The sequence below is a fragment of the Pinus tabuliformis genome, chromosome 6, assembly GCF_031772625.1.
Source record: "Pinus tabuliformis cultivar Carrire ecotype Pingquan chromosome 6, CPIR1, whole genome shotgun sequence".
NCBI lineage: Eukaryota > Viridiplantae > Streptophyta > Pinopsida > Pinales > Pinaceae > Pinus > Pinus tabuliformis.
Genome location: NC_142292.1, coordinates 1,992,719,755 through 1,992,791,843, shown reverse-complemented (window position 1 = coordinate 1,992,791,843; position 72,089 = coordinate 1,992,719,755). Strand labels below are relative to the sequence as shown.

The following is a 72,089-nucleotide window of genomic DNA, read 5'->3' as shown; positions in this document are numbered from 1 at the left end:
GACAGAGGCTATGATGTAGTCTTCAGTAAGGGAAAGGTTTTCCTTAGACACATCATCACTAGACAGGTGAAGCAGATTGGTTCACGGGTCAAGAACTTGTATGCTCTTGAGGTTCAAGATGCATGCAAAGCCTTGAGCAGCAAGGCAACTGATGGAGACTTGGTGGTTGAGAGGGAGGGTATATTACCTCTCAACATGCAGCACTAGAAGAAGTCTCAGATGATTGTGGAGGAGCCATGATTGGTGTAGCAGCTTCAGGAGGTTTTGGAGTAGCCACAATAGGGGAAGCTGAGTGGAGATCGAGTAGAGACATCTACTCATGCAAAGACCTCCAGTAAGGGGAAACTTTGAGCCAGGTGGGCTGAGGGATCACATGCAGCCATACCTCCAGGTAGGAGGTGGGGCAATGTAGAGTGATCATCCCAAGGAGGAGGGATAGGATCCTTGAGGTACCCAACCTATTGGATGAGACCTTGCTACAGGAGCCCCGATGTGGAGTAGCAGGAATTGACTGATTGGGTAGAGACAGATGCGGATGGAGCGGTAGAGAGAGCGACAGTGCAAGGAATCTCAGGACAACGCATAACTAGTAGGTTGCAGCAATGCGAGAGGCACAAGTGTTTTGCACAGTGCTAGGTGGCACAGAGAGGTGTGCAATGGTGCGAGATGCATGGAGATGTTGTAGTAGCGCAGATGTCAGAGAGGGAGCACTTGTTAGCAGCAGGTAGAGCTTCAGCATCAGAGTATGTTCCTAGCCCAACAGAGTGGTTAGTTGGGAGTGTTTTTGTTCCAAGTGTTGTTGGAGCAAGTGGACCAGGTAGATGTGTTGCATGCAGAACATTCCAGAGTTACAGGATCAGGTTCGAGAGAAAGCCTTTCTTGTTGAGAGGGAGTGTTGAAAAATGTGCAACAAGAAATGTTAAATTTAGAATGTGCTAAAAATAGCATGTCTAAAAATAGCAGTTTGGCCAGTGAGGTCATTGGCCACATTGGGTGAGAGGTGAAATTGATAAAAATAGAAAGTTCTAAAAATAACATTTCTGGGTCCCTACCTATTTATAGTAGTCCCTAGTCTATCTATAGGAAGTAAAATTAATTTTGGTCTTAACAGCAGTTGGAAATATTAATTAATTAATTTAGTTGAGTTAATTAGGTAAGGAAATTCGAATTTGAAGTCTTTGCGAGCATGCACATGAGTTGTCCCACTGATTGAGGAATTTATCCTTAATTTCCTCCACTGATTGAGGGAATAAGTATGAGTTCTATAATGAGAGAATCAGTTGACTTATTTCTAACTAGTCAAGTCCAGTTAGATTATTTTAACAAGTTGTTAAAATAATAAAATATAGTTTGTTAATGCTTGCATGCATGTTGTTATCACTCAGGTTGTCCTTAAGCTCCTGAAAGGATACAGCTGAGGTAACCACAAACCAATCTTTGGACTGCAGGTTCTAGCCCACCTGCAATCAAACAGGGCTCTCTCTTTCTGATTTAGCTTTGTTGATAAGGTTTTTAGGCTAGTTATTGAGTTCAAGGGGTTTTGTTTTGATTTTGGTGGGAAGGATGATGCTTTCAAGTAAAGAGGCAGAGATAGCATGAAAGTTTTAGAACCATTGGGCGTGGAGTCAAGGAGTAGGACTGCTGGTGCATTTTCTTGGTCACAAGAGGGAATTATGGAGCAAGACAGTTGCATATGAAACAATCATTCAAGGTAAAAGAGATGGATTAAAGGCTAAGGAATGAGGGGCAATTAAGAATCTCTCATTCAGGTTAGCAGAAGGAAGATAAATGAGCCCTATCTAGGAGCAGCTAAGAATTCCTAGATAACAGTCATTCATATGTGAAATAGATCAAACACGAGCCATAACAGAATTCATATATATGCCTAAATCAAGATGAAAACATTAAGAAGCCACAAAAACTGAGCATAGAGTGCAGCTAAGCAAATTCTAAACCAATCCTTTGTTCAATGACTTGAGCATATGTGAAATTGAAATAACAGAGGTAAGGAACACTTATTGATTCATACTGCAGCACAAGATTCAATTCTTCAAACCATTAGACACAGAGCAGACAACCATTCCTCCAAAGCTTTTCAGCAATCTTTGATTAAGTAAAACATCTCAGATATCCAATGCGAGTCTCTAATGAAGATTATCAACCAACCAACCCTTTTTACAATGTAGAGGGTCGTATAAATAGGGAAAATTATCCAAAATTAATCTATTACAACCGACCTAAACAGGTATAAAAGAAGATGATTACTTTAACCTAATCTTATCCAGAAATAAATGCATGAAAATATCTTTGAGCTGCGCTGAGGGCAGCTGTATCAAACTGAGTTAATGTCTGTCCTGGGTGGCTTGGTGCAGTCTTTCTGTAATAACTATGATTTGTCTTTTATCTCCACCTCTAACTTGATTCTGCTGCTGTTCGGTGCCATTAATGTGCACTAATCCCGACCAGATAAGTTTTTAAATGGCCTTAACTGCTCTGCTGACTTTGATGGAGGCTTTTAATTTTCACCTGCTTTGATGTTGCTGAACTGATACTCTTTGCCGCTTCATCTTTCCTCTGATACACTTTGGCGCTGAACCTGGCCTCTTTAATGTCTTCTGAGTGCTTTAGACTGTCCTATCGACCTTTTATGGCTGCTGCTCGGCCCTCTGTTGCTTTAAAAATTGTGTTTGCCCCTTTCTGTATGCCTCGCGAAGAAATTCTGGTCATTTTGCGCCTTTTGGGCCTGCTGGAGGCCGAGCGGTGAGGGGCTTTCCATTTCGGCCTATTTCCCGTAGCCATGCGCATGAAAAACTGCCTCAGATTCTGATTCCGGGCTTCCTAGGCTGCGATTTGCGCCTTTCGCACTTTTTGACGGTGACATCAGCATGACATCAGTGGTGGGTCCCAGTACGGCGGTGACGTGGCAGGGTGACGTCAGCAGTACGGCCGGGTGACGTGGCGGTACGGCGGAGGAGGTGACGTGGTAGTACGGTGGCAGCTACGTGGCAAGGACATGGTGGCAGGAGGCCGACGCGGGATGGTGACGTGGCAGGGTGATGTCACGCTAACGCAGGAGGGGGGAGAGCGGTATCCGGTTTCGGGCGCACCGCCTTTCCGCGTAGGTGGTTTCGGCAGAGGGGGCTCCGCCACAGCCGAGAGGGCGACGCGTGGCGGGAGTACGACGGGAAAACCGCCGATCTCCCAGGCGTTAACCCTCGGCGGCTTCGGAGATGAGAAGACCCGCCCATCGTAGATCTGTGGCGCGGGCGATTGGACGGCTGGCGGAATAGATGAGGCAGCGGAGGGATAATGGACGGGGCCCGCGCAAATATTCGAATTTGTATAATGTCGCCGGGGGGGGGTGTTAGACTTTGGTTTAATGGGTTTTTCAGGGTTTTTCAGGGTTTGAGCACCAGGATCATAATTTAATCAAATATTTTTTAAACTAAGCCCGAACCTGTGAGCGCGAGGGGTTAAAAGGGATGAAACGTTATGGGTAAAGGGGTAAGAAAAAGGTTATTTAACTTAACCAGATGTCAAGCTAATCCCAGGGTTAGGACGCGGTAGGCTAATGCTGAGTCCCAGATGAACTCGGCATTTCCCAAACTGATATTTATAGGGCTAAAATGCCAAGGGATGGGAATATGTACATAGGGAGATTTATTAACATATTTTTAGTAGGGGAAGGGGGAACAGATAGGGAGCTACATAGCAAGAATTAGTAGTTAATATGAAAGTGTGAAGAAAGTGCTAAGTATGTGAATCTTTAGGCTATTTAGGGGGGATAGAACTTGTAGAAGAGATGTCAGCACTCCTAAGTAAAGTAGATCTCTACTTAGGAAAATGTTTTATGAAACATGATGAAACTAAGAGGCTCAAGCAGATCTTGACCTCTTCAGGGAAGTTAGTGAGTGATTTAGGGAATTAGAAGAAGGGGGAGTTAGACATGCCTCGCTTGACCTGCTCCAAATGAAAAACTGCCTTACAATTGTGATCTGTAGTAAAATATCACTTTGAAACACAAAATTGATCATAAATCAACATTTTGCAACCTCAAAACTACCTACCCAGCCTACTTACCTAACATTTTTTCTTCTTTTGGTTTGGGTGCACTTAGACTTGCAGACCCTGCTTTACAATTTTTCTTTTGACTACCCTCCTATCTAAATCTTCACTTATTTCTGCCAAGGGCCCAGATTAAGCAGTTGGGCTCCTTTGATTCTCTACCTATCTATTAACCTGCCAAGCTTAAACTGTTTGGACAAATTTTCTTTCTCTATTCTAAAACAGGCAATTTAAACCTAAGGAAACCAAGATTAAGCTGGTTTGGCATTCCCTTAATTGATAAATCTTTCAAAAATGGAACTTTTGCAGTATGGAAAAGATGAACATTTTTGGCACTTCCACTGTCAATCATGAAATATGAAACCTGTTGCAACAGGAGGCTAACAGTGGCTCTACTTGGGGATGACTTTTCCTTACGAAAAGTCAAGAACAGCAGGTCAGATTGCCTTGGTCTTCAATTGTTTCTGCACTCTGAAAACTTCCCTTTGTTGGTTGCTTTATTTATGTATATGAAAGCAGACTTGAAGAGCTTAGGGCCTTCACTTCGGGCTTCAACTGTAACAAGCTTGCCATCCAAACAAAAACCAAAATCCTACCTATTTACACTAATCAGTCTTCTGCTTGTTGGTTAGGTAAAATGAAATAGCCAGTGCAACCATCTAAGCAATTGTAGAAGGAAACGAACTGCTTGACTAACAGTTGGTGAAATCAGAAACATTATTTGGTCATGTGCCCCCATAATCAAAATGATGACATATAAAGGCCACTGCTGAACTACTTGGTCCTCATAGAGAAAATATGTTAAAAGTTTTGGTTTGAGAAGATCCTCCATGTAATCTGCTACAGGATCCACAAAAGCATTATGTGGGAGAATTTCTTTTGGATCTTCTTGGTCTGATGGAACAGCTACATCCTCAGTAACAAACCCAGCAACCAATACTTTAGCCTTTGTCTTGAACGCAAGATTATCCTCAATCTGTAAGTCAGCAGGTAGTACAATTTCCTCATGACTCGGAGAAGGAAGATTTTGGAAGAATTCTTTAGGATCACGAAAATCATATGACTGAATTTGAGAATGCACCAGTTCAATTTCACTTTCATGTTCTTCGACAATTAAATCAAGGAAATTCATCTTGATTTGAGGCTGTTGTATTTTTTTAACCTTTAACAACACCAATCTCAGAAAATTTTCATCAAGCTCATATTCGGATAACAGCTTCCTGAATTCATCTAAAGATAGATCTATTGCAAGCTCTTCCACACACCTGGTCATCCTGCCTTGACTATTAATTCTTTGGCATACGAACTGTTTAGTTGCAGGTTTGATTAAAAAAACTTGAAACTCTGGATCATATCTCTCTTTCAGGTTCGATCCTCCAATGGAGTCCTGATTGAAAATGAGGTGGAGTCGCCAGGTGGATAATTTTAACTCTAGTGTGTCTAATCCCTGTCCACCATTACAGATCAGATCTAAACATGAAAAGGTTCTGAAGGAAAGGGAGCAGTTCCTCCAGAAAACAGGATTCCTCTTTGAAACAACCTTCCAAGTTGTTTCCTGGATTTTTCTGAGAAGTTTCCCAGTGGAGCTTTCCAACTTGATTTGTGAGATTAACTGAGGATGTTCCCCAGTGGAGTCGCCATTATGTTATCACTCAGGTTGTCCTTAAGCTCCTGAAAGGATACGGCAGAGGTAACCACAAACCAATCTTTGGACTACAGGTTCTAGCCCACCTACAATCAGAGAGGGCTCTCTCTTTCTGATTTAGCTTTGTTGATAAGGTTTTTAGGCTAGTTATTGAGTTCAAGGGGTTTTGTTTTGATTTTGGTGGGAAGGATGATGCTTTCAAGTAAAGAGGTAGAGATAGCATGAAAGTTTTAGAACCATTGGGCGTGGAGTCAAGGAGTAGGACTGCTGGTGCGTTTTCTTGGTCACAAGAGGGAATTATGGAGCAAGACAGCTGCATATGAAACAATCATTCAAGGTAAAAGAGATGGATTAAAGGCTAAGAAATGAGGGGAAATTAAGAATCTCAGGTTAGCAGAAGGAAGATAAATGAGCCCTATCTAGGAGCAGCTAAGAATTCCTAGATAACAGTCATTCATATGTGAAATAGATCAAACATGAGACATAACATAATTCATATTTATGCCTAAATCAAGAGGAAAACATTAAGAAGCCACAGAAACTGAGCATAGAGTGCAGCTAAGCAAATTCTAAACCAATCCTTTGTTCAGTGACTTGAGCATATGTGAAATTGAAATAACAGAGGTAGGGAACACTTATTGATTCATACTGCAGCACAAGAATTCCACATTCAATTCTTCAAACCATTAGACACAGAGAAGATAGTCATTCCTCCAAAGCTTTTCAGCAATCTTTGATTAAGTAAAACATCTCAGATATCCAGTGCGAGTCTCTAATGAAGATTATCAACCAACCAACCCTTTTTACAATGCAGAGGGTCGTATAAATAGGGAAAATTATCCAAAATTAATCTATTACAACCGACCTAAACAGGTCTAAAAGAAAATGATTACTTTAACCTAATCTTATCCAGAAATAAATGCATGAAAATATCTTTGAGCTGCGCTGAGGGTAGCTGTATCAAACTAAGTTAATGTTTGTCCTGGGTGGCTTGGTGCAGTCTTTCTGTAATAACTGTGATTTGTCTTTTATCTCCACCTCTAACTTGATTCTGCTGCTATTCGGTGCCATTAATGTGCACTAATCCCGACCAGATAAGTTTTTAAATGGCCTTAACTGCTCTGCTGACTTTGATGGAGGCTTTTAATTTTCACCTGCTTTGATGTTGTTGAACTGATACTCTTTGCCACTTCATCTTTCCTCTGATACACTTTGGCGCTGAACCTGGCCTCTTTAATGTCTTCTGAGTGCTTTAGACTGTCCTATCGACCTTTTATGGCTGTTGCTCGGCCCTCTGTTGCTTTAAAAATTGTGTTTGCCCCTTTCTGTATGCCTCGCGAAGAAATTCTGGTCATTTTGCGCCTTTTGGGCCTGCTGGAGGCCGAGCGGTGAGGGGCTTTCCATTTCGGCCTATTTCCCGTAGCCATGTGCGATTAGCGCTAGGCGCTAATCGCGCATGAAAAACTGCCTCAGATTCTGATTCCGGGCTTCCTAGGCTGCGATTTGCGCCTTTCGCACTTTTTGATGGTGACGTCAGCATGACGTCAGCGGTGGGTCCCAGTACGGCGGTGACGTGGCAGGGTGACGTCAGCAGTACGGCAGGTGACGCGGCGGTATGGTGGAGGAGGTGACATGGTAGTACGGTGGCAGCTACGTGGCAAGGGCACAGTGGCAGGAGGTCGACGCAGGATGGTGACGTGGCAGGGTGACGTTATGCTGACGCAGGAGGGGGGAGAGCGGTATCCGGTTTCGGGTACACTGCCTTTCCGCGTAGGTGGTTTCGGTAGAGGGGGCTTCGCCACAGCCGAGAGGGAGACACGTGGTGGGATTACGGCGGGAAAACCGCCGATCTCCCGGGTGTTAACCCTCGGCGGCTTCGGAGATGAGAAGACCCGCCCACCGTAGATCTGTGGCACGGGCGATCGGACGGCTGGCGGAACAGATGAGGCGGCAGAGGGATAATGGACGGGGCCCGCACGAATATTCGAATTTGTATAATGTGCCAGGGGGGGGGGGTTAGACTTTGGTTTAGTGGGTTTTTTGTGGGTTTTTCAGGGTTTGAGCGCCAGGATCATAATTTAATCAAATATTTTTTAAACTAAGCCCAAACCTGTGAGCGCGAGGGGTTAAAAGGGATGAAACGTTATGGGTAAAGGGGTAAGAAAAAGGTTATTTAACTTAACCAGATGTCAAGCTAATCCCAGGGTTAGGACGCGGTAGGCTAATGCTGAGTCCCAGATGAACTCGGCATTTCCCAAACTGATATTTATAGGGCTAAAATGCCAGGGGATGGGAATATGTACATAGGGAGATTTATTAACATATTTTTAGTAGGGGAAGGGGGAACAGATAGGGAGCTACATAGTAAGAATTAGTAGTTAATATGAAAGTGTGAAGAAAGCGCTAAGTATGTGAATCTTTAGGCTATTAGGGGGGATAGAACTTGTAGAAGAGATATCAGCACTCCTAAGTAGAGCATATCTCTACTGAGGCAAATGTTTTATGAAACATGATGAAACTAAGAGGCTCAAGCAGATCTTGACCTCTTCAGGGAAGTTAGTGAGTGATTTAGGGAATTAGAAGAAGGGGGAGTTAGACATGCCTCGCTTGACCTGCTCCAAATGAAAAACTGCCTTACAATTGTGATCTGTAGTAAAATATCACTTTGAAACACAAAATTGATCGTAAATCAACATTCTGCAACCTCAAAACTACCTACCCAGCCTACTTACCTAACATTTTTTTTTCTTTTGGTTTGGGTGCACTTAGACTTGCAGACCCTGCTTTACAATTTTTCTTTTGACTGCCCTCCTATCTAAATCTGCACTTATTTCTGCCAAGGGCCCAGATTAAGCAGTTGGGCTCCTTTGATTCTCTACCTATCTATTAACCTGCCAAGCTTAAACTGTTTGGACAAATTTTCTTTCTCTATTCTAAAACAAGCAATTTAAACCTAAGGAAACCAAGATTAAGCTGGTTTGGCATTCCCTTAATTGATAAATCTTTCAAAAATGGAACTTTTGCAGTATGGAAAATATGAACATTTTTGGCACTTCCACTGTCAATCATGAAATATGAAACCTGTTGCAACAGGAGGCTAACACATGTGACAACTATTATTTTAGATAACTGAGAATTCACTCATGGATAACTGTGCATGTCAGTTCTGTCAGAGACCCAGTTGAGATTAGATGTGGGACAGTGTACTATGAGATGCTCGACTATTTCTAGTAAGTAGTTTTTGCATGGTTGAGGAACTAGTGTCCTCAAGGATTGCGTAGTTGGACCATTGGTTAACTTGGTATGTTTGGAATTAATTGCATATGCTTTTGCTATTATTTCCTAAGAAAACTGCGCAAGGAAATAGGGATTGGACCATAGGTAAAGCCTTTATATACGTGGCTTGGTTGGTCATGAGACATATCTTCATATATTCATAGTTCATTGAGAACTGGATAGCTTGAGAGTTGATTCTTTTTGTATTGTGAAGAGGATTTCCACTTGATTGATAATACATGGTTGGGGTTTTATGCTGGTGCTTTCCCCTGGATATATCTTGTGTTATGTGTGATTATTTCTCTTGATCAGTGATGCATGTTTCTACTTGATGTTGCTCATGAATTCAATTATGCTTCCGCTTAATGTTTTGTAGAAGTAGAACAAGTATTATGCTTTAGGACATTGCATATATCGGTTTGTTCTACAGGTGAAATTTATACATGGTATCAGAGCTAGCTGATTTGCAGAAAAATTCTACAACATGCAACAAATGAGCGCATGTTTTTTTTTTCTTGGCCTCTGTCGGAGACTGATAAAGGCATATCCACATCCTCTGATGAGCCTTTTATATTTTGGAATCAATCTGTTTCAGCCCCTTTTGATTCTTTTATTCTTTCACACCATATTATGTTGGATTCCTGTCCGGAGGGGACCCAAATTCCTATTTCAGTGCGCCCTAATATGCCTTATGTTGGGCATCCCATAGTACCCGATGCTGACACGGTTCCCCTCTTCCCTTCACATCTAAATACATCATCTACAAACCCAACTTCAGATTGTTAAATAAAATACAACACAACTTCAAAAAGATACGTACCAAAGCCACCAAAATAGTTCAATTTCCTTAGTACAGATGAAAACAACCTACATCACAAACATTCAAAGGATAGTCTTACAATATTCATGACATATGCATGAAAGATTGTTGGCTCAAGGGGCTTCTGAATTAAGTAAAAGTTCCAAGATACATCAATATAATTAAGACCACTAGCCCCAATAGTGGAGCATTATAGGAGTCACTTTCTCTTCCAAAACAACTATCTTCCTCTCCAATTCCTGGTAGGAGGAACCAAGGTAAAAATTCATTTTCTCGTGCAATGAGGGTGTATATATAACAAATGGGGTGATCATTCACCTCCTTTGTGACTCTTGGACTACCCTCATGACGATTTGACTTTTCTATGACTTTTTTACTCTTAGATGTCTCATCACATTCTGTACATGTCTCTTGGTCTTCCACTTTACAATGAATTTACATAATCCACAAAATTATGTGGCACGTGATGACTCATGACATGAAATGACATGAAACTGATGACATGGACTACATGATGACAAGGAAATGTCAAGCCATCCTTTGCTGCTGCTTCCTTTGTGTCACTTATAAAGATAGAACATGGTCTTTTCTTTCTCCTCCTCATGACTTGAAGATAAAGAGTCTTCAATGTGGTCTTGATATTTTGTCTTCTGTTGTAATCCTATGTTCCTTCATCTACTTTCTTGATGATCATCCGATCTCTTCAGCCCCATAGGTGTCTTCTAGCATGTTCTCCTTCTTTATTTTCCTCCATAATCATCATGTCATGATAAGATAGAGTACCCGCAACTGAAAACCATTCATAACAAGAGGACATCAGTTTGAAAAACCTTAATTTAACATGTTTCAAGAAATCACTTGTTAGGGATGGAAATGGTGACTAGTTGAATGGTTGAATCAAGGATTGCACAGTTTCAGAGGCCAAGGTCCAGGATTGAGGCTTGAGACTGCACAATGCGCAATTCAGGATGGCCAGGGTAAAGGGATTGTGTAGTTGAGGGGATCAAGAGATCGAGGTTGGGGATTAAGGCTTGATGTTACCTAATGCGCAGTTATGGAGGGAAAACAATCTCATGGATTATGCAACTGTGCAACTCAAGGTGTCAGGCTAGAATCTTGAGGCTTGACACTATGTAGTGTGCAGTTATGGTTGACTAGGAGGCATAAATTACGTAATTGGGGAACTCAAGAGGTCAGGTTGAGGGCTTGAGCACTGAGCTTGCTCAATCTGCAGTTTTGGGGAACAAGAGGCTAATGGTTGTGAAATTGCGTAGCTCAAGAGCTAAAGGCCGAGGCTTGAGGACCGAGACTGTGCAATGCGCAGTGGAGGACTGACTAGAAAGGAAAATTGTGTAGTTCTGGAGCACTCAGATTGCGTAGTGCACAGTTCTGGGAGGAAGAGACTGCGTCTTGCACAGTGCCAAGAGGAAATGTTGATGCTTGAGTACTCAGGTTGTGTAGTGCATAGTTCAAGAGGGCTGGATGAGGCTTAGTGGCCCGACTGGGGAGTTTTCCTAGTTTTGACTAAGTGTGTGATCAATGAAATGAAGTTGAATAAGAATAATACTTGAGCATGATCAGACACTTAGATCACTTGATGACATAGTCTAGGAAACACTAAACACATGAACAACATACTTTCCTCAATGCAACAACATTGCAATAGCTCACTCCAAGTGCGACACTAAAGATACACTTTGCAACGACAATGACGACACTTGTGCGACAATGCTTGAAAATTTGGGAAAGAGTGCGATACATGTTTACATGATAAGAAAAAATAATTAACATAAATATTGCCCCTTGAAACAAGCCAAGACTACTTTTATATGATGTGCAATGGCTGCCATGCTAAAATATAACATCTGCTATATGAAAAGAAAAGTGCGAATGACACTTGCGATATGTGAATGATAGTGAAAGCCACACATGTCAGGGTGGAGATAACATGAAAACAACACTAATTAAAGTGAAAGAAAGAGAAAATGACAGTCAAAAACATGAAAATGATACTCGCGAAAGAGAAGGTGCATAAAAGTGACAATTTGAAAAACTCACCGAAATAGAAGTACAAACGCAGCCAAAAGTGAGAGACTGTCAATGACCATGTGCACTGACTATCGACATGGGTTGAATATTGCACAAACACTATCTTGATGGACTATGCTGGGCCTGTTCAAGCTTGCGTGAAGGAATGCACTCATGAATTTATTACGGACTGAGCATGTGTGTGTAGGTGACTTCGACACTTACAATCCACAAAGGGAGCTCAAAGAATTAATAGAATATCAGCTGACCAAGAAGTGACTATGGAACAACCAATCACAAGATACATAGTAGGATCCAAAATTCAAGTATAGGAAAAATTTTGGAGGGTGTTCGTCACAACGACAACACTAGGCAACACACTGGTAGAACTCCAACTTCTATGCCTTAGTAAATTATTTATGCAATGTCCATTTCTTCAGGGAGTATTGATTCATCGTTCAAATTACTTTGGTTTCCCCACTTACCCCACATATAAACATAGTCCCCTTCATCCTTTCTCGATTGAACACAATCATAAAACCAACCATATCACAATGTTTCAAATCAAGAGAAGGGTAAAGTTATTGATGAGATTTATATTTTTAGAGTATATTTTTTCATCTCTGGTGTTGCTCCACTACCATCAGGTCTAGATAGTACCCCAAAAAAGTCACTTTAGGAACACAAACATTGCTCCGCTGCCAATGAGCTTGGACAGTACCCCAACGGAGTTGCTTGCTTCACCTCCCTGCATAGAAAGCCTTTCTCTTCTTTCACCCTTTATTTATTTATTTTATAAAGGATTGTGCATTGACACTTATTCATTTCATGGGGAGGAAGAGGGATCCTGACTTATTGAGAGCATAATAATTTGTTCCTTCAGAGAAGCATATATAAAACCCGTGATCTTGGTTTGCTCGTTAAGATTTTCCCCTTGTCCTTCTCTACTTTTGGATCAATGTGGAAAACACCGAAACATAAAGAACCGAGTGTAGGCATGAGGCTTCTAGAATGGACACATATATCATGGTTAGAAACAAAAATTTCCTTATGCAAGTATTTTATTTTCTATCATAACGTCATCGACCAAAAGGTGTAACCAAGATGAAGAAGAAGGACTGAAGGTTAGCTAATTGTTGCAGTGTCACAATGCCCTTTTCTATTTTTCCACATTGTCTTCCGAGCCCAAATGGGACACCCTTCATGCAAAGTCTTATTAAAAAAAACACGAAAGAAGAGACAAGACATAACAAAATCCAAAATCAAAAGGACAAAGCAAATGGGGGTAAACCAAAAACATAATGCGAGACAAAAGGTAGAAAACAAACGAAAGACTACAGAAAGCGAGTGCAGTATGCATGTGCAAAGGAAACTAATATGCAACTAGACCTACTCCTAACCTAACTAGCTAGAAGGTCAGGGTCATGTATAATGAAATTTCCAGTGTAGCCACCATAGATGCTCCCGATCTGCATACACAAAGATATGGCAGATTAAAACTGATATAAACAAATATGCAATAGAAAAGATAAGAACTTTAATAATTTGCACAACAAATTGAAGTTCTTGCCTGTCATTAGAAATATGTGTCATAATCACTACTTCTACCCAACTTGTGATCTTACATTTTCAACGAAAATTACAAACAAAAAACCTCGAAAGCTTCTTGTGAATGCACCTTCATCTATTCCATCCTTCTTAGCAAGCATGAGAAAATACCGAAACTTGTTTATTAGCAAAAGGGCTTGCTAGGTAAAATGTTTCCAAGCAATCATAGATTGGATCATGAAACTTGAAACAATCCTCTTGAAAACCCCAAAATCCTTGAAAAGATTAATTAATTAGACGCACAGGGTCAGGATGAGAATCTTGCAAGGGAAAAAGGATCTGATCATATTCAACCGGCATGTCAAGACAGTGAGGACTTGACATAACCATCAACAAAGGCTAAAGTTCCTCAACTGCTTGGCTAGTATCTAGATATTGAGATGATAAACTGTAAATATCAAAGGATGTAAAACAAATGTCATTGGATGTGTTGATGGGAAAATGGTAAGTTGAATGACAGTTATTGGAGACAGAATCATGATCATATGGTCTGAATAAATCATCGGATTCCCAGTTTGTAATTAACAAGGATAAATCAATTTTAATAGTTCCACGAATGCTTTGAACAATAGAACCAACTTCCTCGCATGCCGAATGTGACAAATCATCTTCCTGTAACTGGTGAAAAATTGTACAAGCATCATAATCATCGAAATAATTGAAGAGGAATGCTAGTATAGCAAATATACGAAACCTGTCAGGGTGTAATGTATGAAAAATAGGAACTTGATTCAACAAATAACTTAAGCGCTTGATAACACTCAAGAGGATTTTTGGTGTCATCAAGACATCTATAAGAGAGACTAGGAGTTGATCGTCCACCATAGCACCTAATAGATATGAATTCTTCGACCAAAGGCAATCTTCAAATTGATCTGCTTCACAATTTTGCGCATTCACGAAAGGTATACACTCCAAAACCAAATTCGATACAAGAGATTTGCATGAGGATGAATTCACTATAGCAATATGATCATAAACCCAATCTCAAGAAATAGGAAATTTGTAACAAGAAATCCCAAAATCCATCAAGAATGAGTTTTCTTCTAGTGAAACAATACAAATGAAAGAATTCTACAAGAAAATCCAGATGTGACATGGTTTAGGATTTTTACTAGGATCATGAGAACCTGACATAACCATCAACGAGAGTTGAAGTGAATTGACTTCCTAACAAGTTACGGAACTTTGAAAAAGTAGATAAGAACATTTTACAAACTGAGTTAGATCGCAAATTTCATGTGGACAACTACCATTGATTAAGTTAACATGACGTCATTATTTGGATGAAAACTATCTACATCACTGGATTGATCAATTTTTTCAACTTCAACAAATAGATTACTCAAGTCATAATATTCTTCTCATCGCAAGTCCGAGGATGTATGAATCGGAAAAATCTCATGATCACACTGATTCGAAGAGTTTCCCTCATACAAAACAAAATATGGTAAATGATGGAATGGATGCTCTATAATTTCATCACTTTATTCTTCATCATGGATATTCTCACTATCCTGTGTCACTTCAGGATTCAACTCATGAGATAACAATCTTGAAGAGCACGGAGAGTCTCCGTCACAAGTTGATGCATTGTAAATAGTAGAGCACAAAGGATAGGGAGGTGAAGAGGAATACATGTTCACAAGAGAATATTCTTTGACCAAAACATATTTAAGATCTAAATCTTTCGAGACAAAATTTCCTTGAGAAGCTGAAAGATTAGTTGCCACACTTGGGCATCCATCATCATATATATCAACGGTCATCCTCATCAGAATGATTGTTTCCCAAGACCTAATATTGATTAGGAAGACTGATTGTATTCAATTGACGACCAAGGTTACCAGATTCATTATCATCCAAGAATAAGGAAGCATCATCTTCACACAAAGGATTTTGAAAAAGAGAAGAAATATTGAAAGAATATTCACCTTCCTGCTCCTATACCTGCGAAATGTGATTACCTTGATCTTGTTCACTACTTGGATTTGGAATAGGTTGATCAAGAAAATCATGGGGCCAAGGATCATGAGAAAGAGATGATAGAGGATGACATGAATTCAAATTAGATTCAAGACTAGAGTCTTAAGCGTTAATACCATCTTGAGGAATGGAATAATTAGTCTTCACCATAGGCTTCATGAGCCATTCCGGGATTTCCTCCATTGGATTTGAATCACAAAAAGCGGAAGGGGAATGAGAAGATGGATTAGGAATTTGATGTGTAGACTTCTTAACCTTATTATCATCGCAAGGAGGCACCCACATCAAAACGGAAAAAGGACAAGGACAAGGAATAAAAGGAATAGTAGGTTTCTCTTCTGAAATTAGAGGTGTCTCATGATTTACAAGAGTCGGGGAAGCAAAAACATCAGGCGGTTTGGATTCACCATGCAAAGAGATATGAACCAAACACTCAAACTTTTTCTTGAAGAAATCCAAATCCATGTCTTCTTCAGGAAACTCATAACATAAGTGAAGGAATCTATTAGAAAAATAATCAATTTATTCATTAGTTTCAATTCTAAGCTGATTGATTATTTTATAAACAGTTCGGTAATAATACCAATCAAATTCTGAATTAATCTCCTTGATGAGGTGTTCAAGAGAATGAATGGAATCAGGTGGTAGAGTGTGACACCATCGGCTAACTCGATCTTCAAGGGTGAGGTAGAAGAGAATACAAGCCACATCTTCACAATCAATTTCATAATATTCATAGAAATTAAGGAAAAGAGATGCATGCTTGGAAATGGATGTATCACCCTCACCATCAAACTTGAATTGAGACAAGTCATGGAGGGGCTCGTTGGGGATTGAAAATTCACCAGGGGATAGGTTAGAAAAACACTCCAGGAGTATGATTCGAGGATGAGCCATTTCAGATAAGTTCAACACAAGTGAGTATAACAATGTAAACTTTGAAACGGGAACTATAAACTGAAAACAGGAACTCTGGCCCAAAAACCCCAAAAAAACATCAAAAACAGTGCTAAAAACGAAAAGTGTGTATACTGGAACGATGTTTTTTTTTTTTAGGTGCCAATTTTGAACGTGTTTTAAAAATGGCGGTGACTACGAAATTTACTACGAAATTTTCGTGCAAAATATAGCTTCAAAACGAAAGTGATGCTACTGGAATAACATTTTTTTTTTTTAGGGTCAATTTTCAAACTTTTTAAAAAATGCTAATAAAACCAATTTTTTATGTCTCAAACAAAGTTAATTTTTAAGGAAAAAACACATTAATGTTTCTGGTAGAATATCATTTTTCTTTCCTAAGTATAAATTTAACATGTTTTCAACCACACCATGCTAGATACAAAAGAAATTGAAATTATTTCAACTATAAAATTAAAAAACCATGACATTATGAACAAAGTATATCACTCAATGAAATCAAAAGTCTTTATTTGTATACTGAATAAAACAGACATTATATCTCTAATTTGATATTGCATTGTAGATATTTAAACAATAAAATTTATCATACTTAAGACATACTCCAACAACATAAAAATGCTTCATAACTTCTCATTTAACACATATGGAAAACATTAATTTTATTTGAAGATATGATGCATACATCAGTTATATAATCTGTCTTGAACAATTATTCAAAATCACTCATATTTTCTTGCACACCATCACAATTCACATCTTCAGATGAGTGACTGGATGCTGACGAAGATGTTCCATATTCTTCTCTTTCATCAACTAGTGCCCCATCTGAGTCCACATGCATGCCCAACATTCCAGGTTTCAAAAGTCTTCTAGATATACGACTGGTTTCAGCAGACTCCCATGTCAACACTATTCCTTCTGGTAACAACCTTTTCAGAATCTCTATCGTCTTGAAACGAAGAGTTCCTCTCTTTGTTAAATTGAAGTCATAAACAAATATGTCAACATCCTCCAATTGTAATATGTCTGTGCGGCGACGATTTATATTTGTACCCTTTCTTTTTCTTTTTCCACCATTTTTTTTGTCAACTACCATCTCTGGCTTATACACACCATTGAATGGGTGTGTATTTGTGGCATACCAATGTACTTCAACACTTGTAACATCCTCATTTTCTGTAAAGACCTTTATAACTTTAGCAACCCAAAATGGATAGCCTTTGGGATCTCCATCTGTTAGCACTGCAATCATGCAACCCTCCTTAATATCATGTACTGAACCCCTATAAAGGTCTTCCATGGCTTCACGTTGTGCACGAGATCTTCTGGAACCAATATACATCTCTCTTTCCATTGCCTGTGAAGAATTAATAATACCTTGAGTTTGTTGCTGTTCAACAATGTTTACTTCCTCTTGTTCATTCGACACATTTTGTGGCCAAATAAATGGATTTTTCAAAGGTATATCTTCATTGGTTGTTGTTGAAATGATATCACTTTGATTATTGAAAAATGACTCCCACCAAACTGAATCAGCAATGTCAAAGTACTCATATGTATATCTAATACATTTTTTAATTTCTTCTAGGCAATCAGAATAATTTATATGTCTATTCTGTCTGCGTGCATTCTGAACTTCACCAACTGATTGTAATAACAATATTTTTGATGCAAATATTGGGCGATCTGGAATGAACTTCAAAAATTGCAAACCTGATGACGGTGCCCATTCTGTAGTAGTTGAAAACTTCTTGCCCCATATTAGTGTTTTCCCATCAATTTTTTTTATACGAAATTGATGTTGGAAGCTAAGTTGTTCAATGCATTTCCCCTCACCATATGATCCTAGAATAAACCTTCTTATGTCAACAGTTTCTTCCAACACTTCAAAAGCAGGCTCTCGCATGTATGATTTCTTAATACATTCAATTAGTGATGGCAAGCTCCCAACTTCCTTCCTCCTCAATGTGACTGAAAAACGACTGAACATCTGATCAATATGGTCATGAGTGTGCCCAACAAGAAGGAAACCAACCTTTACCTTTTGAAAAACTCTCAATTCAACAAGCATGTTCAGATACCCAAAAACAACCTGATTTTTGTTTTCACGGCAAGTGTTGTCCAATTGTAGATACAAAACTTCAGGAAGATTACCAGACCAATGAGAAATCACATCATGAATTATGGTTATGGTCAGATTTGCATCATTATGAATATTTGGAGCTGTGAAGTACACCCTTGGCAACATTTTCCCATTGAAGACCATACAACCGACCAAGTGAAACTGAATAAAATTTTCCTCTTGTAGATTTTTGGGTGTGCGAACAAAATGTGGTCAAAGTGTTTTCTTCTGGTCCATACCATCAATTATCAAACCCAAATATTTATTTGGATTATCATAACACTTCTTTCGATGCTTGTACAACTTCTTCCTTTCATTTGTTTGTTGTTCGCGATGCTCCTGAAGTTCTTTGACAATTAAATCTACACAACATAAAAGAAATTCATTAAGAAATATGTTTTCATAGTTGATGACTATACAATTTTGAAAGTAAAAGTTATGAACACTTACCTCTTTCTGAGCCTTCACATTTGTCCCTTTTTGATTTAAGAGAAGCACATGTACTGCAAATCCCCATCCTTGTCTTCTTAGGAATACGAACATTATTGAATTCTTTCTTCCATATCTTCACAAAATATTGATATGTAATAAATTGGCCCTGTCCCTCAACACTTTCTGCATATTCTTTGTATAAGTTGTAGATTTCTCGTCTTGAAAAATTATCTGGAATATGTATTGTCTCTCTATTTGGCATACACTCTCCATGCTTTGGAAAGAAATCTTTCATCCATGACATTGCAGTGTTTGATAATGGCCCAAACTGTCTTTTATAACGTACTTCTAAATAAAATGTGGGATCCTTTTCCAAATTTTCTTGAATTCTCGAGAGACGAAAATTCCCAATTGAATGAAACATTTTGAAAGCTTTTCTACACAATAATAAATTCCTAATATGATAATCATAACTTGACAATGTAGATTGCATGCAGCCAACTAAATATGAGTTTTGCATGCTTTTATTCATTGACAAATATCTCTTCCTGCTTTCTAATGCAAATGTGAAATCCATATGTTTCAAGCAATTTTTTTGGCAACATTCACTTGAAATGAGAGCGCTGATAGAACTTCTTCTCGTCAGATATTCTGCTCTACCCCTTGTATAACTAGAATAGTTTGCATTGATACGAAAAGGTCTGCTCCTACTCCTCGATACAATATTTCTTGGCAACATCTCCATCATTGGATCATCACTGCTGCTCTCATCCTGTTCTTCATCACTGCTGCTCTCATCCTGTTCTTCATCACTGCTGCTCTCATAGTCCTTAGAATCAGGACTAAGAGGAGATTGTGATACTCCAATCTCTTGAAAATCATCATCCCGCGCTTCATCACTGCTGCTCTCATAGTCCTTACAATCAGGACTAAGAGGAGATTGTGATACTCCAATCTCTTGAAAATCATCATCCCGCGCTTCATCGCTGCTCCTCTCATAGTCCTTAGAATCAGGACTAAGAGGAGATTGTGATACTCCAATCTCTTGAAAATCATCATCCCGTGCTTCATCACTGCTCCTCTCATAGTCCTTAGAATCAGGACTAAGAGGAGATTGTGATACTCCAATCTCTTGAAAATCATCATCCCGCGCTTCATCACTGCTGCTCTCATAGTCCTTAGAATCAGGACTAAGAGGACATTGTGATACTCCAATCTCTTGAAAATCATCATCCCGCGCTTCATCACTACTGCTCTCATAGTCCTTAGAATCAGGACTAAGAGGACATTGTGATACTCCAATCTTTTGAAAATCATCATCCCGCGCTTCATCACTGCTGCTCTCATAGTCCTTAGAATCAGGACTAACTGGACACTTTGAGACTCCATTCTTTTGACAATCATCATCCCGCGCTTCATCATCGCTGCTCTCATAGTCCTTAGAATTAGGACTAACTGGACACTTTGACACTCCATTCTTTTGAAATTCATTATCATACTCATCATCACTGCTGCTCTCATAGTCCTTAGAATCAGGACTAACTGGACACTTTGACACTCCATTCTTTTGAAAATCATCATCCCGCACTTCATCACCGCTGCTCTCATAGTCCTTAGAATTAGGACTAAGTGGACACCGTGACACTCCATTATTTTGAAATTCGCCATCATGCACGTCAAAACTGCTGCTCTCATAGTCTTCAGAATTAGGACTGAGTGGACACCGTGACCCTCCATTCTTTTGAACTTCACCATCACGCTCTTCAAAACTGCTACTCTCATAGTCCTCAGAATTAGGACTAAGTGGACATCGTGACACTCCATTCTTTTGAACTTCACCATCATGCTCTTCATCACCGCTGCTTTCATAGTCCTTAGAATTGGGACTAAGTGGAAGAATTGACTTTCTATTCATAGTGGAAGAATTCCCGCTATATTCATCAATATGAATAGAGTTGTTACGCGATGAAGATGTTGATGGTGTATAAACCGAAACTTCACCATCAGAACAATCCATCCCTTTCAAACAGAAGATGTTGAATGATACAAATGGAGTCTCCTAAGAATATTATATAGCTTAAAGAATGAAATATTCCCTCCAAAATTATTCCCTCCAAAAATTTTCGCGAAATATTTCCCTCCAAAAGTTTGTTAGATTTATTTACCTTTATTATTTTATTCTACAATTCATTGAAAAACATAAACTAAATTTTTTTATGAAATCAATCACTGAAATTCAAATTGTAAACTACAACTTCTATATTAATTATTCTAATAGTTAAAGTATATAATATTTACTAAACAACTAATTTTTATTTTTTTTAATTTTTATAATATATTCTAAAACAAATTAATCCCACATTCAATCCATTGTAAAATAACTCTACAATATTCGCTCTATAATAATTTAAAACAAATTATCCCACATTAATCGTACAGAAAAACATCTTCGTAATTTCACTTATATATTAAATTTCGTTATCACTATTACTTACCTCACATCCAGGTTTTCTGAAGTTCGTTGAAAGACGTGAATTTGTGGAGCACCGGGATTGCTATCAACAACATATTGAACGAAGAATTATCGCAATTGAAAGGTAAGTTCAATTTTTTTTTCAAAATTTTCATATTAAATTAATTTAACGTCGAAGAAGATTTTTTTTTTAAATTAATAATTTTTCCAACTCCTCCCCCCCTTCCTTAACGCCGGCCCCATGGGTCCCACCCCCTAACTCCTTCCCCGTGCCCCCTCTCCCTCCACCCCCTTCTGCCCCTATCCCCCACCTACCCTAAACCCCCCCCTCTGCCCCTAGCCCCATACCCCTACCCCCCCATGCCCCTACCCTAACCCCCCCATCCCCCCACCCTACCCCTACCCCGCCCACGCCCTAACCCATTCCCCCCACCCCCCCGCCCCCTATCCCACCCCATCCCCACCCGGCCCACCCGCCCTACCCCGCCCGCCCTACTCGGAACTACCCACCCGCCCTACACACCCGCCCTACCCGGCCCTACCCCACCCTACCCACCCGCCGTCCCTCCCCCTCCCCCTCCCCCTCCCCGGCCCCCTCCGCTGCCCCTCCCCCTCCCCCTCCGCCGCCCCTCCCCGGCCCCCTCTGCCTCCCCCTCACCTGCGCAGGGCCACCCCCGGGCCGCCCCGCCCCACCCGACCGGCGGTGGGTCGATTCCCGGAATCGACCCGCCGCCGGTCGGGTGGGGCGGGCGCAGCGCCACCCCCGGGCCGCCCCGCCCCGCCCGACCGGCGGCGGGTCGATTCCGGGAATCGACCCGCCGCCGGTCGGGTGGGGCGGGGCGGCCCGGGGGTGGCCCTGCGCGGGCGGAGGGGGAGGCGGAGCGGTGGGCGGAGGGGGCCGGGGAGGGGCGGCGGAGGGGGAGGCGGAGGGGGAGGGTGGGCTGGGTTGGGCGGAGGGGGAGGCGGGTGGGTTGGGTGGGCGGGGTCGGGCGGGTGGGCCGGGTGGGCAGGGTAGGCGGGGTCGGGCGGGTGGGCCGGGTCGGGCGGGTGGGCCGGGTGGGCGGGGTGGGGATGGGGGGAATGGGGTAGGGCATGGGGGGGGTAGGGGTAGGGTGGGGGGATGGGCAGGGGTAGGGTGGGGGGATGGGGATGGGGGCATTGGGGGGGTAGGGGTAGGGTGGGGGGAGGGGGGTAAGGGTAGGGTGTAGGGCGCGGGGATGGTGAGGGGGGGGGATGGGGTGCGGGTGGGCCGGGTCGGGCGGGTGGGCCGGGTCGGGATGGGGGGAATGGGGTAGGGCATGGGGGGGGTAGGGGTAGGGTGGCGGGATGGGCGGGGGTAGGGTGGCGGGATGGGGATGGGGGCATTGGGGGGGTAGGGGTAGGGTGGGGGGGGGTAAGGGTAGGGTGTAGGGCGCGGGGATGGTGAGGGGGGGGGATGGGGTGCGGGGGCGCGTGGTGTGGGGAGGGGTGGCCGCGGGGAGGTGTTGGGGGGTGTAGGGGGTTTGGGGACGGGGGATGGGGGGCAGGGGGTTTTGGGGGCGGGGGTGTGGGGGGAAGGTAGGGGGTGGGGTGAGGGAAGGGGAAGGGGGCGAGGAGGAGGGGAAGCTTAGGGGGTTGTGGGGGGCGCGTGGGTAGGGGCTCGCCCATACTTGCCTAAATGTCTACTTAGCCTCATTATCCCTCACCTGACCTCCCGCTTGCCCATCGACCTGCCTGCCCGTTAGAGGTGGCTGGGCAATTCTGATTATACAAATAAAAAATTTATGGTATATTTTTTTATTAATTTAAGTTAATATGTTTTTTTATTTACTAATTTATGTGTTTTTTTTTAGGAAAATGGCATCAAGGAAAATTTCTGTGAATCTTTCTGGACCAAAGAGTCTTAAAGGTGTATCTTCAAAAAACATTGGTGAACGAACTCCACCTGAGCTCATGCCTACAAATATTTCAAGTGCTTCAAGTGATAAGAAGCTAATCTCAGATTGGAAAAGTTCAAAAGAGGTGAAATTTCCATCAAGAGTCTGGTATGTGAAAGAAAGAGAGAGCACAACTGTGAATATATATCTATACATTGATATACACCAAAATAATGAAAATTTGGAGGTGATAGGAAGAGTCATAGATATGTGTTCGGTACCAAACACTGAAGTTGTTTACACACTTACAAAAGCTCCCAAGTCACATGAAAGGATTAAATACCGACTATCATATCCATTATATGACACGAGAGAGGTATCTACAAAGTTGTGTAAACAAATCGTAAATGAGATGACACAAAACATCGTAAGTATTGTTATTTGTATTTTTATTTTGCGTTTTGAAAGTGTCTCGCTATATTTTTTTAACTTTGTTTATATTAACATATGATATTTTGTTTGGCAGAATTTTGTTGAAAGCTGTTCAATTAGGTTGGGAGGCATTCATTTCATAGAGCATGATATCATGAAAGTTGTCAGCCATTTTTACTCACTGTCAGAAGAAGATATGGAAAACATGGAAAATGTAGTAATTGATGATGCTACAAAACTATGTCCAAAGAATCAGAAAAAAAGGCCTCTGGTGGATAAATCTAGCAAGGGTAAACAAGTTACTTTTGAGGACGATGAAGTTGAAATTGACAATGAAGCATATGTTGCCATTACTGAAGATGACATTGGAACTGAAGAAAGTCGTAAAAGACCAAAAGTAACAATGCCCAAGAATAGATCTCTTGAGAATGTTATGACGAAAAAAAGTAGAGTTGAAGATCTTGAAGTAGTCATTACCAGCAGTCAAGAACCTAGTGAAACTTCAAAAGAAAGCAGAGAAATCATTACACCAGGAGCTGATTTAGATGATGGCATAATCAAAACAAAACAAAATGCCATTCGACAGAATTTGACAAAGAGAAACTTAATTGATGGTGGTCGTACATTTCAGTTAAATGTCAGACAAACCTATAAGGCAAGTGAAGGACAATGCCAATATCAAATCAGAAAGCCACATCATCTGCATGTTCACAACTTGAAGACATTGATGAGGTACAATCCATATGCTCATGTGGTTAGTTATGTGCTTCTTGTTGATCCACTTCAAGTTCCCAACAAAGAAGCATTTGATAAGTCAAAATGTTTTGAATACAATTATTATGTGCTTGGGGGGAACCATTCTGTTGAAGCTCAAAGACAATTGATGGAGGAATATCCTAATAACCCACGTTTTGAAACAATGAAATGTGTCATTTATGCTGGTTTAAATGAAACAGAAGCAAAGTTAGTGGCATTGGATCATAATTCAGATAATGAATATAGGATGTCTATGACTTTGATCCAAAAGGTTAGGTTTATTCATAGTAAATTCCTAGAAAAATGTGGTGGGGATAAGATAAATATTATTGCAGATTTCCGAAAGGAATGTTGTATGGAAATAGGCTATCAAATTGAAGAGAAAACCAATTCAAAAGGTGGAAAAGACAACAGATATAGCGATTTATTCAGAGGTATTGATAACATTTTCCAATTGGCATTTAGAACTGGAGATATTTGGAATTTGATTGATGACATTTTTAGCATGTGGGAAGACATTGGCATTAAAAACCAGAGGGTCAAAAAGTCTAAGCCATTGATATGTAGCAACAATAAATCAGCTCCTGAACTGAAGCAACTTCCAGACGATATGACCATCACACCTTGGAGAGCGATGCAAGGAGTGAAAGATGAGAAAATTGTCAAAACAATATTATCTCGTGTGAGGTCAGGGGAATTATCATTGGAAGAAATGTCTGAAGAATTTCAAAAGTAAGTTTGCTGAATTATTTTTACTTATTTCCAGGATTATAGTTATCTTTTAAATAAAACATGTTGTTATTGGTAGTATTTGTTATACATATCATTATATTAACTTTTTCTTACTTTATCTATGCAGTCACAAAGTTTACATGAAAATTCAGGAACAAATGGTTAAACTGTTGAATGAAGATAGTTGGGATGATGTTGTACGCAACTATCCAGATTCAAGTTCTACATCAACATTAAAAGCTTTTTATCTTGCATTTAAAAAGGTAACTTGATTTATACATTCAGTTTTAATCATCTGTGTACTATTTTTAATTTAAAACTTACACATACATTTGTTTGTTTGGTAAAAGATGAAGAAAGAAGATAATGGAGCACCAGACAGTTTCAAGACTTTTATTGAAAAAGTAAAGATTGAAAGACTGAGAAAGCAACGTATTAAGAATGTTGTACTTGATCCAACTCTTAATCATTTCATTTGGAATGGGCTAAACACTATTCAATATCAAGTAATACAAGGCGACTGTGAAGACATTGCTAAACTCGTACCAAAAAGGGATTATGCCCTGGTTATTGCAGATATTCCCCATGGTTTCAATATTCCAAACATTTACTATGATAGTGACCCTTATACTTATCAAGCTTTTAATAAAGTGGTGGCGGGATTTATGGAAGTGACGTCATCACCATTATGGAGATTTGTGACATTTCATTCAGACACACAATTGGCAATGGTATTGTCAAGCTTCAAGGGGAAAACAAATTCAAGGATGCAGCTTACATGGTAAGATGTTTAAAGGTATATTTGATTAATGTTGAAAAATTCATTTATGTACAAGTTAATTGAACTTTTACTATTTTATGTTACAGGCAAAAGTCAAATCTTCTTAACAATGAAGATCAACAATTTATAAATGACTGTGAGTTCATTCATATTGATAGTTGGGCAAAAGATGATAGCCATATGTCTATGATTTTTAATCGGGTGGAGAGAAAGAGTCATAGCCAAATACTGACTTATGATGCTGTTGTGAGAAAACTAACATATGAAGACAAAGAAACGAAAGGAGAGATAGTTAACATTTATCAGAAACCACAATTATTGATTAACTATCTTATAGACATATGTTCAAATGAAGGAGATTGGGTTCTGGATTTATTTTCTGGCTCAGGTAGGTTTTTCCACATGGAATTGAATTTCAATATGTTCTTTTTTTTTAATTAATATGTCATTGTACTAATTTACTTCATTATTTTTTTGTGCTTGATAATTAGGTACAACACTAGCATGCTGCCTTCAAAAAGGAAGAAATTGCATTGCAATTGAGAAAGATCCATTACAATGCAATTTCATTCAGCAAAGAATTAATGCCCTTCAATTTCTTCCAGATGAAATGCAAGAAATTGGGTTGAGGAAAGGGGACTTTAATGAATCATGTGTGGCAAAAAAGGCAAAGGAACCCCAACCACCATTACATGGAATGTTTGGAAAGACATATATTGAGAGATTTGCAGACATCAAAGACCCATTAGAAGAGGAAATTGCGCAAAAGGAAGCAGAAAATATTGTGGAAGATGACAATGATGAAACTCTAGAGGACAAAGAGTTTGGATTACGTGACATTGTTGACTAAATTTAAGTTATACTTAGAAATCAAGCTTTGCAATGTTTTGACTCTGACATTTCATGAAAAGAATAATCAATGAATTAAAGTTGTTATGTGTTCAATATTTGTAATTTGTGATTTTCGCATTGATTTTTAAGTTAATTATTATTTTTTGAAAAAAAAGTTGTTATTATTATTTTTTTGACATGAAATTCATAAAAAAAACTATTATTTGACCATTTTTAGTTAATATTTTTGTATAAAAATTGTGATTTTGACATGTTAATTCTAGCAAAAAATTATCAAAACGTTTAGCTTTTTTGTTATATTTATGTTAAAAATGGTTATTTTTATGTCCATTGTTAAAAAATGTTGTTTTTTAGAAACAATTATTTCATGTGGATTGAAAAATTAATTAAGGATGTATAAATATGTAGATTATCTAAAATTCAAACTATCGACTTTGTAATTTAAAAACGCAAAACAATAAAAACCCCCCTAAAAAAAAAAAAAAATTAAGATAGAGAACAAGAAAATATGAATAAAATGACGACTTCAAAAACTATCAAATTTAGAAAATAATTTTTCACATTTCACACACTAGAAAATTAAAAGTCAAAAAATAGGTCTTTTAAAAAAAAGGTGTGATGCAGAATACTCACTTTTTAAAATCAGCATGAAAATCACTACCATTCTAAAACTTGATTTCATCCTTGAACATGAAAAAAATTAAAGTTCCAAAAACCATGTTCTAAAAAAAACATGTGTATTCTGCATCACCACTTTTGAAAATCGGGTCATTTTTTTGCTACCTCTACGAAACGGGTAACAGTATCAGTTCCCGTTTCAAAGTTTACATTGTTGTATGCCTTGTGAAATGTTCAGTTGCAGAAAGTATCAAGGTCCTTCTACTGAAAGGGAAGAGAAAAGTGGGCCCTTTAAAGACAAGTAATAATACTAATCTAGAAAAGGCACACAAGCATATACATATGAATGAATCGTTGATCAACCAGTGAAATAGTTCACAAGGAAGAAACGATTGTTAAAGAAAATACAATACACCTTCAACAAGATAAGTATCAAATCCACCAAAATAGTTGAATTTCCTTAGTACAAATGAAAACAACATACATTGCAAACATTCAAAGAATAGTCTTACAATATTCACGACATATGCATAGTCTTACACACTACCAACATAAAAATGATGATACTATAATAAATACATGGTTGTAATAAATTACATATAATAGCCTACACATGGCTAGTCCAAGTCTCAAATCACCTTTGTACATGGATGAAGAAATGGTCACATTCTATGCATGGTTGTACACATTTTCAACAAACTGTCAGCAGAGACCAAAAACATGTATATGGCTGAAAAATGTATCCATTTCACTTAGGAAAACATGTGTATAACTGTTGCAAATAACTGAGTGAAAATAATGAAGAAGATGTGAAATAAATATGCAAAACTCATACCATGCATAACTCCCCTTGAGCTCAATATACCTCCAATATGCAGGCTAATCTCGCTGATTTGAAAATGCATGAGGCTAAATTAAACTCATCATACACTGTTGCAACAACTTGTACTCATCAAACAGTCACACTGCTACCATACGTTCCCCTTGAGGTTATGCACCTCTCATGGACATATGTATTCCTCTATAAGTATGCATGAAATAATCATGGAATGCATGAGGGGCTTCTCTTCATTATTTGAAGAACTGCTTCTCCTTCTTTCTCCACACATTCTTTGGTTGCTTCTTTTCTTCCTTCACTGGTTTTCTGCTAGGTCCTCTTTATTTTTGCTGCTTTTGCTGATTTTTCCTTGAATAATGGGGCAAAAAGCAGTCTCTTGCCATATGGCCAAAGTTATGACATGTGTAGCACTCCATGTGGCCAAGATATGAAGCAAGAGGATCAAATATCTTGTTGCTCATGCCAGATCTATACTTTGCATGCAATGTGCTTCTCCTCCATTGGTTAGATCTGCAATCAGATGCCTTATGGCCAAACATGTTACATGAATAACAATAACCATAAAAAGCATGATTATACCTATTGGCCAACCTCCTTGGCTGCTGAAATTCCTGCAAGCTCCGTTGATTAGGTCTATACATTTTTCTCCTGCAGTTAGCTGCAACATGTCCAAGCTTGTGGCAGTTGTAACACTCAACCTTTCTCATCAAAGGAATGAAGGGGCTTTGATTCCTTTGAAATCTTACATATATGCCATGGCCTTCTCTTGGAGCAAAAAATATTCTAAATGTAGGTGCTCCTTGAGGTTTTCTTTTCTGTTTTTGTTGGAATTTCTATTGGTTTATTTATTTTCTACTCTTCCTGCTGGCATTGTTCGTTACAGGTTCTTTTGGTTCAACTTTGGTGTTTTTACCTGCATGCAAAATCCAAGACCAGATTTATCGAATGGTGATCTCTGTATCTCAAGGAAACTATCTAAGGCCAAAGTGCTATTGTCCATCTTCCATTGCTTTCTCAAGGAAATCACTTCAACTTCTAATCGCTCACACTAATCTTCCTTCTCTTTGTACTGCTTCCTCATGCCTTCCTCAACTCTTTCTGATTCTTCCAATTTAATATTTAAGCTAATAATCTCTTCCTTGATCTTGGCCTCCTTACTATCAAAGATCTATAATATTTTTTCTTGATCCTTACATACAACTATTAGTTTAGAAATCTCAACTCTAAGACCCTTAATAACATTCTCATCTTCACTAGGCACTTCAGCATGATCAAAATTTGAATCGTCAAAAATATAACTTAACATAAAATCATTAATATTTATACCTTTGGATTAAGGAATTTCTAATTTCTCCTCATCATCAACTGAATCATTTGCACTAGGAGGATGAGAATCTTGTGGCTGAGCTTCTTGATTTTGAAGGCCCTTCTTCTTATTCTTCTTCTTGTTGCTCTTTTCCTCATTCTCCTTATTACTGCTGGTACCATCTCCAAATATGGACTCTAGCTTGTCCCACATTTCTTTGGCATATTTCAAATATATTAGCTTCTTCAAATCATCACCATGAAGATTCATGTAGATTATGCATCTAGCTTGTGCATTCTGCTGCAAAACTTTAGGTGCAATTGGATCCTTACCACATCCTTCACATACCAGCCTCCAAATGTTATATCCACGAGTCAAAAACTGAGATTTAACATTTTTATGCCATACCTTGAAATTTTCACCAGTAAGGAGAACCATTCCTTGAGAAGACATCCTGAAAAAAAAAAAATCAAGTTTTTCACCAACAAACCCCATATCTACTCTCCAACGATTAAGATGCAATTGAGAGCTCCGACTCTGATACCAATTATTGGAAACATTTGAGAACTACTGAGAGGGGGGGGGGAGGGGGTCAGTAGTGTATCTTATTAACAATTTTCACCAATTTAAACTTCTCTACTAAATCACATATATTAACCAACAACACATTATATCATCACATGAATATAAACAATATAAACATCGAAATCAAACAACCATGAGAGCAACAATACACAACAAAACCATCAAACACAACCACAAAAACCATCACACAAGAGACAAAAGATATCTAGTGGAAAATCTTTCACTGGGCAAAAAATGATCTGTATGTGAAACTTGAAGATTTCTTAACAATTTGCAAGTGAAATGCATGAGGGTTTATGTCAATTTACATGTGAAATTTTTATGGAGTCTTTAAACAACTAGGTCAAATACTTAACACATAACATGCTTTTAAAATAAGTTATGCAGCAAATACTGAAGATAAAAATACCATAACAGCGAACACATGACATCAAATGATAAAGGAATTCATCCCTCCTGGGCTACATCACCTGTCCAACTTCCAATGTTGGGCTTCTTTCATTATGCTCCAAAAATTAGTGAATAAATCAAGTTACATTGCTCAAAATGCAAATTTGATAGCTCCAACCGCTCCAGAACAGTAAGAAAACCCCTGTTTTGACTATTTTGCTGCTCATTTGGCCAAAAATTGACTTAGTTATGCCTCCCTTAATTTTTTCTACTATTCGTTTTACAAAACACTCCACTTGGCTAACCGTTCCACAATTTCTGCCCTTGGCAGCCATGCGAGACGACAATTTTGCCTTGTGTCTGCGAGATTCCCTCCGCACCGAGGGCAAATTGTGGCTTCATTAAATTGCCTCTGTCAACCATCAAACGGTTCTAGGTGCGCCACATGGCAGGATTACCGCTGTCGGTTTCAGTGTTTTGTTTCTATGCACTCGTGGTCTTATGGGTAGTTATATGACCTGAAGCTAGTCCCCTCCATTCTTCTGCTCGGACTCCGTTTTACTCTCGGTCTTATGACTATGGATATGACCGTGGGAAAGCCGTAAGGGCTGGGCATGGGTCGGGCTAGGCCCTAGCCCTCGCCCCCCCGCCCATGGTCCTGTGGTGCAGGGGTGGCCAGGGGCTAGGGCTTAGCCCGACTCCTCGCCCACCCCTCTCCCCCCACCTCCATAATGGGCCATAAGTCAACTTTAAATATAATCGAATCACAATGTTTAAACAAGTAATAAAGTGGTGCGGTGGTGAGGAGCTCCATTAGTTGGAACAAGCTCATGTGTTCGATCCCGCGGAGGTTCAATTGGGTCTTCAAATCAATTTAAGCCACTCTGAGGAGGCCATGTGGCAGCCACTGGTTGGCCCACGTGGCGCTCCCTCATTGGCCACATCACCAAACCATAGCCAATGAAAATTTGCCAACCACATCCAACCTTGCTGCGCCAAGTGTCAAAAGGTGATTGGTTCTCTACCCAATCACTTCCCTGTCAGCAGGTCTAGTCAGCTATATGGACTACTGACTGGGCAATCCTATAGACTGCCTTTTTGGAATTTTTACTATTTCCCAAAATGAACAGAACTCATTTCCGGGAGCATACAATGTTTGTTTTGAATGAAACGACGTGCATTGGGTTTAGATTGCCGAGATCTATCCATTCATTCTAGTTTAGAGTCCTGTCACACACTTTCATTTTTGAACATATTTTTTATCCACCGGATAAAAAAACACCCTTGCTGCTGCTATGTTGGTTTGAATATTCTATTAAGAAAATAATGTATTTTACATAGATTCGCTGACTCCCATCAACATGGATATTTGACCTCATACACAATCAATTGACCCCCATCATCCAGGAGACTTAATTCTACTGATCAACTCGGAAGACTATATTCTCACATGGATCTATAGACCACCATCCGCTGAAAGCCACCACGATCAACAATCTTCGCCCAACTACGATTAGATGGAGAAAGTATTCTTTCACTGAAGCTTCGAAATCACTGCTGCACTATTATGAAGTCATTGCTCCTCTACTCTATGCGGACCTCAATTTCATTCATTTTCACACTGGATCCAAGACATTATTCAACTCTGCAATCATACTCTCAACAAAAAGAGACCATCAACAAAACAAATAAAATTGCCACAATCATATGCTCTCCACTCAAGCAAAATAGTTGCCACAATGCATGCATCAAATCTGAATAACAAATCCACCCAACAACATAAACATATCTCACATCATCCATAACATCAAACCCTCACTCCAAAAGAAGATTTCTGCATAATATAATCAACAACATAAATCACATTGGCTATGTGCCAAATGCATCAGCAACACCTACAAAACAAATGTGAGAGTCATAAACTCTGGAGCTGTACCAAGCTCTCCATCTCTACCAACAACTCTACTTCAACTCTTTGCATCTCTGATCTGCAATTTGAAACTCTGGATCAATACTATGCTTCAACAAATAGCTCTGTTCATTCAGCCGCCATTAACACTCATGCACAAGCTATCATTGTTGTTTGAAGCATTCCTCTACTTCTCTGCAGCCTTCTCACTTACATACTTCATCAACAATTGCCCGACTCCAAAATGAAGAATATAAAACATTAAGGACGAAATCCACTTTTGGCCTGGGATCAAGAGTGCACAATGCTGATGAAATCCAACCATAATCATCACTACTTGTGCACTAAAGGTGTCCACAACCATTGGAGGACTTACTCAACCAATTTCAACCTTATTCAATTAATATAGAAGCTTCCTTGAACATACAAGTCGAAATACTTCGAATGTGCGCGAGGAATGCAGGGGAATTTTCGTGTTAAGCCATAACCACATCCACAAGACTAGCAATTCTCGATTATAACCGCACATACAAAACTGTCTCCCAGCGGTTGGAGCCCTTCAACCGTACACATAACCCTGCATCCATGTGGTTGGGACACAACATAATGGGAAAAACATAAGACTGTGCTCTGAACCTCTGCCACCTATTGGATCACCTTCTCCAACATAAAACACAATGCAAGAGACTATATATATATGGCCAGCTAACACCCAAATATGTTTTTATACGATAGTGGAAAAATGCCTTATATCAATTATGATGAACAATATTAAACAATTAACTTTATTCATGTCCATTAAATTTTCAAAATATTCCAAAATCTATAATCAACATAAAAATGACTTCTTAATAATCACTAATATAAAACACTATACATAATTTAACCACCTTAAAAGAAAAAAAAAACACAAAAAAGGGAAAACTTTCTTATGTTTATCCCTTATCAAACAAACCACTTTACTTTTTTATCAATTACAAACATAATTTAATGGTAACACAAAAAAAACACCTACATTGTTTTTTTCAATGTAAAAGTTAAAAAACCAAAATATACAACTTCACTGTATTTATGAATGATAAACATAATTTTAAAGTAAAACTAATTGTTTAAATTTTAAACAAGTTTAAACCAATTTTAAAATGCCTTAGTCAGCTAGATTGTTTTTTGCCTTGAAAATCATGGAAATTCTGGTCATATTTTGATAAAATCTGGCATGAATTTTTCTAAATCTAAGTTATCACTGTCAAGCCTCAATATTTTGGGTGCTTTAGAGGTTTTTGATGGTACTGAATCCATTTCCACCATCAAAAACAAGATTCAAACACTACCACTGCAAGATTTTTTGAAATTTTTTTGTCAATATTCTAACCACTTTTTAGCTCTCAGCAATTCCTGCACTGTAGACAACTCCTTTTAAAATAGGGATATATTTGCACTCAGAGTTTTTGGTTCATGTTAGCCGGTTGATCGCATGGTAATACAAGTGAGACTCAGAAAAGTCTTTTGACGGTCAGCTGCTACAGTAAAGTACTTTTTATTATCATATTTTTTTATTTTCTGGTAATACAAAGTATTAGTTAAAAAAATAGAATTATGTATTAACTCTGCTTTGCAGCTATGAATTTGACTTTAAAATAGGGATTGACGGATCTGCGGCTGCTTTTCATTTGTCTTATTAGCTGGCTGAAAAAGAAAATTAATAGAGGAGCACATGTACACGCAATTCATGCTAAAATGTTGAACAGTTTGTGGCCTTTGAAGGTTCCCTCTTTTGACATGCCCAATTGGGGAAAATCATGCTTGTTCCTGCCAGTGATGAATGAAGGCTACCTGTGAAGAGAATCTTCCATTTATTTATATCTGTGTCTTAGGGCAGAGCTTGGCTGAAAGAAGGATTAGTCAAGAATGGCTGGATTGTTTGACAAGCAGGCAAGGGATTATGCCAATGGCAGACCCCAATACCCACCTGAGCTCTTCTCCTTTATTGCTAGACACACACCCCACCGCGGTCTGGTTTGGGACGTTGGCACCGGAAGCGGTCAAGCTGCACTTGCTGTAATCGTCTTTTCATTACTCTGTTTCTTCAATTGCAGCTATTACATTTCATTTTGATGTTCTTGATTTTGATGTTGACAGTTGTCTGAGATATTCGAGAACGTGATAGCGACGGACGTGAGCGAGCAGCAGATCAGCTACGCTCCCAGGCGCCCCAACATAAAGTACGCAGTTACGCCCCGCGCGATGTCGTTGGAGGAGCTGGAGAGCACCGTAGGAGCAGAGGGGAGCGTGGATCTCGTCACCGTCGCCATGGCCCTTCACTTTTTCGACCTTGAAACCTTCTATGGGCAAGTGAAGCATGTGCTTAAGAAGCCCGGCGGGGTGTTTGCGGCTTGGGGCTACAACAGACAGGCGGTTGTGAACCCTAGCGTCGACCGCGTGTTCCAGGACCTGTACCGCGCGTCTGACCCCTTTTGGACGCCCGCGCGTCAACTGGTGGACGGCGAATACGCAACGATCGACTTTCCCTTCCGTAGCGTTGTCCAGGAGGGCTCAGAGGAAGAAGGGGCGTCGTCTACAGCTGCCATTAAATTTTGGGCCACGAAAGAATTGGGGTTTGAGGGTTACCAGTCTTTGATCAGATCGTGGTCTGCTTATCAGATTGCTAAGGGCAAGGGAGTGGAGCTACTGAATGATGAAATCGTTGCCCGTTTGAAGGAGGCTTGGGGCGCAAGTGGTGAGGAGGTGAAGACCCTGAGTTGGCCCTTGTTCCTCAGGATAGGAGTTGTGTAGCCCAATTCAATTCTGCCGTATTTGATTTGGGTACGTCTCTCATCCAATGCTACCTTCCCCACTAATTTATTTTTTGTCATCCTACCCATAAATATTGCTTAGAGCAGTTCTCAGACATGCGTAGTATTATTCCCCATTGGATTCCAAAAAATTGTGAAAGAACAAAATTTTTCATTTAACTTTTGGAACACATATTTCAAGGATTATCTTATTTTATCATTATATTCAACTACATTTGTTTTAATAGTTAAATTTTTTATTAATATTAAATATATCGAAAATTTATAAGTAGAACTTTTGCGTAAATTATATAAAAAGAGACATTTGTCCGACGCGTTTCGAACCAACCAGTGTGGCTTATCGTCAGGACAATTGAAGAAACAGATCCAGCGATGCATGCTAAATACTTTGAGCAGAGCCTCCAAAGGCTATCTTAACCAACGGATATTGGCTATATCGAAAATATTAACAATATTTACTTTTGAATTTAGACTTATGTGATTTATATATTTTTGAATTTATAATTTTATAAAAAACAATTTTATCTATCTGTGAAATATTATTAAAATAGTGAATTAAACTTGCATATTCTTTAGATAATTTATTTTTTTTCACAAATTAATTTTCAATTTAATTTTATAAAATTTGAATTTAAAATAAATAAAAATTAATCTCTACACCATTTTTCACTGATTTATACATTATAGACATTTTGTAGTTTATAGAATATATAATTAATAGACTTTTTTTTATAACAAATTTATAAAATATTTAATTAATTAAAAAATGTTTTATATAATTTATTTGAAAACCTTTTAATAATTCGTTTCTTTAGGTCGGATAAACCAAAGTTTGGTCTCAGTGGACGTTAACCATCATCATCATCATCAATATGACTGAATGAAAATAAAGATTTTAAATTGGCGATGAAAACAAAGGGAATAAAGTTTTATGAAGATTTTTTAATTGAAACAAAGTAGTAAAGTTTTATAAATTTAAAAATTTGAAACATGTTAAAGTATTAACAATATATTTTTTATATATAAATTTTAATTTTAATTTATATGGTTATTGTAATAATTAAGATTTATTTTAATTCTAGATTTATTAAGTGGAGAGATTAAATTTTTTGAGGTACAAATTTTTTTTATGAGTGAAAAATTTAAGGAAATGTTTACATTTTTAGAAGATTTTTCTCAAAGTTTGATAGATCCAAAATTAAGATGTATTTGATTTGATTTGAGTGAGCTTAATAGTTACGAGCATGTTTTTCCTCATAAGAGTTCGTAAGTTCAAAACTAGAGTGGGTACAATATGTATGTCTTGCTAGACTTAACACTTACATAAAAAAAAAATTGTTTTTAATTTTTTATGTGCTTAGTAATGAAATTTAAATATGGTTACAAAATTATTATTTTAATTTAAATAGTAAAATGGATCTTAACTTAGGAGTAGTCTTTAAGTATGACTTTTTGGTGTTTTCAGGGGATTTTAAGCCGAATCCAACAAAAAAATTTGTGGCAAAATCTTGATTTGTGTTGTTTAAACTGATTTTTTGACCACATATACACCCTCAAAAATCCTGGGGCACTTAGATTGTGAAGAGTTCACCTCTTAAACTTGTGCCAAATCTTGATTTGTGTTGTTTAAACTGATTTTTTGGCTACATATACACCTTAAAAAAACCTGGGGCACTTAGATTGTGAAGAGTTCACCTCTTAAACTTGTGCTTTCAATGAATCCATGCTAGATTCTAGACAAATTAGATCAGAAAATAAACCAAAAAACTTTCCAAAAAATCACACTTAAAACTACTAGCTTAATTTATAGCTACTATTTATATCTTATATGTTTTAATGTGATAGAGGGTTTAAATATATCTCAAAATAATTACAATATTTTTACTTTTATATTTAATTAAAAAAATCATAAAATTAAACTCAAATAAAATATTTTGGTTGAAGTGAGAGATGGTTTTTGAGCATGAAGAGATGGTTCAACAATAATAAATCTATTGTAATATCTATAGTAAATCTATGGTAACATGGATGTGAATATTCATAATTAATATTGTTATATTTAAAGTTTAGACTAAGTATTAAATTTTTTATGTGTTTATTAATTAAATTTAAGTATGGTTATAAAATCATTATTTAAATTTATAATGTAAAGTAGATTTTTTTTTTTTTTTTCTTTTTTTTTTTTTTTCCGAAGAAAAAAGCCGAGCTTTTCTATTAGTTAAAATAAAAAAGCTACAAAAAGAATGAGTGAACATTCAACAAAAATTGCTTGTGCCATAGAGATATTTAAATCTCCTCTGTGGTGTCTTGTGATCATGTCTTTCAACAAGAGACTAAAGTAGGTCTCCTGACCGCGGCCTGTACAGCCATATCAAAAAATAATAGTCAAACTGTCTCAAAGTATCTGGGCCTCCTTTTATCAGGAAAACAGCCCAATGTATAATATCAAAATAACAACAAAAAAACAAACTGTCTCTCCTGCTTCAGGAGCATTTCCAAGCATGTTCAGAAAAACAGAAAGGAAGATGTAATTTATGAGTATGGTGGAAGATCCGACACACGGATCTGATCCCGAACCTGCTCCGTTATCCTCCACGAACCCAGAATCTGCTGTAAACCTGCTTTAGAATACCTGTCTGCTTCTTCATTTTTATCCCTGTAAATATGATCAATGGAGAAAACATTAAAATGAAGCTTTAAGTTTTGGATTTCTTCTAACAGAGGCATCAACATATAATTACTGCATCTAAATTTCCCATTGACCCAGTTTACAACATTTGCAGAGTCTCCAAAAATCTGAACTGTGAGGACGCTTCTATGAATGAGCCAGCAAAGGAGAAGTTTTAAGGCTGATAATTCAGCGAAATTGTTTGTGCCCATCCCAAGACCCACTGAGGCTTTTAATGAATGTGAAGGACTAAGATGGATTATAATGCCGGCTCCAGTGGTGTTGTTTTGAGCTGCCCCGTCAAAGAAGGCCCAGGGGATGCCTTCTCTGATGACAAATTCCTTTCGCTGATTTGAAGTTGAAGGATTCTCCGGCTCAGGAATGCTAGCTAGTATAGCTGAGGCTTGAATTGCAATGACATCCGCTGGGGTGACTTTTTCTTTAAAAATGCATCTATTCCGGGCAATCCAAATACCCCAACAGAGAATAGGAGGAAGGTTCCTCAGGTTTTTCTCAGGATAGTGGGACCACCAGAATTCCCACGCTGCAGATAGATCATCCCCTTCCCATCTCGCGGTAATGTTTAAAAGTTTTTTTGTTTCCTCCCAAACTTTTCTAGTAAAAGAACAGCTCAAAAAGAGATGAGGAATGGATTCAGATTCAACCAGGCATAGTGGGCATCTACTCGGTCCCTGCTTGATAAAGTAGATTTTAACTTATAACTACTTATATATTATATATTTTTGATATGATAAATATATTATGCTTTTTTTTTTCTAAAATATTATTCATAATTTTATTAATAAAAAAATTTACAATATAACAAATTGAATTTTAATATATATATATATATATTTTAACCTCATATTCACATCATAATATCTCTCATATTAACTTTTATATTATTTTTAATATTTTATAAATAAATATTTACAAATATTTTGATTTTATAAAATAAACCTATTAATATAAATTTAATATACTGAACTAACATCTAAAAAATGTTTACACGTTTTACATTACATCTATATACGTCTGTTAAAACCTCTCTCAATACAATACTATTTAAATAAATTAATAAAAAATCCTTAATCTAAATTTGTTAATAAAATATATTGATGATGATGAGGATGATGGTTAACGTCCACTAAGACCAAACTTTAGTCTATTAGACCAAAAAAACAAATTATTTAGTTTAATTTAAGATTTTATTCTTATGCTCAAAAAGCTTGGAGAGAAGCCTCCTGAACTCACTATATTTTTGACATCGTAAAAGGCTAGGAAGATCGGTGTTGCAACTTTCCTAGCTTTTTAAGTGCCTCATTATAATATATTAACTTAAATTTAAGTGCCTTCGACTTAATCAATTTTACAATACATCTTTTTTTTTTCTTTGCTAAGACTAACCTACGCACCCACGGGGATTTGAACCAGTGATGTATCGCAAGGAGTGCCTTAACAGCGCACCCATTCACCGTCAATCCAAAGCCCCGTGGGCTATCAATTTTACAATACATCACATTAATTTGAACATTTTAATTAATTTTAGATTTAACATTAGAACATAATAAGCTTGCATGTAACTTGCATTGTTTTATTAGATATGAGATAATTTAAATTAATTCAATTTTATTTTTTACTTAATTTAATATTATTTTTTATTTAATTTAATTTTTTTAATTATCTATATATATTTAATAAATTTAGATTATATTATTTTTAAATTCTAATTTAGTATTTTGTGGTGATATAATATATTAGTTTATATATATATTTAATAAATTTAGATTATATTAATTTTAAATTCTAATTTAGTATTTTGTGGTGATATAATATATTAATTTTTATTTATTTTTTACAAAATGGTATATTGTATATTATAAAGTATTTTGGAATATTTAATTACATAACTTTAATTTTTAAAGTGGCATAAATATAAGAATATATTTTAAGTAAATTTTTTTTTTATAGAAATTACATTTCAGAAATTTTTGGCCATCACATTTCCAACCAACAAGTGCGGTTCATCATTTTGTTGAACATTTGAATAAAAGTATTTAAAAATAGAAAATGCCAAAGGAATATTTTAAATAAACTGATACAAACATGTCATATTTATAATTTTTATTATCTAACTCACAATGAAGATGTATATCTTCAAGTACATAACGTAATAGAATTAAAACATCAATAATATATATATATATATATATATGACAAATTTAAATTTCATTATGTTATGTCCTTTTATAATATTTGGTACATAATGCAAGATTTTATGGTTGAAAGAGTATGACCACTATAGTACACACCATATGTCCACTGGAGTATTAACATGTTTTGATTCCACAAGAATTTAGGGCCAATTGTTTTGAACCCTACACCTTGGTAATGGTAGATATGTTTGAAATGGTGGATTAGTTTGGAAAAGTGGTAACAAATATAATGTTAATGAGTTTTGTTAAACACACACATGGCAGAAAGAGTATGAAAGATAAAAACATGAGAGTACACTTATTATTAACAAATGATATACATTTATAGTACATGGTGTGACCCTTGGATTCATATTCCAAGTGGTCTCTTGGACTCCTTTAGTCTATTCGGCTTCCTCACTAACCCACAGAGGATTAGGTGTCCAACATTCCCCCCCTAATCCAAAGGGTTATGTATGAGTCCAAGAAGAAAGCTGTAATACAAAATGTGCAAAAATGCATGGCAACACTAGGCTAAATGTGCTCTCTGAAATGTTGGTATAAAGGGCAATGGTTTAAGGATGACCACCAACACTAGAATGCTTAGTGCAATTCCTAGAACTCTTCCAAAACTGGCAAGAAGCTGAAGTCTTCTGCTAGAGGAAGTGCTCCTATTGTTTTGAAGAGGGAAACCTTCAACCATGAAAGGGAGGTCTCACCCCGCATAAAAGGGAGAATCTCAACCTGAAAAGGGAGGTCTCAACCTGTGATGGTTTAAGGATTACCACCAACTCTGGAATGCTTAATGCAATTCCTGGAACTCTTCCAAAACTTGCAAGAAGCTGAAGTCTTCTACTAGAGGAAGTGTCCCAATTCTTTGAAGAGGTATCACCGAATGAAGGCATGCTCAGGGGCATGTTTATCTCTGGCTACAACTCTGAATCTGGTATGGCAAGTTGTGGCTCAGGTTCTCTTGATGTGACTTTGAAGCTTGTAGATGACCAAGGTGAGATGACAGAGAAAACTCAGCTGCAAGACTGTTCAATACTCTAGAACAAGTTCTGACATGTGACTGTAATATCTTCTTGCCTGTTGATGCCCATTGCCAAGAAGCGATCCATCCAAGATGAATCTTTGTTCTTGCCAGAGTTTGTCTTTGAAGCATCTGTTTGAAGAATGATTGGTTTTATGACAGTGCTTACATGGATGAAGATCAAAATAGTGATCTTTCAAATGGCCAACTCGGTCACAGTGTTGGCATTTCACAATCTGTTGTTGTTGAAGAGGGGCAGAGTCTGGAACAGCTGAAGGTGAACTGTCATGAAAGAATCTAGCACTCTGAAACTGGATGGGCTTTGAGTAATTTGGAATATGAAAGGAAACATCCTTGTCATATCCAAGACCAGTTTTGTGCTTGTTATGGATGAGCTCTTCCCAAGGTCTGATGATGGGCTTGGAAAGTGTTGGCTGAATTTCTGTGTCTGCATGCAATTCTGCTACTTCATTGGGCACTAGATCTTAATCAACTTGCTGCTTATGGGAGTCAGTTTCAATCTTCTGAACAGAAACAGGTTCAGAAGGATGACTCCGCTGCTGTAATTCTTCTTGTTGTAGTTGAGATTCAAGCTGCAAAAAGTCAATTTTCTCTTGTGCATTTTGTAGACAAATTTGAATGTCTGAAAGAGAGTCTTTGCTTATTTTCATTGTGTCATCGACATTAGATTGTATCAAAGTTTCCAATAACTCTAATACTTCATAAAATTTGGCCATTCTCGACAAAATCGATGATCTGATATGGATTATTGTAATGACACAGATGCTGTAAAATATTCAAGGGCAAGATCAAGCTCAATGGAGATATAGAGCCTTTAGAAGATGATATTGAGTTGAAGGTGAAAACTAGAAAATAATGAAAACACTAATGAAAAGGGAAACAATGATCAAACAGGTTCAAATAAACAATGCCAATTAACTGAGGAAAATTCTAAAGTTGCCTATATGCAGTAATCAATGAGCCCACACAATTGGTCTGTCACATTGCTCTTTCCTTTGTGAGCAGGCTCTACAACTTCAATAGCATGCATGCTACTGACCCATTGCTTGATCATGTGTACGCTATGCATACTAGCGCAATATCTAAGTTGCTGACGTGAGTGAATTATTTAAAAAGATAAATATTTTCTTCCCAAGCTTCATCATGTTCATAGCCAAATCCAGTGACTAGGAGTGACCTTTCAATCTGGAATTTTTGCTTCAACGCAACAACCTCTGAGTTGTTCAAGATGATGATGAGACCAGTTGCACCTTACACAAAGTTTTCAGGCCCAATAGATGCAACGAAACCACTTTTGACTGTGGAAAGGGACCCACGCAGATCTGAAGAAGTGACTGTGAGAAGAATTCGAAATTAACCCTCGAAATTCTTGTGCCAATGAAGCAGCCACGCTATTAGTGAAAATATCCACAGCATTCTAGCATCCACCTTCTGCGTTCAGCTCCAAACAATGTATCTCCCATCCATGCAGTGCGTTCTTTTATATATAATTGTGGGTAACCAAATAACACTGTGAGAGACTGCTTTCACTGGCAAGTCTGACCAGCGTAAACTGGGATGGCCAGCATAGGAAGCCTTATTTCTTCCCTTAAAGACAGAACCTCTGAAATCTTGTTTTAGTCTAAGTTCTGAAGTGATAAATCTAACCCGCGTTCAGATATCAATGAAACTTGGCTCCATTTGATATCTAGTCATTTCCAAGAGTCTTCAACAAACTCAACACACTTCAAAAGAAGCATACTAGAATGACCAATGCATACGCAACATCATATCACATTGCACGATGGTTGCATTGTTCAAACCACCTTCACAGCGAGCGTATGAAGCAGAGGTATCACATGTAGCATTCAACGTTGTATTCAGAAATACAATGTACTACAAATTCTTTCTCCACACAGTTCTTTTGGACAACACATATTCAACGATGTAACCATGCCCAATTGCTTACTTTATTTAATTAATTGCCAAATAAAGAATTGTTCCCAAAAACGTTTCACCTTCTTCAAACAGAGGTTTTGTAACTCTCTTTATATAAGGTGGGCAAATTTACTTACCGAGGAGTGCCTTGTAATTAATTGTTTCAGTCATGATTGAATGAAGCGTTTTCCTCCATTGCACAAACCATCAAGAGTTTCACATGCTTAACCTCTAGCATAACCATCCATCTGAAGATGAGAAGACGCCTTTGAACACAACTGTGACTGCCAAATAGTTGAGAGTGTTCCTGAGGGTCTCCTTCTCTTCAACTAGTTTATGGTGTATTCCAGCTACAAAGCTTGCGCGTCTTACTGGGGAACAAATTTCACAAAATCAAATAAGGAGGTGATGTATCCAACAAGCACCCTTCGTAGAGATTCATGTCCTTTTAGAGTATCCAACCAGGGATGAGAAGGGAAAGTCCGTGGCAAATCATGATCGATCTGCCGTGTTGTAGTAATGACATTTTGCAAAGGATTCCTCTAAATATTTTCTTCATGGACACTCACATCTGCTCATTATTCTTGCAACTGTTATGTCTCCCCAAAATTTAGTTATGAGATTCTTGTTAAGTGAACCCCACAATTGATAGAAACATGCAGGTAGCCCACAACTGCTCCAACCTGTGCAATTCTTACAATAGTCAGAGCTCGAGTGCCATTCACAACGCATTTAGTTCTCCACGCCTGGATCCAAGCAGCCACTTACACACAAGTGCACCAAAAGGAATCAACACACAAATATTTTCATGGCATTCAATCACTACAAAGAAGGCTTAAACATAATTTATTCAATGCTCTATTCCAACGCGCATAACCGATCTTGAATTCTTTCGAGGAAATTTAGTCAGAATGAGCTCATTTATGAGAGCGATGAACGAGTTTGAGCGTAGACTGCCAATGCCCTGGATTCAAATATCGCATCCCTTAGATCTAAGTAGAATAGAATGACAATAGTTGTTTTCTCTAGGTATGGTGACGGTGGTATGCAGTGGGAGGAGGTGAATGGGCTACCTCTGTCAAAACCCACAAGGAGGAGAGCAGTCCAAGTACTTCAACAGGTGTTGAATTTTGCCCTCGGATGCCACCGTCCTACACAGGCTTTCATGGCCCGAAGTCAAGTGTTGTAAATAGTCAGAAACATATTCTTTGGACAGGGCAGTGCTGCCAGAATCGAGCAAATTTATCACGATGGAAATGATAGAGATGGCACAAATAATGCTGAGTGAAGGAGGTTTCTCTGGTAACGTAGGCTGATATAAAATATTTGAATTTGTAGACCTAGGATGCCAAGTTTACTATTTCAGGATTATGGGTAGAGGTGCAGGATTGACATGCATATAAAGGCCACAGGAAAACAAGCTCACATAAACAAGTGGCTCATACTTGAGCAGGGCAGGAGATTGCATGCTCTGATGCCATGTTAAACACACACATGGCAGAAAGAGTATGAAAGATAAAACATGAGAGTACACTTATTATTAACAAATGATATACATTTATAGTACATGGTGTGACCCTTGGATTCATATTCCAAGTGGTCTCTTGGAATCCTTTAGTCTATTCGGCTTCCACACTAACCCATAGAGGATTAGGTGTCCAACAAGTTTTAATGGCGTGAATATACATATAACTCATAGTTACTTAACCACCAATTTCTTAGTGATGGTATCAACGATGGATCTAATGAATATAGTGGAAGCATTGATAGGAAATATGGTTTTTCCCTTGAAATCATGGAGGAAGTCACAAAGGAGATTGGGGTGGAGCACACCACCATATGGTTGTCTCTCGTCATAGACCACAATGGGGTAACTAAGAGTCTGACGCTTCGGATATGACCCACCATTTAATTCTTCTACCTAAATGTTATCTTCTAGATATATTTTGGTCATCTATTCATTTCAAATTTAAATCTTTCTCTTCAATTCACCATTAACACCAACCTCAATAGCTATGGTAAGTCCACTTTCTACACCCATAATCCTGTTGCCAAATACAACAACTACCAAATTAAATAAATTCTCTAACTTCAAATACAATACCTAATAAAATCTAAATTCTTAAATGCAAAGATTCCACATTCAAATAAATATTCAATTCTACTATAGCTAAGCTAATAACACCTATACAAGAACATACATATTATCCATGGATTTTAAAGTAGCCATTGAAATGAATGAATGATCCATAATACTTCAACCATCGAAGTCAACACAAAATTCTTCCATTGTTATGCCTACCACAAGAAGAATATCAACGCAATTTGGAGCATAAAGGGGGTGGATGGTAATTATATTTATTCTGATGCTGAGATTCAAAAAGAAGCAGTACAATATTGCCATAATCTTTTTACGGCCAGAGGTAAGGTCCTCATTGAAAATCAACTCTAGGGTGTTGAGGAATATCTAAGGATGTTTGATCACAAAGCAAATGTTGCACTCTCTAGATCAGTTTCCAAAGAAGAAATTCTCTCAGTATTGAAATCCTTTGTCATGGACAAGTGCCCTGGCCCTGATGGCTGGATGGTTGAAATCTTTTTGCACTTTTTTGAGCTTATGGGATAGGAAATTCTGGATATGGTCGAGGAATCCCTGAAAAGGAGGTTTATTTCGGGAGCTATACAGTGTACTTTCATAGCCCTTATACCGAAAGTCAATACACCTGCCACTTTCTCAGATTTCAGGTTGATCTCTCTATGAAATATTATATCAAAGCTTATAGCGAAGGTCATAACAAAACGGATCAAAGGAACCCTCTCTGCTCATGTATCCAGGGAACAATTTGGATTTCTTCACAATAGGTCTATACACGATGCAATTGTTATTGCTTAGGAGTGCATCCATTCCATCCAGACTAAAAATATGGAAGTGGTGGTAATGAAGATCGACTTGCAGAGAGCATACGATTGCGTGGAATGAGTTTTTCTCAAGATTATAATTCTGAAGATTGGGCTTGAGATACATAATGTTGAATGTATTATGGCACGTGTGACAAAGGTTTGGCTCGTTCTTATTAATGGATACCCCATTGAATTTTTTTCAAGTAGGAAGAGGGCTGAGGTAGCATTGCTCCTTATCACCACTCCTCTTCATTCTTGTTATGGATGTTATCAACATGAAGATAAGCTTGGCAAAGGCTTTGAGGACGTTCAAGGGTTTGCATTTAGCTCCACAGGTTAGTATAACTCACCTTTTCTTTGTTGATGATATCCTTACATTTGGGATGATATTCCAGGCATAGTGGGAGGAAATACACTATATTTTTCACAATTTTGGAGAGGCTTTGAGACTTATTGCAAATGTTCATAATTCTATTCTCATTTTCTCATCTGGAAATCAGGTTGATATAAACTATATTGTTGATATTTTTGGGGTGGGCACCAAGCGCCTACATGATGGATTTACCTATTTAGTTTTTAGATTGAAGCCGTCACACTACCTTTTGGAGGACTGGTCATGGTTGCTCTCTAAATTTGATAAGAAGCTCAAGATGGACACATCATTGGCTCTCATTGGGTGGGAGATTCACCTTGATACAATCTGTACTTCAACAAATGGCTACTTACTAGATGCATCCATTTGCTATGCCTATCCATATTATATCCAAAAATCATTCTCTATTGGCACATTTGTTATGGTTCGGGGATGATAGGGAATGCAAATATCATTTAACTGTGTGGAGCTCTATTTCCAATCCTAAAGAACTTGGTGGCTGGGGGATTTTGAACAACCAAGTTTTCGGTTGGTCACTGTTAATGAAATATCTTTGGTGGGTGTTGTTTGGCGATGGCATTTGCAAGCATATCATTTCAACAAAATATCTTATGCGAAGGCCTATCATTGACTAGATCAAGATGGACGGGATTGGGATAAGGAGGGGATCATACATCTGGTCAAGTTTTCAAAGGATTAAGACATGGTTCTTGCAATGACTGAAATGGCCTTTTGGAAGGGGAATATGTTGATTATTGGTCGGGAGGATTGTTGGTGTTCCAGATTCCATAGTACTGTTTGAAGGCACGGTCGTGGCTCTTCATCAAAGAGGTATTTTTCTATTGGATTAGGTAATTAGCAGCTGGAATGGTGCCCTTCCAATGTGGAAAGAGGCGACACATATTGGACCGACTGAGCAAATGGCTTTGGATTGGAACAATTATGTCACTGCACTTAAAAGAGCTGGTCTTTGTTGAAACGCGAGAGGTGATTCCCTTTCATGGGATGGGACTCTTAGGAAAAGTTTTGTGGTGGTTGCGGAGAATTATAAACATATCATACATCTTACACAAAAATCTATATTGGTGCCATGGTTTAAGACTATTTGGAGATTGCATGCCCCTCTGAAGATCACTCTTTTCATTTGGTTGGTGTGGAAAATCAAAATTTTAACATGGGACAATCTTTGTAAACGTGGTTTCCAAGGTCTCGGATAGTGTCATTTATGCGGTGGTGATATTGAAACTGTTTTGCATCCTTTTCTTTTCTGCAGAGTCGCCCTTCGAATTTGGTCTATGACTCTTTCCTTTTTCGAAATCACGTTTAGACAATTCACTTCAATGGAGAAATGTTTGTGGTGGGGCTTGGACAAGCATGGTATACATAGATACATCCCACTGTTTGTAATATGGGAAATTTGGAAGGCACAAAATCACCTTATTTTTTGGGGGCTTCAAGTTAATGTTTACAAGACTTGCTCAAAAGTTCTTGCTTGGCTGGAGTATATGGAACCATAGAGGATGATTTCCAAGGACCTGTCAGGGAGATATTTTCACCCTCATATTATCTTGTTGGCGAGATTTTTCGATGGTGCAACACATCTGGGGAGATGCGATTGTGGAGCATTGTTCCGCATCAATGGTAAGTCTTACTATAAATTACATTGGTTTAGGGGCTTAGGCACATATTCCAAGGCAGAGATGGTAGCACTATGGGGCCTTCTCTAGTTTCAAAAGGAAAAACAAATCCAGAACATCCATGTCTACGGTGATTCTAAGACTATCATTGATGGTATACTGGGCAACACAACATTTGATCCTCCAGATCTCAGAGGATGGCAGGACTATATTGGTGCTCTCATACAATCTTTTCTGAGTTTTGACATTCAACATATCTATAAGGAATCAAATGGGACGACCGACTCTCTGTTGAAAATGGGATTGCATGATGCTGAAGGACATATTTTTTTTTACCTTTGTTTCAGATGGTGTTATCCAGGAGGAGAGGTGCACCGCCCTTCCATAGTGTTGGCCGTAGCTAGAATAATAGACTTTGCTTCTCACCTCATATGAAAATTTTCTTTTGTTTGTATATCTCTTTGAACTTTCTGATATCTTTGTTTTGTTTTGGGTAGATGATGTTTCTATATGTATATGGGCTCATATCGAGATCATAGTATTCAAAGACAAGATGACTCTTGTTGGTCGATTAGGGACAATATTGTATTAATGACAGACACAAAATGTAACTAGTTTTTAGTTCCTTTAATAAAATCCAATTTTGATTTTTTCCTTCTAAAAAAATATCGACTTGGCATTGGTTCTTGTAGGTGATCTTTTCATAGTGCCTCCTTGTTAGTTGTGGAGCATGATTATTTTCTTGATTTAGAAATCTTGTTTTCTAATCGTGTTTGAGAAACTCCAATAGCAGGGAGCTTATTATCACGGAAGGGTCCAAAGGGGGAAGCGAAAATTCTTTTGAGCCTCCTTGGCGGGCTTTTATAAATCGCAAACATAATCTTAATGTAAAACGCTGCTTTTATAAATCGCAAACATAATTTTAATGTAAAACCTAAAAACCCCCTAAAAACAACTTTACCTTACCTGATTTTATCTATTGCAAACACAATTTTAAAGTAAAACGAATTATATAAATTTTATATAAGTTTAAAGCGATTTTAAGATGGGGATTAGCTATGCTTTGCAGCTGTGATTTTATTTTAAAATAGGGATTAAAGACATTAAAGGTCCTTTTCATTTGTCTTATTAGCTGACTGAAAAATAAAATTATAGAAGAGGACATGTGTACGCAAAGCCATCACATTTTCTCTACTCTCTTATCTTATCATTATATTCAAGTACATTTAGCCGAATTGAAAATATTATTAAAATGGAATTTGTACTATATATTTTTGAATTTATGATTGGGTGAAGAACTATTTGTCTATCACTGGAATATAATTTATGATTGGGTGAAGAACTATTTGTCTATCACTGGAATATTATTGAGATGGTGAGATTAAAATTGCAAATTCTTTAAATAATTGTTTTTGAAAATTATTTTTTCATTTTCAATTTAGTTTTATAAAATTTGAATTTAAAATGAAATAAAAATTAAACTTTATACAATTTTTTACTAAATTAATATACTTATTTTTATTTTTTTTATAAAATATTAAATTAATTAATTTTTTTTATGAAATTTATAGTTTTTTTTAATATGATTAAGTTGAAAAGTTCATTCTACAATCTAGTAAAAGAGGATGTGTAAGTTTTTATGTCTGTCTTAGTTGACACGTGCTTTAAATAAAAAATAATGTTGACTATAATAAAAAAAATGAAGATGTCTAAACCTTATACTTTTCAAAATATTTCAATAGGAGATTTAGATAAACTAAGTAAGATGTATGTTAACTGATTTACATCGATAAATGTCTCTTTGTACATGTTATGTAAAATATTTAAATGTCAATTAAAAAAATTATATATATATATATATATATATATATATATATATATATATATATCATGGAAAAATAAGTTTTTTATGGTTAAAATATTTATTTGTTCCTATATATACTCTATATATCATTCAAAAATACAATTTAAACAATGAAAAATTACACATTGTATTTTGTACTCTATAGAAGTTTGCACGTGAAGAAATTTGATCCCTCTTAGCGCATGTCAAATCCGTACTTAAAATGGATCTACGCTGGTTTAATGAAAATAAAGGTTTAATTGGTGATGAAAATAAGAGAACAAAGTTTTATAAAAAATATGCCACTCACATCCTCCAAAAGTTTAGAATGACCAATTGCCAACGAGCTCATACACCAATTGCTTAAGGCACTAAGCTGAGCATACAAGATGTAGTTCCAAGAGTTGATTCCACATTGTATAAAAGTCTAGTTAGTAGTCTATTATATCTCATTGCAACTAGACCTAATGTCATGTTCACAACTTGTTTTGTCTCGAGGTTTATGCAGTTGCCAACATTTCTCATTGGAAATTTGCAAAAAGGATCTTAAGATATATTGCAAGGACCTTAGACAATGGTCTACTCTACACACATTATGAAGAAAACTTGCGTTATGCAATTAGTTTAGATGATAGCAAAAGGACCTCAAGGTATGCTTTTCATCTTGGAGCCAATATGATTTCATGGGCATCCAAGAAACAACCAATTGTTTCAATATCTTCAACAAAGGCAGAATATGTAACTCTACCTTAGTACCTTGTTTCAATATCTTCAACAAAGGCATAATATTTAACTCTACTTCAGAGTGTGGCTCAGAAGGCTATTGGTAGATCTTTCAAATGTTCAGAAGGAGTCAACTACGATTTACTGTGATAAAAGTTCTGCAAATTCTTTATCAAAAAATCACGTCTTTCACAAAAAGAGCAAGCACATTGACACACATTTTCATTTCATCTGTGAGCTTGACAATGATGGAGACATACTACTTACTTTTTATGGTTCAAAATATCAACTTGTAGTTATTTTTACAAAGCCTTTGGGCAAAAGCATATTTGAATTTCAAAGAGAGATACTAGACATTGTAAGTGCCACTACTTGTAATCGTTGAGATTAGGAGGGGGTGTTGAGATATTAATTTCATTGTCATTATATTTAATTCCAGTTTCACTCTAGTCATTTATTCTTGATACTTCCTATGTAACCTATTTAACTCTTTTGAATGATGAGAGATTTTTTTTATTGGTATCAGAAGGAAAAGGAATTGAATAAAGTTTTATAAATTTAAAAACTTGAAACATTTTAAAGTTTTAATTGTACATTTTCATAATTTCAATTATATGTAAAGTCACTAAGTTGTAATTGTTAAGATCCATCTTAATTCCAGATTCATCAAGTGAGAGGGATTATGATTCATAAATTGGTGGGTGTTCATTATGATCATTAAAGGTAAGGTACAATTTATCCTCAAGGAGTAAATCACATGCTTCACCAACCACTAGGGGCTTGGGTCCTGTTAGCCTTGAGGTGCAGTGCTACTATTTTGAAGACTAAAGGAGGGAAATGGTCTATTTTCAGAGCGCATGAAAACATGCACTAATGCACAAAAGCCCCCGAAAACCTTACCTTTCTGTCCATATGTGCCCCTTTTCACATTTCTCGAGGTTGTCCCATACCTTCATGTCCCCTGCCATCGATCTTCCCACTGATCTGACAGTCCGCACTTCATCCGACCGACGTTATACGCTCGACCAATCACCACCGTTAGATCATTTCTGCCAGATCTAACGGCTATCACGCATATCACTCGGGCAACAAGAGAGAGGGATACCCGCTTGATAAAGCGGTTTCCTCTCTCTCCTCCACTGCTACGTGGCGAGCGATGAATGGAATCGGACGGGCTCCGACCTTTACCACTTACCGCCCAATGACCGCTCGATATAAACCATTTCCACTTGCATAAACCGCTCCCGGGCGTTATCCCATCGAGCACCTCCTCTGCCTGATAGTCGTTCGATCTACCCATCTAAGATCTGACGGCTCGGACTTATTCCGCTCCCACCACGACGTCAAACCTCCGACGATTGATCTCTTCCGTCCATTCCTCCAGATCCAATGGCCCTCGTTCATGATCACCACAGTTCATCCTCTGCCGCCTGACCAACATCCCGATTATCGATCCACACCATCCAACGACCCACATGCCCCCGTACCCCACTTCTCATCAGTCACTCGAGGAGGAAATTTTTTGGCTTTGTCAGCGTTTTTGACAGTCGGATAGTTGAACTGAAATAACGGAATTCATTGCTGAAAGGGGAAAAAACAACAACATGATGCAACCGAACCAACAGAAATGATCATGGAACATCGCTAGCACGAGCGAACCACCTAACAACACGGCGAAATTACCAGAATTTGATTACCGTGTTTGTTAGAAACAGAGCCCTCAGAGCTCATGTTTGTCTAGTTATGGCAGACAGAGGGGATAGATTAAGACATCTTGAGCCTTAGAGAGTTCGAGAGTATTGTAGAAAGCCTATAAATGGCTGAAAGTTCGAAGTAATAGGGGTTCAAATTTTGGAGACTGTGGATACTCTGTTCCTCCCAGCGTCTCATCTTCATTCCAGTAATACAAGCTTCTTTTGTTATTACATGTTAAATTGTCATCTTCTCCTCTGTTCTAAGCTTGCAATTGAATAGGTTATTCATGTTTTCTTCTGTGTCTAATGCCAGATAACTGTCATCTTATCTCTGCGTTGATAAATTAGATTTGCAAGCTTCATTTACTTTCTATAGCTAGCCATTCATATGTGTTTATGTATGTATCTGCTGGTACAGTCAGGATTCTCCATCTATTCATTGAATCTATAAACTATTGAGCATTAGTGGTCGAAAGCCTTGTCAAGCTGAGGGTGTTCATGCATGTCTTGAGTGAAAATAGAGTTGAAATAGTCATCTGACTTGATCCAAACCCCAATCCATTCCAATAGTTCAGAGAACGATATTGAAGATTTATATGTTTCCAGGCATCTCCGAGCTACAACCTAGGAGAGTTTCCTGGAGTGCTAACATAATTGGCATCATTGTCGAGGAGAGGAGACTGAAGCTCAACTTCCCTGGGGGACGACATAGATCCAACTTTGATGATAGACAAAGTCTAGACACTATTTGAGCTGTAGTCATCTATCTAGTGACCCTACTGGAGGACGAACCTCTTGGTGACTCCACTTGATATTTCTGGCTCAGTTTGTGAGGCATACTCGGAGAAATCCTTAGTAGCCACTAGCTGACCCAGTACTTGACCCTGAAAAATCATCAAAGAAAGAAAGGCATTGTAGAAAGGAGCATCAGGTTTAGGTAGCTCTGAACAATATTTTATATCTCTTCAAGAAAATCCTGTAATAGAACAGATACATGTTGAGAGTGTAGCATTTAATACTAGTAGTGAAGAAAAAATCTCAGAGATTCATAGAGCTCCTTATTCTTTAGGTTCTTCTTTCGTTGCAAGCCCAAAGAAAGCCTCTCCTCCTATCCACCATACTCCTTTAGTCCTACCAGTCACTCCTCAACCCTCTGTCATTCAGACGTCCAGTACCCTTATAGCCACCATAGCTATGGCAGCACCACAAGCGCCTACCAAAATCGAAAGAATCATAGCTGCTAGGTATGGACCTCTAGTACTGCCCACTCCTTTGAATGCCATGCCTACTGGAGAATATCAGAAGTATATGCCTAAGTTCACTGGGACTGAAGGTGTTACAGCTGAGGAACATCTTGAATCATTCTATAGCTATGCTGATAACCTGGACATTAGTGAATCTGATGTATGGATGAGAGTCTTTGTCCAAAGTCTAGATGGAGAGGCTAAAAAATGGTTTAGAGAACTGACCCAAGGTCTATAGCAGATACTGAGGCTGTAGATGATGCATTCCTAAAGCATTGGGGGGATAAGAAGGATCTACTCTACTACCACACCGAGTTTGGGAATCTAAAGAGGGAAAATGGTGAGTTGTTGTCTGATTTTAATAAGAGGTTTAACCGCATGTACAACAAGATACCAGTTGAAGTAAAACCCACCACTACCTCTGCTAAACTCACCTATGCCAGTGCCTTTGGTTCTAACTTTTGCCTACTGTTGAGGGAGAGACGATGTGCTACCTTGGCTGATATGCAGGATGCAGCCTTGGAAGTAGAATCAAACATCATGGCTGCAGAGAAGCTCAAGGGGAATGTTGATAGAAGGAGACAGAGGGACGAATCTTCATCATCTTCAGATCCCAAGATAAATAAAATGACCAAGTTGTAGAGTCATTAGCCTCTGAAATCTCCAAATTAATGGTTGAGCAACACCCTGGGAAAGGAAGAGTTCCCAATACCTTTGCTCCTAGAAATCCAAATCCATATAGAAGAGCTAATGCGTAGTTGCAGATTCTGCAAAGAAGCAAAGATGCCAATGAAAACCAAAGGAACACCCCTTTCAAGAACGTAGTCATGGAAGAAGAACAGTTTGAAGAAGATGATGAAATCCATTGTCTGGAAGACAAAGGCAGTGCCTCCTTTTTAACCTTAGCTGCCTATGAAAAGTCATTATTCAATGACCAGATCGGCCAAGAATGGGATGGTGGAGCTGCTCTAAAAACTGATTATCAACACAGATATGATCTGAGGTCGAAGATGAATAATTCCAAGGAAAATCCTGTTCAGAGAGCTGCTGTCCATGCAATACAACAAGCTAATAAGTAGAAACAACTGGCAGTTGATCCCATCATCCTCAAAGCTCCAGCTCACGAGGTAAGAGCCCTTGACAAGTCTTCTTCTCCTTTCAGTTTTGAATCAGAAATTCAGAAGCTAAGCATACCTATACCTCTGATTGAACTAGTGAAGAATGAGTCCTTCAAGAGATCTATCCTCGAGGCCCTTGAGCTTAAAGCCATCCAAGCCTCCGTTGACTATGTAAATCTGCAAGAGGACAAACCAGTTGTTGTTCTCAGCCCAATGATTGAAAATTGTGATGACAGCTCCCCATCATTCTATGTCTCTTTGACTATTCATGACAAAATCCTTCACAACTGCCTTCTGGACACAGGATCTAGCCATAATCTAATGCCCAAGGCTGTAATGGATGAGTTGGGTTTTGACATTACCAAGTCTTATCATGACCTGCTTTATTTTGACTCTAGCAAAGTGAAATGTTTGGGATTAATCAAATACCTAGCCATCACCTTGTCTCAGTTGCCCATGAGGAGCATGATGATGGATATTGTGGTAGCAGATGTACCCCCCAAGTTTGGCATGTTTCTTTCCAGAGGTTGGATCAAGAGATTAGGTGGAACATTGCAAAATGATTTGTCCTATGCTACTATCGCAGTTTTTGGAGGTGAGAGCAGGAGATTATATAGAGAAGCTCAGTTGGCTTATATCATCAGTGATGAAAGGAATCCCACTAATCATCCCATCTATGCTGTCGACACTGATTTTTGAGTCTGTATTCTTTAGATTGAAGAATCCCAGTTGGCCTCCATGCAGCTTAGGAAACCGGTTTTCCAGATCACAGAGGAAGAAGGCCCACAAATTTGGGACATGTTCTTTGACGGAGCTTGCTCTAAGGAAGCTGCAAGGGCAGGTGTGGTCCTTGTGTCCCCCACACAAAAATGCATTCATTTATCTTTCAAGTTAACTTTTCAGGTCACAAATAACATAACAGAGTACGAAGCCTTGATATTGGGCTTAAACACTGCTAAAGAAATAGGCCTCAAAGGTCTGAAGGTGTTTGGAGACGCATACCTTATCATTCAGCAGGTGAAAAAAACTTTCCAAGCAAAGCTTCCAACGCTGAAAGCATACAAAGATGAGGTATGGAAGCTCACGGGTTCTTTTAATAGTTTCAGCATTTCTTACATCCCTAGAATGAAGAACCAACTTGCTGATTCCCTTGGTATGTCTGCTAGCACGTTTATTCCTCCTTTGCCTCCTAAATTGACTTATGAAGTTCAGGTGAATATAGACCATCTCTTCCTGAAAATGTCAAATACTGGAAAGTTTTTGAAGATGATGATGAAATTAATAGGTTTTTACAAGTCATTGATGAATTTTTTGAAATGCACATTGACCAAGAAAACAAAACCATTGAAGAATGCAACTAGTCCAAGCTAAAGGACGAGATTGGTCAAGATAGCATTGTTCAGTTGCCTAGTAACCATATACCCAAAGGATTGGTGCCCCTAGAGAATCTGTTTGATCATAATGATGTACCTTATAAGCCTGCCAAAAAGGAAAATGAGTTTGCAGTTCATAGACATAATGTAGGGAGTCCAGCCCATCCAAAGTACATAAATCTGTCCACTCACTTGTCTTCTACCCAAAGTTCCAAGTATTGCACCTTGATGAAACAATTTGCTAATATTTTTTCTTGGGAGTATAGTGATCTTAAAAAGTATGACACCAACATCATCCAGCATAAGATTCCACTGGAGAAGAACACCATCCCTTTTAAGCAGAAATTAAGACCTATTAACCCTCTCTTATTGCCTTTGATTGAAAAGGAAATCAAGAAGCTGTTGGATGCCAAGATCATAGTTCCCCTAAGGTATTCAAAGTGGATAGCTAACCTTGTGGTAGTAAGAAAGAAGAATGGAGAAATCAAGCTTTGTGTTGACTTCAGGAATCTGAACAAATGCTCTAAAAAAGACAACTACCCCCTGCCTAAGATGGAACACTTGATGCAAACAGTTTCAGGGGCTAGAGTCATGTCTTTCTTAGATGGATTTTCAGGTTACAATCAGATTTCTGTACATCTAGAAGATCAGGAAAAGACCGCCTTCACTACTCCTTGGGGCACTTTCATGTACTCCAAGTTGCCTTTTGGACTGATGAATGTTGGGGATACTTTTCAGAAGGCCATGGACATAGCCTTTGTGGGAGAGAATGACAAGTTTGTCCTTATTTACCTTGATGACATTACAGTCTTTTCCAACAGTCACAATGACCATTTGCAGCATTTGAAGAAGGTGTTTCTAAAGTGCAGACGGTTTGGAATTTCTGTGAACCCAAAGAAGTCACAATTTTCTCTAGAAGAAGGTGAAATTTTGGGACATATTGTTTTTGCTGAAGGTGTGAAGATTGATCCAGCAAGAGTTCAAGCAATTTAGACATTGTCCATCCCAAGGTCAAAAAGGGACATTCAATCTTTCCTGGGTAAGATTAACTTTGTCAGGAGGTTTATTCCAAAATTTGCAAAGCTAGTGAAGCACATCACTTCCACGCTGAAGAAAGGATCAGGAATAAAATGGACAGATGGTGCAAGAAGCTCTTTTGAAGCCATCAAACAAGCTATCATGGAAGCTCCCACTCTAATCAGCCCAGATTATAGTAGGGAGTTTTATATCTTCTCTTTTGCCTCTTATGATACACTTGCAGCAATTCTATTGCAGAAAAACGATGAAGGTGTAGAGCACCCTGTGGTCTTTTTTCAGCAAAACTCTGAGGGATGCTGAACTAAGGTATAACCTTATTGAAAAACAAGCTTATGCTCTCATAAAATATTTAAAATCATTCAAAATTTATATTCTACATTCCAAAGTGGTTGCGTATGTACCTTCAACCTCAGTAAAAGATGTACTAACTCAGCCAGATATTGATGGAAAGAGAGCTAAATGGAGTGCAAAATTCATAGAGTTCAACATAGAGGTGAAGCCCAACAAGCTTGTTAAAGGCCAGGACTTGGCTAAGCTTCTGGCTGAGGAAAATTGCAGTTTGTTAGACATCAATTGCATGAGTTCAAATTTAGGTGGTGAGCGGACAGAGGAAGCAGCAGAAGAGCAAGAGCAAAATCAGTCTTTGGCTGAAAATCTAGCCACCTGTGAATGGTATTCTAGCGTAGTTCATTTTTTGCAAAAGCTAGAAGTCCCTCCAGGGCATAGCTCAAGTCAAGATCAGGCCATTAAGCTCAGATCAACCAAATTTTGCATTAATAAAAACCTACTTTATTGGAGAGACCCATCAGGGATCCTCTTGAGATGTTTAGACAAAGGACAATCTGTGGAAGTCATGCACCAGTTCCATTCTAGCATCTGTGGAGGGCATCATTATTGGAAAATCATAGCCCAAAAGATCTTGAGAGCTGGGTATTATTGGCCTACTCTGTTCTCTAATGTGTTTTCTTTTGTGAGGTCTTGTGACAAATGTCAGAGGTTTGCAGGAAGACAACAACTAAAATCTCTGCCCTTGAAGCCAGTACACACCAATGGTCCCTTCCAACAGTGGGGCTTAGACTTCATAGGTGAGATCAATCCACATTCCAATGGCCGACACAAATGGATCTTGGTAGCCACTCACCAAATGGATTGAGGCTATACCCATTAAAAATGCTAATCATCAGGTTATCATAAAATTCTTGAATGAGAATATTTTCACTATATTTGGTTGCCCAACGAAACTAGTCACTGATAATGTAGCAGCTTTCAGGGCAGAAGAATTGGTGGGACATGTGTGAATCCATGGACATTCAATTGGTGCATTCTACCGCATATTATCCTCAAGGCAATGGCCTGGAAGAATCATCTCACAAGAGTCTTGTAAGGATAATCAAAAACCTGTTGGAGGACAACAAAAAGAACTGAGATTCCAAGTTGAAGTTCACAATGTGGGCTGATAGAGTTACCAACAAGAAGTCCATAGGAAATTCTCCATCTAAGATGGTTTATGGCGCTAATGCTGTTTTTCCTATCCAGCTGATTCTCCCTGTGGCCAAATTCTTGTAAGAAAAACAGGATGAAGAGAATGACATGGCGAGGAGAATGAGTAACTTGGTTGAATTACAGCAGATCAGGGAACAATTGGTTGAGAAGTCAAGAATTCATCAGAATAAGATCAAAGAAACCTTGATAGAAAGGAAAAAATGGATAGTTTTTAGGTTGGTGACTGGGTTCTCAAATGGGATGCATTGAAGGAAAAGAAGGGCAACCATGGTAAATTTGATGCCTTATGGACGGGACCATTTGTCATTGCTCAAGTTCAATTGAACAATACTTTCATTCTGCACAATTTGGAGAGGGGAGGTGTTTTTGATGGCCCAGTCAATGGGCGGTTTTTGAAACTTTACTTCATATGAGGCTTTAAGGCCTTAATATTGTAATAGGTTGTTTCAATTTTTGTTTTCTATGCAAATAAACTCGATGCCCAATGGAACAATAGGAGATAAGTTTGTTTTGGTTGTTACTAGAAAGGCAGTAGTCTGCAGTTCTTGAAATCTCACAGGGAGGCTTTCATCCCTAAAAGGAGCCAGTGTTAGCCTTAAGGTGCAGTGCTGCTATTTTGAAGACTAAAGGAGGGAAATGGTCTATTTTCAGAGCGCATGAAAACATGAACTAATGCGCAAAAGCCACCGAAAACCTTATCTTTCCGTCCATACGTGACCCTTTGCACATTTCTTGAGGTCGTCCCATACCTTTGTGTCCCCCACCATCTATCTTCCCACTGATATGATGGTCTGCACTTCATCCGACCGACGTTATATGCTCGACCAATCACCACCGTTAGATCATTTCCGCCAGATCTAACGGCTATCGCGCATATCGCTAGGGCAACAAGAGAGAGGGATACCCGCCTGATAAAGCGATTTCCTCTCTCTCCTCCACTGCTACATGGCGAGCGATGAATGGAATTAGATGGGCTTCGACCTTTACCACTTACCGCCCAATGACCACCCGATATAACCATTTCCGCTTGTATAAACCGCTCTCGAGCGTTATCCTTCGAGCACCTCCTTTGCCTGATAGCCATTCGATCTACCCATCTAAGATCTAACGACTCGAACTTATTCCGCTCCCACCACGACTTCAAACCTCCGACGATTAATCTCCTCCATCCATTCCTCTAGATCTAACGACCCTTGTTCATGATCACCACAGTTCATCCTCCGCCGCCTGACCAACATCCTGACTGTCGATCCACACCATCCAACGGCCCACATGCTGCTGTACCCCACTTCCCATCAGTGACCTGGGGAGGAAATTTGTTGCTTTTTCAGTGTTTTTGACAATCAGATAGTTGAACTAAAATAATGGAATGCATGATCGAAAGGGGAAAAAACAACAACACGATGCAACCGAACCAATAGAAATGATCATGGAACATCGCTGGCACGAGCGAACCACCTGGCAACGCGGTGAAATTACCAGAATTTGATTACCGTGTTTGTTAGAAACTGAGCCCTCTGAGCTCATGTTTGTCTAGTTATGGCATCAAGTAGTTAGAAGACGGAGGGGATAAATTAAGACATCTCGAGTCTCAAAGAGTATTGTAAAAAGCCTATAAATGGATGAAAGTTCGAAGTAATAGGGGTTCAACTTTTGGAGACTGTGGATACTCTGTTCTTCCCAACATCTCATCTTCATTCCAGTAATACAAGCTTTTTTTGCTACTACATGTTCAATTTTCATCTTCTCCTCTGTTCTAAGCTTGCACTTGAATAGGTTATTCATGTTTTCTTCTGTGTCTAATGCCAGATAACTGTCATCTTATCTTTGTGTTGATAAATTAGATTTGCAAGCTTCATTTACTTTTTGTAGCTAGCCATTCATATGTGTTTATGTATGTATCTACTGGTACAGTCATGATTCTCCATTTATTCATTGAATCTATAAACTATTGAGCATTAGTGGTCGAAAGCCTTGTCAAGCTGAGGGTGTTCATGCATGTCTTGAGTGAAAACAGAGTTGAAACAGTCATTTGATTTGATCTAAACCCCAATCCATTCCAACAGTTCAGAGAACGATATTGAAGATTTATATGTTTCCAGGCATCTCCGAGCTACAACCTAGGAGAGTTTCCTGGAGTGCTAACAGGTCCCGTATAAGTAATAATTAACAAGGTGGAAAACTCCTTACCCCATGTGCAAGGGGTTGATGTACTACATGCTTGTTCTCACCTCTCTATAGTCAATTTGTTAGCCACTTCCCCATGATTATGTTGATGTAGGTCTGGATGCTCTCGGCTCATAATGCATGAGGCATCCCCCCAATAATCCACAAATTTATATAAGTGGTCCATGTCCTATCTCATTGTGCATAATTGTACACTGAGTATGCATGAATGAACTAGCACAAATTAATGCTCCATCATACCATGAAAAAAAAGCATGCTCATTCATATTAAATATCACATCATTATAGTTGGTTTCAAAGAAAATAAAGAATTTTGGTTTTCACAAGCATCCAAGAAAATGAAAATTCAGTAGCCCATGGAAATTAATCCATTATGACAATTGCTTTACATGAGAGGGATGTTGCAAGGAATGATTGGTAGCGATCCTCTACCAAAGGATCTCTACCATCCCATTCTATAAATTCCCGCATCCCATATCATATCTATGTCCTCCATAATGAATACATGATCTCTATATATATCTATCCACATGTTACAGATGTGGTCCCTTCATTATTAGGATGACCTATTACATATACATTTTACATATTACATGTACATTTGACCCTATATATGCCCACCCCTTCTGTCATAACTTATACATTTAACCCAATGTAGGCCCCTCTTGGGGTCATAACATAATACACTCCTTTAAAAATATTTATTCTGAAAGCTTTATTGTTAAGGGAGTTACATGTGACGAAACCACATAATATGATTTCCTTAGATTCCTACATTCTTCTTTTCATTTATGATGATCCATCCATCCAATATCAATTATTTTCGGTGTGTTGTGGCCACAACCCCCCATAATTTTTTTTAAAAATATATGGGGATTCTCTATGTAAAATTTGGTCATATCACTCCTTTCATGATTTGATTTTGTTAATTTTGTGATATTTTAACTTTTCTAGGTTTTTCACTTTGATTGCTTCATTGTGTGTGGTTTCTTACCAGCTTCCCAATGACTCACATTTCGCTGAGTTTGAACATACGATTTGAAAATAACACTTGTTCAAAATTTGATCGATTATTATCACTTAAACTTAAATTCTGTAAATTCGTATTTCACTATCTTTTATAGATGGTAAATAAATTTCATTAATTTAATGTAATTAACTAGTTTTAATCACTTGATTTAATTTATTTTAGTTCAATTAATTAAATATATTTAAATTGTAAATATTAAATTATTAATTATTTGATTTTCACTTAACCAACCTATCAAAACGTGTCTATAACCCCCAAAAAAACATATATATATATATATATATATATATAAAATATTAATTTTTTATTATTTTCTTTACTAGGTTAAACATTGACAATTATTCTGGGCTTTGTCAACTATGGGATGACGACGAAAGTGAGAAAGGTCGAAGAATAAAAGTGGGAGGAGTCGGAAGGGTTTTAATAAGCCTTGTTATTCGATAGAGGGAGGCTTTACATTTCCTAGACCTTCACATTAATTAGGAGGGGCAACCACTCCACATGACCCTGGGCTCCTCCCTTCACTTCTTAATACATTCCCATGCTCATTTATATATGAGCTCCTCACACATTTTTTTTTATATAATTTTTATTTTATTTGAGTTTGAATTATTGTATTTTTAATAATTTTTAAAATATATATATATTTTATTTTAATAAGTTTTATTTTAACATTTTTATATTTTAAATTTATTAAAAATAAAAAATTAAATCATATTAAAATTTTAATAAAAATTTCTAAAATTTTTGTTACAGATATATATTTTTTAACGCTTCATTAGTTTTGAAACACAATTTTTGGAGAGTTTAATTGGTGTTTTACTTATCCCAATGAAGCCTAGGATGGTTCATTGGAAAGATAAAATTAGGGATAATAATTTGAAGGTATTAACTCAACCATATCTGGTCATTTACTAGGCCTAAAATTTATCATAAATTGAAGCTATGAATTTGTACCAAAATAATTAATTTCTAAATTTATTTTGGAAGAATTTGATTGACAAAGACTTTTGGCTATTGCAAATTCATTCAAGTCTGTTCCCTTGAGCCAAATAAATTATAACATAGATCAATGGGAAGCACCAATTTCATTTATTTAAGTGGATTTGTTTTTTTTTTTTTTTTTTCAATTTTGAATTTCTAATGTTGATATGTAATTTCTATTGGTTTCAGTTTTCAGTTTTAATGGTTTTTGGTAGAGTGTTGTTGCAAGGAGGTGGAGCAAATAATTTGGAACAATAAAATTAATCCAAAAAAGAAGAAAAAAGAGGACTTGCAGCTCCAAATTTGATGGGTTAAAACTATTTGCAACAACTCTCCATTTTTAGATTCATTTTTGTAATTATAAATTATATTTTAGGAGACGAAAAATGGGATCCTCTTTGCTGCAAGTTAGATACTTTGAGCACTGTTGCAAGGAGAATTTTAGTAGTTGGTGAAGAGGATAACTCAGATTTGAGTTATTTGGGGGTTTTCTTTTCAAAATTCAGTATTTGTATTTGAAGTAGAATTTGCACTATTGCAACCCTTTTCTCTAGTAGAAAAAACCATGATTTTGGAAAGGTTGTTGGAGATCCATTGAGAAACATAGCAAGGAGACCAGGTTTATTAATTTGTATGAAAATATTTTTATTTTTTAATGCAAAATTATTTCATTTAATGACAAATTAGTACCAATTGTTTCATATTTAACACTTTTGTTGACATGAGAATGATTGTCTTTTAGATCAACAATCTAATATATTGCTCTCAAGATTTGTTATTGATTTCCCATTTGCTATTGTACTTCATCAAATTTCTGAGTAACTACTAACTCAGAATTTTTCCATATTAAATTGATTTAACTGTCATTGGACTGCTAAACTATTTCTACTTTTTAATGGTTTATATTTCACTATTATAATCTCTAAAATAGAACATGCATGTCACTTAAAATGTCAGTTGTTAAAACATTTTCAGCAGCCTGATACTAATCATGCAATATATGTTAAATCACTATTCTTTTAAATCACTTTGCTCTTGTTTTGGGAAAGATATATATCTAACTCTAATTGAGATAGGATCGGATTTTATTTCCTTCCTGTTGTTTGCATCTTAGAGTAGATTTGCATTTAGAATTAATCCATTGCATTTTTACAAGTCTCCTTTCACAAGAGCAACCTTAGTCATGGCTTGGCAAAACCCTTATTTGGCCTTAAGGGTTGCTTCCTTGCAAGATCTTCACAAGGGTGTAAATCCAATATTTTTCTTTCTGTTGATAAGTAATTAGAGACATCACAAGTTAGCAAGAAGGGTGAAGGGGTAATTGGACCTAATAGAACTAGTCAAAATCACCAACACAAACTGAAAAGGGTTTAATTTGGGACTCTGACTGGGTGGTCTCCCTAAATGTTGATGAGACCATTTTTGGCCATAAACACGGTGTTAATCCTTAATGGATGGTTATTTCATAATTTTCTTTCTTTTGATTCCATATCTTCTTGTTGTGACTTATCCAATTATAATAATTGTTGGTATTCGGTAAATCCCATTGAAGAATTATTTGGTGATGATGTGGTTCATGAATATTGATGAGTACTCCATCTCCTTCCTTGATAATGTTGATATGGATCTTCTCTCTTCCATTATAATGTTGATATGGATCTTCTTGTCTTCCTTGATAATGTTGATATTAATATTCTTGTATTCCTTGAAATATTTCCTAATAATGAGGATGTTGATATGGTTTCAAATTTGATGGATTTCCTTCACTTTGTATAACAAATTTTTGATTTATCTTCTTTTAAGATATTATGATATTGTTACGAACCTTGCACCTTAAAAATCATAAGAAACCAATAATTACAATCCTCTTCAAGGGGAGAACCTCCTTTTACAGTAAATACAATGTACACAACAAGATTTTATGCTCCTAAGACTAGGTGTCCTTAGTATACACATAAGGCACACATGATACAATTATAATAAAAAAGACTGTGATAGGTCCTAGCCTACATAACAATATAACAATCTAAATGTATCACCCAATATCTAGGGCTTAATAATGGGTTTTAGGATTACATGGTTCTTATATAGGGCTTAACATGCCGCTCCCGTTCAAATAAGTGTTGTATTCAACAATTAACTATCTTTAGTTTTTTTTGCAAGAAGAAATCATCTTCCCATGTCGCTTATTCCATTGGTAGGTTATTACATTTCTTCCATTAGATGAGGTACTCAATGATTGTTCAATTTCTCAATTACTTAATCCTTGTTTCCAAGATGGTTTCTAGTTATAGTATTATTTTACCTTCTTCATTAATCTTTGTTAGAATATTTTGGCTTCGTATATTGTCACCAATTACCTTGTTTAACCAAGAAACATGGAAGACTGGATGTACGATGAAGATGGAGGAAACTACAATCTGTAAGCCATACTTCGAATCCTCTGCAACACCTTATAGGGGCAATAATACCTTGGTGCTAATTTATTTTCCTTCTCTTTTTGCACGAGGGACATATATTTATATAGCTGTAGTCTAAAAAATACCTAATCCCCCACTTCAATTTCTCTTTCATATTGATGCTGATTTGCTTGTTGTTTCATCCCATTTTGTGACATAACCAAGTTATCCTTCAATAGTTTGAGAACCTCTTGTTGGTGCTTTATGTGGTATTCTATGTAGAAATTTCACCGTAGATCACCTGATAATGCAATATACTAAAGCAAAATACTTGATCTACTTCTACTATCAAACTTTGTGGAAGCTTAATCGATTTTGAGCAAGATCAATTAGAACGCATAAAACAGAGGAAGAAGAAACAATCACACATGAACATAGAAGAATACTCCGGGGAAAGCCTCATCCAAAAACCCTGCTATCTGTATTATCATACAAGTGGGAATATCTCAGGATTACACAAAGATTTAGCTCTCAAGCTATCCAACTCTCAGTACAATCCCTCACTGCTTCTCATAGATAGAATAGACAACACATATGCCTTCCTTTAGTCCTCCAAGCCTCCTATTTCCTTGCGCAGTTTCTCCTGGGTCCTCTAGCTGCAACCTGTGTGATTCTCACCTCACACACAACACTGATTTCTGAAATAACTGCGCAGTCCTGAAGGAGATAATTCCTTCTGCATGGATGAGTTTCCTTTATAGGAAAATTCATCCAAATGATAGTACAATGTCCCTTCCTTTAATCTCAACTGGGTATTTCTCTGAACTGACATGCATGAGTTATTTATGAGAGAATATTCAGTTATTGTTGGGTGTGGAGCCTGATTATCTTCTATATTCAAAGGTATCACCACATAGGACCCCAGTTCGAAATGGGGGCGGCAACGCCGCCCGTAAAATGTTCGCTGCAGGGGGGGTCCAGGGGGGGCATGATTGTTCAAAGATCTTTGTTTCAGCCGGATGTATACCCCATGAAGTTTTGTACACCCCTCCACGCGGGGGGGGGGTGGGTCCGGGGGGGCAGATCCCCCCCGACTGGGGGGTCCGGGGGCCAGCGGTCCCCCGAAGCTAAAAAACAAATGTAAAATTGCCTTGTAAAAGTATAGTAATTTCTAGTCAATCTGGGCCGTTCATTAGGCAGATGATTTGACGGTAGAACTTATGTTTAGTTTAGGGTTTTTTGCCCTAGAAGGAAACCCCTCTCTTTGCATGAGGGTATTGTATTTGAGGCTGTGTGATAGATGTGTATTCTGTGAGCGAGAAATAGAGAGGTGAGACTGTGAGAGAAAACAGAGGATATTACAGCGGATTTGCTGTAGGTTGTGTCTCTTCATTTTGCTGGATAATAGAAAGGAAGGATTGGATGTTCGGGGTGGACGTAGCCCAAACTGGGTGAACCACGTATATCTGTGTCTCTCTTGTTTTGTGCGTTTTCTGTGTTTATATTTCTGCAATATTTTATGTGTTCCATTGCTCCGTAATATATAATTTTATAACAGTTATCTGGAGAACACTAGTTGCATGCATGCATGCATTAACTGACTGAACTCACAATTAGTTCCTCCAACTGTTTGGAACTAATTTAATTGGACTTAACTCAGTTAACTGAGCTAACTAATTATAGCTCAAATACAACTCATCCTTATCTCCTTAATTTAGGGATAACTTCCTCAATCAAAGGGATAACTGTTGCATGTCTTCACATAGACTTCATATTTGATTTTCTCCAACTAATTAACTCAAGATGAATTAATTAATTATTTTTCAAACAGCTGCTGAGACCAAATTCGAATTTTAATTCTCAATTTTAATTCACGGATTAATTAAAATTGGAATCTATCCCGAAATTCTATTTATAGAAATGCTATTTTTAGCATTTCTATTTTTTGCTATTTCCAACATAGTTGGAGTATATCCTGAAATGCTATTTATAGCAATTCTTTTTTTAGCATTTCTTGTTGCTATTTTCAACACTCCCTCTCAACAAAAAAGACATTCAACTCGAACCTGATCTTGAACCTTTGGAATGTTTTGCATGCAACACTTCTCTCAAGTGTTGTTGCTCCAGCAACTCCAGAAACAAAAAATATCCAACCTGAATCAAAATGATGCCTCTATCATCAAAGTCTTTGACTATTATTGCCTCTGTCGACTGAAAACTCTGCACCTCTGTGCTCTTCAATATCTGACTGCTCTAGCCTCTATCACTTTGATCTCTGACTACATCAATCACATTGATTCCTCCTACTGCATCCGTGCTGCTGTTGGTCCTGTCTCCCAGCACTGCATCTACAATTCACCTCCTCTGATCATGTTGCATCACGCTACCCACTACTGCACTGCAACTTAGTTACTGAGAAGTAAGTAACTGATCTCCCAACTGACCTCCCTGTTGGGCTAGAAACACCCTTTGATGCTGAAGCTCCCTCTATCGCTGACAAGTGCTCCCTCTCTGACCTCTGCGTTGCTGCAACAACTCCCTGCATCTCGCACCGTTGCACACCTCTCTGTGCCATCCTGCACTGGTGCAACACTCTTGTGCCTCTCGCATTGCTGTAGCCTGCTAGCTCTATGCTGTCTTGGGACTCCTGCACTGTAGCTCTCTCTACTGCTCCATCTGCATCCGTCTCTACCCACTCAGCCAGTCCTGCTACTCCTCGTCGAGGCTCCCATAGCAAGGTCTAATCAAAGAGGTTGGGTACCTCAAGGATCCTGCCACTATTTAAGCCTTCTTGGAACTATCACTTCACATCGCCCCACCTCCCACTTGGAGGTATGGGTGCATGTGATCCCTCTGCCCACTTGGCTCGAAATTTCCCCCTATTGGAGGTCTCTGCATCAGTGGATCCCTCCACTCGGTCTCCTCTCGGCTTCTCCAGTTGTGGCTGCTCCACAACCTCCTGAAGTTGCTTCACCAATTGTGGGTCCTCCACAATTTTCTGAGACTTCTTCTGGCGCTGCATGTTGAGAGGTAATGTACTCTCCCTCTCAACCACTAAGTCTCCAACAGTTGCCTTGCTCCTCAAGGCTTTGCATGCATCTTGAACCTCAAGAGCATACAAGTTCTTGACTTGTGAACCGATCTGCTTCACCTGTCTCATGGTGATGTGTCTAAGGAAAACCTTTCCCTTACTGAAGACTACATCATAGCCTTTGTCCCAGCATCGTGATCGATACCAAGTTCTTCTTCACTCCTGGCACATACTTCACATCTGTCAAGGTAATTCAAGCTCCATGCTCCCTCTGAAAAGAAACAGTGCCTACTCCTGAAACACTATACTTTTCATCATTAAGCATCTCTATGAGTATCTTTAGGTCTTTCTCCTCCAAGATACTGAACAAACTCTTATTGCTGGTCATGTGGAATGAGGCTCCATTGTCAAGAAACCAACCACAACCCATCATCAATGAAACCTTGCATGCGATGAGGGTAAAATCCAATTCGAACTGTGAGGCTAGGGCCTCACCTTCAGATCCTTTCGAGGATCCCTTCTTGGATTTCTTCAATGGACAATTAGTTGCATAATGGCCCACCTCATGATAATCAAAGCATCTCACTTTAGATTTGTCAATCTTCTTCCCTCCATGAGAAGAACTCGATTTGGGATGAGAATCCTTCTCCTTCCCTTTCCTTGCCTTACTCGCTAAGGCAAAATTTTCTTCATCCTCCTTGGATGAAGAACCATCTCTGGTGCTCCTCCTGATCTCCTCCTGCATCAGATCCAACCACATTCGTTCCCAATCTAGCAGTTTCTCTCTTCCGTTCACTAAGTCCTGGTAACTATGCCAGCTCTTAGGAAGATCGAGGAGAGCAAGACTCACCATATCATCATTGGCTGTCGTGATTCCTACACTTCCAAGCTCATCTCTGTAGGTGGTGATCTTGTTCAGATATGTAGATCATGTTGCCCTTTTCACACTTGATTTTCTGAAGCTTGTCCTTTAGCGCCAGCTTCCTCTAATTGCTGTTGTTCTGATATAGATCCTTCAATGTTTTACACATTGAAAACAGAGTCTCCTTCCCATGGAGACTCGAGACAATATGGTCTTGAACTCCCTCTAGAAGAATCCTCCTCACTCTAGCCCTTCTTCCATTCCACCAATTATTGGGCATTAGTTGCTGCTAGCTTGGGGACTTCTTGATCAATGAAGTCCTTCAAACCGTTGTCCTCTAATACCACTTCCATGCGATCCTTCTAGGCTGTATAATTCGAGATGCCATCCAGGGCATACACAACTCTCAAACCATTGAATGCCATTGGTGAACTTTGAGATGTGATAAGAATTTGATTTCTATAATCAAGAAATTCAAACTTCTCCCTTCTCCCTTCTTTGTATACTGTTCTCTGCTTTGATCACTTTTGCTCTGATACCATGTAGAAATTTCACCGTAGATCACCTGATAATGCAATATACTAAAGCAAAATACTTGATGTACTTCTACTATCAAACTTTGCGGAAGCTTAATCGATTTTGAGCAAGATCAATTAGAACACATATAACAGATGAAGAAGAAACAATCACACATGAACATAGAAGAATACTATGGGGAAAGCCTCATCTAAAAACCCCACTATCTGTATTATCATACAAGTGGAAATATCTCAGGATTACAAAAAGCTTTAGCTCTCAATACAATCCCTCATTGCTGCTCATAGACATAATAGACAACACATATGCCTTCCTTTAGTCCTCCAAGCCTCCTATTTCCTTGCATAGATTCTCCTGGGTCCTCCAGTTTCAACCTGTGTGATTCTCACCTCACACACAACTCTGACCTCTGAAATAACTGCGCAGTCCTGAAGGAGATAATTCCTTCTGCATGGATGAGTTTTCTTTATAGGAAAATTCCTCCAACTGATAGTACACTGTCCCTTCCTTTAATCTCAACTGGGGCTTTCTCTGAACTGACATGCATAAGTTATTTATGAGAGAATATTCAGTTATATGGAGAACACTAGTTGCATGCATGCATGCATTAACTGACTGAACTCACAATTAGTTCCTCCAACTGTTTGGAACTAATTTAACTAGACTTAACTCAGTTAACTGAGCTAACTGATTACAACTCAAATACAACTCATCCTTATCTCCTTAATTAAGGGATAACTTCCTCAATCAAAGGGATAACTGTTGCATGTCTTCACATAGACTTCATGTTTGATTTTCTCCAACTAATTAACTCAAGATGAATTAATTAATTATCTTTCAAACAGCTACTGAGACCAAATTCAAATTTTAATTCAAGGACTAATTAAAATTGGAATCTATCCCGAAATGCTATTTTTAGCATTTCTATTTTTTTCTATTTCCAATAGAGTTGGAGTATATCTTGAAATGCTATTTATAGCAATGCTATTTTTAGCATTTCTTGTTGCTATTTTAAACATTCTACTCCTAGAGATGTATATTTCCTTTCAAGGGTGATGTGATGGATGGAGGATGATATCCATAAATTTCCATAAATGGTGACATTTTTGATTATGTATGGAAGGGTGTGTTGTACAACCAATCTTTCTAGGGAACCGTTTGACTCATTTTTCCATTTATCAGATGCAAAGAAATGTAGATACTCTTATAAACATAATTAAAAATATTAGTTTTCCCATCTAAACATTTTTCCACATAATATCTTCCACTACTATGGGGTCCTATAATTGTTGAATGATATTGCATACCTTCTCATTTGGCTTCCATTGTGTCCTTTTGTCTTCCACTCAGTTAGATTGTGGAATAGAAATATCACATAGTAAACTTGTGTGCCTTCCTTTTACCTCGAGAGTGCATCTGCCACAATATTTTTTCTTCCCATTTTGTATATAATTTCAAATCCATAACCCAACATATTTGTGACCGATTTATTTTTCTTTTCTGAAGATATTCTTCGCTCCAAGAAGTACTTCAAACTTTCATGATATGTTTTTACTTTGAAGTGTATTCTTATTACATATGGCTACTATTTCTTAACCAAATGTAGTATGGCTAAGATTTATTTTTCATGGATGGGTCCAAATAAGTTATCTCCTTTAAATTCACTACTTTCAAGTGCAAGGCACCTTCTTTCTTGCATAAAAAATGCACCAATACCATGGAATGAGGCCTCACACTGAACAATCAAGGTTTTTGTGAAGTCGAGTGTTGCTAAGACAAGAGTTGTACATTTAGCCACTTTAAGTTCTTTAAAATATTTGGTTACTTCTTTAGTCCATGGAAATAATTTTGTTATATATGCTAGTATTTGACCATCATTTTTGACAAAACTTACAATAATATCATGTTAATACTAAGAAACCTCTAATTTTATTAAGGTATTGGGGGTTGACCATTCCCTCATAGCTTTGATTTTTTTAGGATCCACCTTGACACTCTCATGTGATATAATATGTCCCAAACATTACACTTCTTAAAACCCAAAGGAACACTTGGAAGCATTTGCATATAGTTGTTGCTCTTCCAATAGTGATAAGACCCTATCAACATATTGTACATTCTCTTGTCAACATTTTCTATGGATTAGTATGTCATAAAAAAATTTAACAATTTTTTTTCTAAAGAAGCATTTAAAAATAGAATTCATCAATCTTTGAAATGTTGAAGATGCATTTGTAAGTCCAAACGGCATAACAAAAAACACATAGTGAACGTCATTTGTTCTAAAGGTTGTTTTTCTAATGTATTATTGCCTCATTATGATTTTATGATATCAACAATAGAGATCCAACTTAGTAAAGAAAACGTCTCGATGCAATTCATCTACTAATTCATAAATAACATGAATAGAAAGCTTATCTTTGATTGTCATTTTGTTGAATTGTTTGTAATTTGGACACACACGCCATGAACCATCCTTTTTGGTGACCATCACCACTAGTGAAGAAAAAACACTCTAGCTAGGTTGAATGATG

General features: G+C 37.9%; 1 protein-coding gene across 3 annotated transcripts; it reads left to right on the top strand.

Annotated features, from left to right (window-relative positions):
- Positions 1-34,130: 34,130 nt before the first annotated feature.
- On the top strand, positions 34,131-63,337 carry LOC149267229 (uncharacterized). Of its 3 annotated transcripts, none has more exons than XM_089398343.1 (3): positions 34,131-34,489; positions 34,571-35,254; positions 62,942-63,337. In XM_089398343.1, the coding sequence occupies exons 1-2, from the start codon at positions 34,340-34,342 to the stop codon at positions 35,222-35,224; spliced, it is 804 nt and encodes a 267-aa protein (XP_089254469.1). In that variant the 5' UTR covers positions 34,131-34,339; the 3' UTR covers positions 35,225-35,254; positions 62,942-63,337. The 3 variants fall into 3 exon arrangements, with proteins under 3 accessions (XP_089254469.1, XP_089254474.1, XP_089254466.1); XM_089398348.1 differs by lacking the exon at positions 62,942-63,337 and adding an exon at positions 50,341-50,694; XM_089398340.1 differs by lacking the exon at positions 62,942-63,337 and having other exon boundaries at positions 34,571-35,455.
- Positions 63,338-72,089: the final 8,752 nt, after the last annotated feature.

Coding starts and splice junctions, on each gene's coding strand:
- LOC149267229 (XM_089398343.1), top strand. CDS start 34,340: ATGGCTGGATTGTTTGACAAGCAGGCAAGGGATTATGCCAATGGCAGA. Junction 34,490..34,570: donor GCGGTCAAGCTGCACTTGCT/GTAATCGTCTTT, acceptor TGATGTTGACAG/TTGTCTGAGATATTCGAGAA.